The sequence below is a fragment of the Camellia sinensis genome, chromosome 9 (genome assembly GCF_055761805.1).
Source record: "Camellia sinensis isolate YWXY chromosome 9, ASM5576180v1, whole genome shotgun sequence".
Taxonomy (NCBI): Eukaryota; Viridiplantae; Streptophyta; class Magnoliopsida; order Ericales; family Theaceae; genus Camellia; species Camellia sinensis.
The window spans coordinates 164,383,804-164,455,892 of NC_138969.1; the positions used below are offsets into that span (position 1 = coordinate 164,383,804).

At 34.0% G+C, this 72,089-nt stretch overlaps 4 protein-coding genes and 1 long non-coding RNA gene across 5 annotated transcripts; 2 read left to right on the forward strand and 3 right to left on the reverse strand.

The window, feature by feature from the left end:
• Nucleotides 1–11,581: 11,581 nt before the first annotated feature.
• LOC114258710 (uncharacterized) lies at nt 11,582–15,140 on the reverse strand. The gene is made up of 2 exons (XM_028198693.2): nt 14,488–15,140; nt 11,582–11,940 (listed from the first exon to the last, which is right to left on the reverse strand). The coding sequence occupies exons 1-2, from the start codon at nt 14,890–14,892 to the stop codon at nt 11,851–11,853; spliced, it is 495 nt and encodes a 164-aa protein (XP_028054494.2). The 5' UTR covers nt 14,893–15,140; the 3' UTR covers nt 11,582–11,850.
• Nucleotides 12,182–12,480, reverse strand: LOC145798828 (uncharacterized). Its single transcript, XR_014340532.1, has 2 exons — nt 12,357–12,480; nt 12,182–12,311 (listed from the first exon to the last, which is right to left on the reverse strand). It is a non-coding gene; the product is annotated as an uncharacterized LOC145798828 (long non-coding RNA).
• Nucleotides 15,141–23,216: 8,076 nt separating the features above from the next.
• Nucleotides 23,217–27,813, forward strand: LOC114320779 (protein NRT1/ PTR FAMILY 8.3-like). The gene is made up of 4 exons (XM_082887914.1): nt 23,217–23,507; nt 23,863–23,968; nt 24,058–24,275; nt 27,657–27,813. The coding sequence occupies exons 1-4, from the start codon at nt 23,466–23,468 to the stop codon at nt 27,672–27,674; spliced, it is 384 nt and encodes a 127-aa protein (XP_082744040.1). The 5' UTR covers nt 23,217–23,465; the 3' UTR covers nt 27,675–27,813.
• A 938-nt stretch (nt 27,814–28,751) lies between these two features.
• Nucleotides 28,752–32,029, reverse strand: LOC114258711 (E3 ubiquitin-protein ligase CSU1). Its single transcript, XM_028198694.2, has 3 exons — nt 32,013–32,029; nt 31,453–31,833; nt 28,752–29,665 (listed from the first exon to the last, which is right to left on the reverse strand). The coding sequence occupies exons 1-3, from the start codon at nt 32,027–32,029 to the stop codon at nt 28,990–28,992; spliced, it is 1,074 nt and encodes a 357-aa protein (XP_028054495.2). The 3' UTR covers nt 28,752–28,989.
• A 28,386-nt stretch (nt 32,030–60,415) lies between these two features.
• On the forward strand, nt 60,416–65,447 carry LOC114258712 (universal stress protein PHOS32). The gene is made up of 2 exons (XM_028198695.2): nt 60,416–61,456; nt 64,972–65,447. Exons 1-2 carry the CDS (start codon nt 60,766–60,768, stop codon nt 64,989–64,991), a joined length of 711 nt encoding a protein of 236 aa, XP_028054496.1. The 5' UTR covers nt 60,416–60,765; the 3' UTR covers nt 64,992–65,447.
• Nucleotides 65,448–72,089: the final 6,642 nt, after the last annotated feature.

The following is a 72,089-nucleotide window of genomic DNA, read 5'->3' on the forward strand; positions in this document are numbered from 1 at the left end:
GTATAATTATTGGCGACTAAAAATCAGTTTAGTTGCCGATTATATGGGTTTTAGCGACTAAAAAAATTTTAGTAGCCAAAAGTTAATGTTTTTGCCGACTAAAAACATTTAGTAGCCAAAAGTATAGGTTTTGGCGACTAAAAAATAGTGTGGTCGCCGATTATACGTGTTTTACCGACAAAAAAAAATTTCATAGCCAAAAGTGAAGCTTTTTGGCTACTAAAAAATATTTAGTAGCTAAAAGTCAACAATTGGCGACTAAAATTCAGTTTAGTTGCCCAAAGTGGAGGGTTTTGGCGACCAAAATTAAGTTTAGTCGCCAAAAGTGGACATTTTAGGCGGGAATTAATTCTTTTAGCGGCAAAAAAGTAATTAGTTGCCAAAAAGTATAGAATTGGCGACTAAAAAACAGCTTTAGTTGCCAAAAGTGGTCTCCTATTTTTTTTAGTAAATAATTTATTTTTTACATAAATTATATTAAATAAAAATAATTATTTTTATATATATAGTTTTGTATTAATACCGGTCAATATACTATATAAATAATATATGTTGCATTTATATTCATGTGATGTTGTAGTGGCATAGTAAGGAGAATGTGTTGGTAAAGATTTAGAATGTGGGAGGTTGGTGGTTCGAAACTTGGGAATAGCAGAGGGTAATTTTTTTTTTCTTCTGAAATATGCTTTTGGCGACTAAAATGTGTGGTCGCCAAAAGCTTGACTATTGGCGATGAAAAAAATAGTCGGCAGATGTATAAATAATAAAAAAATAATTCACTATTGGCGACTAAAAGATTAGTCGCTAAATGTATAATTTTCAAAAATGTAATTGACTATTGGCGACAAAAGCTTTAGTCGCTAAAGACCTATTTTTTGCCGACTAAAACTTTTTTAGTCGCCAATACCTCCGGCGACCATGTATTTGCTACAAAACCAGCGACTAAAATATTTAGTCGGAGAAAGTGAAAAGTCGACTTTTGGCGACTAAAAGGTACTTTTTCTTGTAGTGTTTTTATAATTGAGAAAATTAAAATATACGAGTCTATAAGTAAAAATAATAAAATAATATTTGCTAATAATGGGCGAAATTCTAATATAAATAACCCTTAGATGAAATTTGGGTGATGCATAAGCAACGCGTTCTCAAAAGAAAGATAGAAGCAACCCATATGGATGCCCAAAGGAAGTTTAGGTTAGGGATAGAAAGCCCAATATCAAGCCGAGCCCAAAGATGATACCAATACCGAGCACACTACATACAGGCCCAACCAAAAAAACGTCCATCAACATTGCTATTTTTCAAAATATTGTTAGAGAAAAAGAGATTAATTTCTTAAGTGAATTTTTATAATTTTTTAATTGAATCATTACGAATTTAAAAACTTTAACTAATATTCAAATAATTTTATAATTTTAATAATTATTAATCTATTAAAAACTATGCTTGACTCACCATATGTTCGACAAAATTTATCTCATACCTTTCTTTTGTCCTCTCTAATGTAGGAATTCTAACTTTACCCTTGTTCCCATCCCTAAAAACCATAATAAAAAATGGTCTATCTCTAAGCACATTTAGAAATTAATAAGAGAAGTTGATTGTCTTTCATTATCAGACAATCACTTATTCACAAACCTCGTGTAGGGCTAATAGTTTTCATTTCCCATCTCATGAAAAACCCTTTTCGCTCCGCTTAGCCTTATCCCCCTCTAGGGGTATTTTAGTGATAGGTTCTATAGGAACCGGACGATCCTATTTGGTCAAATACCTGGCGACAAACTCTTATGTTCCTTTCATTACGGTATTTCTGAACAAGTTCCTGGATAACAAGCCTAAAGGTTTTCTTATTGATGATAGTGACGATATTGATGCTAGTGACGATATCGATCGTGACCTTGATACGGAGTTGCTAACTATGATGAATGCGCTAACTATGGATATGATGTCGGAAATAGACCGATTTTATATCACCGTTCAATTCGAATTAGCAAAAGCCATGTCTCCTTGCATAATATGGATTCCAAACATTCATGATCTGGATGTGAATGAGTCGAATTACTTATCCCTCGGTCTATTAGTGAGCCATCTCTCCAGGGATTGTAAAAGATGTTCCACTAGAAATATTCTTGTTATTGCTTCGACTCATATTCCCCAAAAAGTGGATCCTGCTCTGATAGCTCCGAATAAATTAAATACGTTCATTAAGATACGAAGGCTTCTTATTCCACAACAACGAAAGCACTTTTTCACTCTTTCATATACTAGGGGATTTCACTTGGAAAAGAAAATGTTCTATACTAATGGATTCGGGTCCATAACCATGGGTTCCAACGCACGAGATCTTGTAGCACTTACCAATGAGGCCCTATCGATTAGAATTACACAGAAGAAATCAATTATAGATAGTAATATAATTAGATCCGCTCTTCATAGACAAACTTGGGATTTTCGATCCCAGGTAAGATCGGTTCAGGATCATGGGATCCTTTTCTATCAGATAGGAAGGGTTGTTGCACAAAATGTACTTCTAAGTAATTGCCCCATAGATCCCCTATCTATCTATATGAAGAAGAAATCATTTAACGAAGGGGATTCTTATTTGTACAAATGGTAATTCGAACTTGGAACGAGCTTGAAGAAATTAACGATACTTCTTTATCTTTTGAGTTGTTCTGCCAGATCGGTCGCTCAAGATCTTTGGTCTTTACCCGGACCCGATGAAAAAAATGGGATCACTTCTTATGGACTAGTTGAGAATGATTCTGATCTAGTTCATGGCCTATTAGAAGTAGAAAGCACTCTGGTGGGATCTTCACGGACAGAAAAAGATTGCAGTCAGTTTGATAATGATCGAGTGATATTGCTTCGTCGGCCCGAACCAAGGAATCCCTTAGATATGATGCAAAACGGATCTTATTCTATCCTTGATTAGAGATTTCTCTATGAAAAATACGAATCAGAGTTTGAAGAAGGGGAAGGAGCCCTTGACCCGCAACAGATAGAGCAGGATTTATTCAATCACATAGTTTAGGCTTCTAGAATATGGTGCCCTTGGGGCTTTCTATTTGATTGGATCGAAAGGCCCAATGAATTGGGATTTCCCTATTGGTCCAGGTCATTCTTTAGTGTATTTTTTCCTAATTGTGGTAATGTAGCGGGTATGATGTGACACTTAAAAAAAAAAAAAACTCATTAGTGTACTTTTTTCAAACGTGACAACGTGGCAAGTATGATGTGACACTCTAAAAAAATTAAAAACTTTTTTGTATACTTTTTTCAAATATAACACTCTAACGTGACGAGTATGATGTGACACTAAAAAACTCTTTTCTATACTTTTTTTTAAATGTGACACTCCAATATGGCAGGCAAATGAGTCATTATACATCTAAAATGACTAAATGGATCACAAGAAAAAATATAGGACTATATGGATTACAAGTCCAAAATATATGACTTATTGGTCAATCTTTATTTTTTTTTAAGGTTAGTTGTATATCAATTATAAATTGTGAATATTCATATTGTATATTGGTATGGATTTTATTTTTTCGAAGGTTAATTGTATGTTTGTTGTTTATTGTGAACATTCACATTGTATTTTAGTATGTTTTTTATTTTTTCAAAAGTTAATTGTATATTTGTTGTTCATTGTGAATATTCACATTGTATTTTAATATGTGTTTTGTTTTTTCAAAAGTTAACTGTATGTTTGTTGTTTACTGTGAACATTTACATTGTATTTTGATTTTCATTCAAATCTTTTATTGTGTTATTTTTAAAATTTTCAAATTGTAAAAAGGTTCAAAGTTCATAATTTGATATTTTCTCCATGGAATGCGGGAAAGATTTTCTCCTTAGAATAAGGGAGAGATTTTCTCCATAAAATAAAGGAAAGATTTTCTCTTTAGAATGAGGGAGATATTTTCTCCATAAAATGAGAGACTATTGTTATGTATTAGTTTTAAAATATAAACATGTGCAATAAATTAGAAATGATGATTTGGTCATATTACATTAAATAGAACTTAATGGAATACTAAAAAAGAATATGGATTAGATAGAATAAAACACATAGAAAGAGGATTTATTAAAAAATGACCCATAAATTTAAGAGTTAGTTATTTAAAAGTCCTACCTACAAATGTTATGGTAGTTCAGATTCTATTTAAGATTTTTTAAACTAGGAAGTCATATTTTGTAGAATTGATAACATTATCAATTTTTTAAACTATGAACATTATCAATTTTGCATAGTAAAGTTCTAGATAATTATTTCACTAACTAATAAAAAAACAGAGTACGAGATTAAATGTTTTTGCCCTCTACTTATTGTTTTGATTCAACTATCTAATAAAATCAAGAACATTAACAGTTTTTTTTATTAGTTTTAAAATTGAGAATATTATCAATTTTTTCATTTTTAAAGTTTTTTTTAGTAACCTTCAATGAACATGTGAATAATTTATAATTAAATAGAATAGATCTACAATAATTTTGTTCAAATGATTAAATTTTTAAGTCAATAAATGGTCTATCTCTAAGCATAATCAGCAATGGTCTGCCTTTAAGCACATTTAGAAATTAATAAGAGAAGTTGATGTATAAATAAGTATACTTCCAGTCTCGATGTAAATGTACACTACTTCTACTATAGGGACTATTAGTAGAGGCGAAAGTATAAATAAGTATACTTCCGCCTCTACTAATAGTCCCTATAGTAGAGGTAAGTGTATATTTACATCAAGGTTATGGCAAAGTTTATAACAGGCCTTGAGGACAGAATTGAGGTTGAATAGTGCCTATCACCCACAGACAGATGGGCAGACAGAGCGGACAAATCAAACCTTGGAAGATATGCTTAGAATGTGTGGGTTAGATTTCCAAGAGAATTGAGAGACTTGTTTGCCATTAGCTGAGTTTGTGTATAACAACAGTTACCATTCAAGCATTGGAATGGCTCCTTATGAAGTTTTGTATGGAAGAAAATGCCGATCTCCGGTATGTTGGGCCGAGGTAGGCGACAAACCATTGTTGGGACCGGAACTTGTGCAAGAAACCACTGGAAATGTGAAGTTAATTCAGCAACGGTTGAAAACTGCTCAAAGCCGGCAAAAGAGTTATGCCAACATTCGAAGAAGAGATAGGGAATATGAAGTTGGGGATTATGTATTTATAAAAGTGACTCCTATGAAAGGACAGACACGGTTTGGTGTTAAGGGAAAATTAGCACCGAGATTTGTTGGGCCGTATGAAATCCTTGAAAAGATCAACCCGGTAACGTATCGAGTGGCTCTACCTCCAGTAATGGAGCATATGCACAATGTTTTTCATGTCTCTATGCTTCAGGAGTATTTGAGAGATTCGCTACACGTGATTGAGCTGACTCACGTTCTTTTGAAGGGTGATTATACTTTTGAGGAAAGGCCTCTTCAGATTGTGAATCAAAGGATAAAAAGACTAAGAAACAAAGAAATCCCGTTAGTGAAGGTGGATTGGCAGAATCATGGGGGAACTTATGCAACTTGGGAGACAGAAGAAGACATGATGAAAAGATACCCTGAACTGTTTCCTTTAAATCCAGTGTTCTTTCAGAATGAAGGTAACTCAAGTTTGGAGGACCAAACTCTTTAAGGGAGGAAAACTGTAACAACCCCGACCCTAACAAGTGTGCCTAACAAGTGATTAACTCATTAAGTCATTAACTCATGATTTCAGAATTAACGTTAATTCATGCTTAAGTGTGCCTAACAAGTGATTAAGAAGAAATCATGAGTTAATGTCATGTGTGTTGCATTATTAATGTGTCTCTATCTGTTTAGCGTAGAAATATCTGTATATGTTTTAGTTTCAATTTGCGAATTGAAGGCCTTATCGGCATCCGACTCAGAAATTGGTTTGATTTATATGTCCATCAGGATTTATAGGATTTTATGGTAGGTTTAATTTAAATTCGATTTGGGATGATTAAATTAGGATAAATAAGGTTGAATTATTTTGAATCCAAATTAATTACAAGTGTGCCATTGAGTGGGCTTATACAAATTGTTGCACACCTTATACATAATTTGGACTTGTCATTTTCCATCCTCATGACCCAAAACGTGAGAGAGAGTGAAGAAGGAAGAATTGGCTCAAAACTTAAAGAATTTAGGGCTCAAATTATAGGATGCTAGGAATTGTTGTCATTGATGAAGATTTGAGAGTTTTGACTTCAACCATTGTAGATTCAAGCCTCTAGGTAAGGGACTAAACTCTAAATTGAGTAATTGAGTTAGAATCTACAAGATTATTGATGAATTAAGTAAATTTATGGTAGAATTGCATTACAGTTGGGAGAATTGGGCCATACCATACATGCATGTGCAATTCTTCACAATTTGAGCATAACTTCAAAGGATTCTTTCATGCATGTATTTATTTCATCTATGTTTTGAGAATTCATCATGTTTTCTATCAAATTGCCAAATTTAATCTTGGTTTGAGGTGTTTGAACTCAAGGGAGATCATGCATGTTGTATTTATGTTTTATTCATGAAGTTTTAGTTGGAATTGTGTTCAATTGGCATGCCTTTGGGCCATGGTTTCTTGAAATATCTTTGATTCATGTTGCTTTAGGGTCTTCATGTATTTTTTCTCAAGTTTTGGCCCAGAAAAATCGAGTTTGAAGCTTTAAAGGTTGAGTTTTGTGCTTGAGGATCAATCTGGAAATTCCAGATTTTTGATCCACACTCGAGCGGAGGACTTCACGCTCAAGCGTACACTCTGAGTACATGCACTTCCACTCGAGCGTGAAATGCATATGACCAGAAGTTCATGTGTTTTGCAGTCCGCTCGAGCGAGGGAATCCGCGCTCGAGCGAGGGTCTGAGTCTCACGCTCGAGCAAGGGTCGAGTGTCCATCGAGCGTGAAAAACATGCAACCAGTACTTTTCATGAGTTTGCAGTCCGCTCGAGCGAGAGAAGCCACGCTCGAGCAAAGCTTCATTGTCTACATGTCCACTTGAGCGGGAAAAGCCACGCTCGAGCGTAGACCCTATTTTTAGCAAGTTTTGAAAAATATTTTCCAGCACATTTTGCATCCTCATGCCATCCTAGGCATCCCTAGGCCATGATTAAAACTCCATAATGAGGTTAATGTCTAAACACACACTAAGAACAAACAGAGTAAGTTATGTATAACTCGAACGTGTGTTTCAAGTGGGTAATTATATGTGCATTCGTGTAGGTCACGCAACTTAGGATAAGTGAAGTGCCATTTTGCCATCTAGTTGGGGCGACCAATTGTTGTGAGTAATAACTCTGTAAAGTTATGTTTAACTTTAATTATTTCCTGATGATAAGAAATGACAAGTTCCCTGAAATGCTATGTTTTGTATGAATGAATGATTGTCCAAATTTTCTTTGAACGTAATTGTGGTACTTGTGGCACAGGCCCTCGTCCAGGGGAAATAATACCGTGGCACAGGCCCTCTCCCAGGGGATGGGAAGGGCGTTACAAATGAAATGAAACTTTTCTAAGAACAAATAAATAATTAAATGAAATGTAACTTTTCTATTATGTTTATGGATCATATGCATGTTTGTCATATGCTTTAAATTTGAGGGCGTTACAAATTTATTTTAGCAAAAGTAACTTTTTAACAATTTTAGCTAAAGATATCTTTATTCTTTATTTTAATTTCTTTAATTGAAAATTTAGATTTAAAATATATATATATATATATAACCAAATCTACCATATTTGGTAAGTGCTAAAAAAGTTATGTTTTATTCTTTTGTTTAAAAAAAAATTATATTAAAAAATATTATTGTTCAAGTCCTTACATTCTAGAATGACAGAAATTTTTTTATAAAATTTAAAATAAAAAAAGAAAAAAAAAATTTAATAGCGATTAATAATTTGAACACATGTGTCACAACACAAACCTGGTACCCAAAGGTTCAGCATCACGACAAGATAATACGGAAGTCATAACAAATTAATAGTACAGCGGAGTAAAATAAAAGGGTATCCAAATCTTTATTTAAGTATAATAAAAATGTATACATTGGAGCTTCTATTCGATTGCAATACCGGAGCTGTACCATGACTACAAAGTGCCTTGTGCCTACCCCATGCACTGGTCTTGACACGTCACCTGAAAGTGGTTAACAACTATAAGCACAGGGCAGAGTGAGAAATATTATACAGTGAGCATAAGGGTACAAAAATTACCATGGATAATTATTTGGCTAAACAAAGATTAGTTTGGTAACTGAAATACATAATTAATTTTAAATAACAAAAGCAAAATGCAGAAATTATATAAGCAAATAATCATAACCACGATACAGAATAGAACAGAACAGAGGTCACTGGAGTGACAATCAGAACAGAGGTCAATGGATCCATGATAAACAGAAGGCCACAAAGTTCTGTGAATTTAGAAGACTCAAATTGCTACAGAACTGTAGAAAAAATATGAACGTCCAAATTTTTGTTTTTTAAGTAACGTCATCTATAGGAGTGAATTCAATTTGGTATGGGTCATATTTCATGTGTAACTGTTTTATATTAAGAGTATGTTAATAAAGTGGCACAAGCTTGAAAAGAGCAATTTTTAACTTAGTTTTCAAGCGGGGAGTCCCGTGCAAGTTCCGTAAGTTTTCACAACTTATGTTGGTCCCTCCCGAGGTGTTTGAGGTGCTCTTTGGGCCTTCTCGTGACTGTTACAGGATTTTGTATCCCGATGGCCTATTTTTAAGCTTAAGTGTGAAAAAAGTGTCTTTTACGACATAGTCTTCAAACTAGAAGTCCCGTGCTAGTTCTGTAACACAACTTACATTGGTCCCCCCCAAAGTCGTTGAGGTGTTTTTTTTGGCCTTCTCGTGACTGTTACCCGATTTTGGCCCCAGATGGCCTATTTTCAAACTTATGTGTGAAGAAAGTACCTTTTTCGACTTAGTTTCCAAACCGGGAGTCCCGTGCTAGATTCGTAAGTTTTGGCAAATTACATTGGTCCCCCCCGAGGTGTTGGAGGTGTTCCCCGGTCCTTTTCATGACTGTTACACGATTTTGGCCCTCGATGGCCTATTTTCAAGCTTAAGTGTTTGAAAAGTGCATTTTTTTTACTTTGTTTTCAAATTGGGAGTCCCGTGTTAGTTCCGTAAGTTTCCATAACTTATATTGGTCCATCCTGAGGTGTTTGAGGTATTCCCCCTGGCCTTCTAGTGACTGTTACATGATTTTGGCTCCCGATGACCTATTTTCAAGCTTAAGTGTGAAAAAAGTGACTTTTTCGACTTAGTTTTCAAACTGAAAGTCCCGTGCTAGTTCCGTAAGTTTTCACAACTTACATTGGTCCCTTCCGCGATGTTTGATGTGTTCCCTGGGCCTTCTTGTGATGATTAGACTATTTTGGCCCCTGATGGCCTATTTTCAAGCTTAAGTGTGAGAAATTTGCCTTTTTGGACTTAGTTTTCAAACCGGGAGTCCCGTGCTAGTTCCGTAAGTTTTCACAGCTTACATTGGTCCTTCTCGAGGTGTTTGAGGTGTTCCCCGTGCCTTCTCGTGACTGTTACACAATTTTGGCCCCCGATGGCCTATTTTCAATCGTAAGTGCGAAAAAAGTGTCTTTTTCAACTTAGATTTCAAACCGGAAATCCCGTGCTAATTCCGTAAGTTTCCCCTACTGACATTGGTCCCTCCCGAGGACTTTGAGGTGTTTCCTGGGCCTTCTCATGACTGTTACACGATTTTTGCCATCGACGACCTATTTTCAAGCTTAAGTGCGAAAAAAGTGAATTTTTTGACTTACTTTTAAAACCGGGAGTGCCGTGCTAGTTCCGTATTTTCAACAACTTACATTGTTTCCTCCCAAGGTTTTTGATGTGTAGCCCATCCTGTCCATGACTGTTACATGATTTTGGCCTACCAAGGCCTATTTTCATGCTGACGCGTGAAAAAAGTGTCGTTTTTGACTTAGTTTTCAAACCGAAAGTCCCGTGCCAGCTCCGTAAGTTTCCACAACTTACATTGGTCCCTCCCGAGGTGTTTGAGGTGTTCCCTGGGCCTTCTCGTGACTGTTACACATTTTTTGCCCCTGATGGCCAATTTTCAAGCTTAAGTGTGAAAAAATTGTCTTTTTCTACTTAGTTTTCAAATTGGGAGTCCCGTGCTAGTTCTATAAGTTTCCATAACTTATATTGGTCACTCTCGAGGTGTTTGAGTTGTTCCCCGGTCCTTCTCGTGACTGTTGCATGATTTTGGCCCTCGATGGCCTATTTTCAAACTTAAGTGTGAAAAAAGTGACTTTTTCGACTTAGTTTTCAAACTGGAAGTCCCATGTGAGTTCCGTAAGTTTTCAAAACTTATGTTGGTCCCTCTCGAGGTGTTGGTGGTGTTCCCCAGGCCTTCTCATGATTGTTACACAATTTTGGCCCCGATGGCCTATTTTTAAGCATAAATGTGAAAAAAGTAAATTTTTTGACTTAGTTTTCAACCCAGGAGTCTTGTACCAATTCCGTAAGTTTCCACAGCTTACGTTAGTCCCTCCTGAGGTGTTGGAGGTGTTCCCCGGTCCTTCTTGTGACTGTTACATGATTTTGGCCTCCAATGGCCTATTTTGAAGCATAAGTGTTTAAAAAGTGCATTTTTTGACATACTTTTCAAACCGGGAGTCCCGAGCTAGTTCCATAAGTTTTCACAACTTACATTGGTCCCTTCCGAGGTGTTTGAGATGTTCCCCAGGACTTCTCGTAACTGTTATACAATTTTGGCCCCCAATGGACTATTTTAAAGCTTAAGTGTGAAAAAAGGGCCTTTTTCGACTTCAGTTCATGAATTAGGAATTAAACACATACCTAAAGCTTTCAAGAACACTAATTCTAGCAATTTCTTAAGTTGTCTTCCTCAATTCTTCAATTCTCAAGCAAAATTCCAAGCTTCCAAGCTCTTCTCCCTAAAATTGAGTTTCCTCTCTCTCTAAACTTAATTGTCGGCGGATTTTTGTGTCTAAATGAGATTAATTAACATTTCTCATACATTAGCTTAGGGCCTTAATTAGGGATTGAGTTAGTTAAATAGAGCTTAAGACTAATTCATCAAGGCTTAATTTAATTGATTTAATCTAGTTAATTTAATCTGAATTAAATTTTAATCAAACTTCTGACGTCATTAAGGCCTTCAATTTCAAATTATAATAGAAATCACAAAAGATATTCCTACGGTTAACAGATATGAACCTAAAAATCATATTAAACACATAATAAGCATTCAAATTCACACAAAGCACTTAAATAACATTCAAAACCAATGATTAACAGGGTTGTCACAAGATCAATATTGCTTACCAACAACAAAATGTTTACTGGATTTTATAATTCAGAATGGGAAAAGTGGACAATCAAATTAAAGTCACACACAGCTCCATAAAAAACAATTTTGAGGGCAGAACTTAATTTATATGACACAAAATACAACAATTATTTCGTTGTGGTGATAAAAATACCTATACAAGAATAGTAAATAAAAGTTGGATGCTAGAAGCGCACAAGGACCAAGCTTTCCTTCCACCACACGCCAGGTCAGATAAAAATTTCCATAGCAAAATGTTTACTGGATTTTATAAATTATAATGGGAAAATTGGATGACCAATTTAAATCACACAGGTCCATAAAAGACAACTTTGAGGGCAAAACTTAATTTGTATGACACAAAATTCAACAATTATTTTGCTGTGGTGATAAAATACATATACAAGAATAAGTAAATATAAGTTAGACGCTAGTAGTGCACAAGGGCCAAACTTTCCTTCCCAACACCCCAGGTCAGATAAAAATTTCCACAATGTGAAATAGCATGGTCTAAGCAATATCATTTATCAAGCGCTTGTGCTGGTTGTAATGCATCTCCAAGAAGACCTTTGAAGCCCTGTCAACTGTTTTACGCCATGTCTACATGAAAAGAAAAAATCAAAAAATAAAATAAAATAAAAAAATAATAATAGTAATCAATAAAATGAAGAAATAAATAGAGGCAGTTCACAGTTAAACATTAAGTTGACATTGAGCTGCTACAGTTGATGAAATCATGATGGTGATGGAGTGGCGGTAGTGATGGCGTACCACAGCCAATCCTGCTATCTAATGTAATGACAATCACATGCTGGTGCAATCATCATGACAACGATAATGATACAAATCAAAAGAAAACGTGTACTTTCAAAATTTCAATCTCTTTTAACTATAAACAAAATGAATTTTACCTAACCAAAAAAGTAAAATGAATTTTCTCTGTGATTTCTAATCTCACCCTTCCCAAAACACTTGATGTACTAGATATGTGCTTTAGGTCTTATCAATTTTGATACTTTAGGATTAAAGTCTTGTGAGTGTATACAGCCTTCCGTTTGCATGCTGACCAACACCTAGGTTCAGTTTTTCCTAAAGGAAGTCTTTATTATTAAAGTCTTGTGCTAATCTAACATGTATCACCCTTAATACCAGCCATGCTTCACCATGGAAAAAATCATAGCAGCCACTCTATGGGAACATTTACTCTGGTGAAAGTTTCCTGCAGTTGAAATGCAAAATATCATGCTTTTTGGTAACTATACAGTGCCATTCCTAGGGAACAAAATCTACGTATATCCCATGATCTACGTATATCCCAAATTTTAGTTGACTTGTATAAATCTTTCTTAGCCAGGCTTAAAATATGACTCTAATAAGCCCTCATCTATAGACAGGGTTTTATTTCACATCTTTTGGTCAACCGACTATTGCAGTAACATTTCAAATAAAAAATTAATTTGACAATGCTAAAGATCTAGTGATTCAGATAAAGTGCTAATTGCTTCACACTTAAAATGTTGTTTGGCACTTGAATAAGGTCTAGAGGAGATTTAGACCTCAAAATGGAAAAGAATTTGCTTAGGATTGATAACATAACATGACAGAGATTATGAATTGCTCATTTTATTCAATTAAACTAGTACGAATTTGCTTTATGCCAATCAATTTTGCAATCAATATAATAATTAATTAGACACACAAAAGGATTCCCGTTTTTTTTTTTTCTTTTCTTTCCCTTCTTCTTCCTATTGAAAATCAAAACGGACAAAAACCACAGGACCCCGTAGCTAACCAATTCACCATTAGTAAGGGGGAAAAAAAAAATAGAAACAACCCAACCCCAACCCAGTTCATGTGCCTTAAGTGTTGAATCCTAAAACTTGTTAGCGTGTTTCTTATACCACTGGAAATCGGTGATGTTTGTTGAGTATCAAGCATCCATGATACTCTGTGAATTCATCGCAAATTAAACGCAATCCACCATTGACTAGGAAATCACCAAAATAAACTTGAAATGTATTAAAGTGATGTAAAACGCATATTAATCAATTGATAGTGCAAGCGAATATGTATGCTTCTCTTATTTGACAAATTTATTTTGGTGCATATGAAATTGCTGGCCCATTTTAACTATTCCAAACATTCCAAAAAAATCACCTATGTTTTTTTATTTATTCTTTCTTTTAATTTGTAGGGAAAAAAATACATTATTTATTGACCCTACTAAAAGGCATGAATGCTGAAAATTAACAAATAGTTGGGGATGGAACGAGTATTTATAAATGAGATGACTTGAAGACCAATCCCATCCAAAATCCAAGTTAAAACCACCTTAGAATTTGCAAAATCGTTGGCCACTGCTCGAGCCATGAAAATCCCTAGAGATTGGGTGTCTGCTTCCACCTGAGATCTCAATTTTTTAATAGATGGAAACAAAGTTGATCGAAAACTCACAATTTTCAGACAATGGAAGATTTTTTCTTTCAAGTTTGTCCCTTAGTTATCCTTCAAGTCAAAAGTTTTCCTATAAAAAATTGGATATGTTGTGGCTAAGATTTTTCTTTATACTTTGTTTGGATTTGACTTGCTTTCATATGTATTTTTTCTTCTATGATTTTGCTAAGCAGTCAAGTCACACAAGGAGGGTTCTTTCCATTCTAGTTGCTACCAATATGTATTATTATTTCTTCTATGATTTTGCTAAGCAGACACAAAGGAGGAATAAAATTATTGATATTTGCTCCCAATAGGTATTATTTCTTCAATTGTGATTTTGAAGGTTGGAGCTAGTCCTCCTAGGCATTTGTACATCAACTTCTCAGCACACCAAAATCCCATCCAATCAATTTCCATTTGATTCAAATTGTTGTTAGCCCTCCAACACATAGGAGAATAAAATGATTGATGTTGGCCCTCTAGTACTACTAAATCAATGACAGCCTGAGTTTTCTAATCCAAGATTAAATAGTCTGATTTAGAAGCCAAATTGAACACAAAAATGGAATATGCAACGCTGTAGTAACAAGAGAATCAAATTCCACAGATATAAGTTGACAATTCAAACAAGCAAATTTGGCACAATTAATATGTATATATGTAAATATACAGCACGTAAAAAGGAGATATTATGTATGTAGAATTACTAACCTTGTCAATTGTGGCGAAAATGGACAAGTTCTTGAAATCCCTGGACCTGAGCCGTGACCTCCCAATCCCAATCCCCAGCCGCCGAATCAGCGCAGACGACATCTGAGTGGATGAGGCCACAGCAGGAAGAAGCGACTTCCTCTCAACCAAACTGGCCCGGCGGCTTAAGGAGGAGGAGGAGGAGGGGTTCTCACAGTACTGCTCATCATCACCGAAGTCATTTTCTCTGGTGCTTTTTTTCCGGTGGTGGCGGCGTCGTTTTGCCAACTGCGAAAGCTCTTTCTTCGCGGTGGCCTTGTCTTTGGATCCCGAACCCACTTCTGCAAATTTCCTTAGCAGTTTATCTGATGAAGCCTTCGTTAAATGCTGAACTTTAGCTGTTGCTGGTGCACTCCCACTCTCCATTCGAGAGAGAGAGACAGAAACTGTGACCAAAAACTTTTCAGAGAGCGATAGGCAGAAAGCGGATGTGAGCTTAATCGCAATGAGGAGAGAGGAGGATAAAAAGATGTAAGAGCAACATTTGTCTCCGTTGCAATTTTGTGAGAGAAATGTACCGTTGGGTGGGGGCGGTGGTGAATATAGCCGTTGCAGGGTTGGGAGAATACAAAACAATAACAGTTAGGCGCCTCTCACAACTTAATGCTGACTACATCTCGATAAACAGTTATAATAGGAATTTTAAATAAATTATTAAATATTTTATCAATTTTTTGTAATGATTTCGGTTGAATTTGATTTATTTTTGGAATTGTAATTCTAATAAAAAAAAATTCAAAATTCTTTTCCAAATGTGTAACCAAACACACAATTCAAAATTTAATTCAAAATTCTTTTCAAAACTCATAACCAAACTATTTTTAAAATATTATTTAAAGAAAAATTTTAAAAAATATTTTTTTATTTTATGTTTTAAAATCATGATTTTATTTTTTAAAATATTTTTTAAATATTTAATTTTTTTTTAATTTCAAAAAAATTTGGATGGCCATATATATCTAAACCATAACAAATTATTTGGTCAATACTTAAAAAAAAAAACAAAAAATATTTTGATTAAAAAGTTTTTGAATTGAGTTTTGAGTTTTGAATTATGTGTTTGGTTATGAGTTTTAAAAATAGTTTTTGAATTGAGTTTGGAGTTATGTGTTTGCTTATGATTTGAGTGTGGAGTTGTGTTTTGAATTTAAAATATTTACAAAAATGAAATAAATATTTAAAATGAAAAATAAATTTTTCTTATACGTTTTTTAATATTTAAAAGAAATAAATCCGAAAAATTTCAAAAATACAACTCAAAATTCAAAAACTTTATACTTAAAATACAACTTAAAACTCTTTTCAAAACTCAAAATTCTTTTCAAAATTCAAAATTCAAAAACTCAAAAAATATTTTCAAAACTCATAACCAAATAAATTTTTATTTTTTTAAAATTGAACTCACAACTCCACACTTAAAACCACAATTTCACACTTAAATCATAATTATAAAATTAAACTAAACGAATTTTACCTCTCTCATACAAAGATGAAATTAGGATTTTATTACTACAAGGGTTAAAAGATAAATAATATTTTTTTAGCGCATAGACAAATACACATATATGTACAATATGATATATAAATTATATATATACACATAAAAAAATTTAAATATTATATAAACAATCTCTAATAGAATGAATAAATTTTTTTCTAGAAAAATAACAGAGAATAAAAGATAAGAAAAGAATGAAGTATATATCTTTTATACTAAGATGCTATTTTATTTTTAAACTAATACATACATATATATATATATATATATTTAGAAGTACTACGGAAAATAAAATTTTCACAGAGATAGTGGGGTCATAACCCTTTATATTGTTCTCCTAGTTCTATCCCAGCACACATACACTCACCTCATTCTTTTAATAAAAAAAACAAAAATAAAAAAAAATTATCTTTATATTTTTAAATTTATTTTATTTTGTTAAAATATATTTAATATTTAATATACAAATTCTATTTTTATAAAATTGATATTGTTCTAAAAATATATTTAAAATTTTAAAATGCAACTAATATTTCACATATTTAATAAAAATTTAAATTAATAATCTAAAATATATAAAAATTTATAGAATTAAAATAATTTGTATGATTTAAGTTAATATAAATAATAAATTACTTTTCTAATTAGTGTATATATATATATATATATATTGGTAGGAGAAAACGTTTAGAGTAATACAAATGTAAATAAAAATCTATTAATTCAAACCACGCAAGGAATAACTCAAACCAAAATAATAATATAATAAAAAAATAGTGGTCATGTTTGATCCCACACACAAAGTAGGACTTGCACACACACAAACTAAACTTACACTTCACATAGACTAGACTTGTATTCCTACACATATTAGACTTGCACCCCACACCCTACATAGATTAAACTTGTGTCTTACATAGATTAGACTTGCATCCCTACACAGATTCAACTTGCACCCCTCACAAATTAAACTTGCACTCCACACTGACTAAACTTTCACCTCCACACAGATTCAACATACACGCCAACACAAACTAGACTTGCACTACTACACAGATTTGACTTGCACACCCTATACATACTGAATATGCATCCTTACATAGACTAAGCCCTCGTTTGACAAGTGGTGATTTTAGTCAAAAAGTCACTAAAAAAACCAAAAAGCCAACAACTTATACCAAAAAGTCAAAGATTTCATTTTTCTCTCTACTTATTGCACATCTTTTCATAAAAAAATCAAAAACTCATCCCAAACATACTTGTTTTTTTAATATCATATTTTAGTCAAAAAGTTACTAAAAAAGTCTGTTCCCAAACGAGGCCTAAACATGCGTCCCACACAGATTAGATTTGCACCCTTACACAAATTCAACTTGCACCCTTCATAGATTTAATTGCACCCTACACAGACTAAACTTGCACTCCCATATAGATTTGACTTGCACGCCAACATAGACTAGACTTGCACAACTACAAAGATTTGACTTGCACACCACATAGACTAAACTTGCACCCTCACATAAATTCGACTTGCATGCTAACACAGACTAGACTTGCACCACTACATAGGTTTAACTTGGACACCACACATACTAAATTTGTAGCTACACATAATGAACATGTACCCCCACACATAATGGACTTGCACCTTACAAAGTACTTTAAAAAATATATATACATCTGAGTTATTTATAAATGAAAAAGATATTACAAAAATATTTCTAATATTTATTATTTTTTAAAAATTAATTTTTAAATAAAAAATATTATTTTATCTACGAAGAAAATACGTAGAGACTAATAAAAATATTAACTCAAATTATATAATTAATATAAAAATAATATTCAAACGTACAAATATTATTTTCATTAAAAACAAAAATAGAATCATATGAAAATGAAAACGATATGTTTTTTTTATCAGGCTACTTTTAATTTTTTTTTAAAGAAAATAAAAGACAAAATTTAAAAATTCAACCAAACAGTTTACGTTTCAAACTTAAAAATAGTTGCAAAAATTAGTTTAAAAAAAATTAATCACACAACATATTTTAATTTTATAAATAGTTATAAAAATAGTAAAAATTAGTCACAGGAAAAAAAAATTCACATAATATTGTAGACACCCAATTTTGACCAGCCCTAAGACTTAGGCGCTTTCTTTTAATGACTCGATGATGACAATCAGAATGTGTTTCTCACAAAATAATCAGTAAGAGAGCTTGGAATTTGAGCTTTATTTCTAACCCTAAGCCTATATCGGTCAAGTGTTTAAGCCCCGTGGGACACCCGGAGGGAAATGGGACCAAATCGGAGCGAAACAAAACCGAACCGGAGCAAAAAGGGACAAAATCCACCCTAGCCAGTCAACCAGTAGCACCATTGCGGGCACGACCAATGTGATCGCGGGTGTAACTTGCCTTACTGCGGTCGGGACCTATGTACATTGGGCGAGTTTTTTTTACTGTGCGGAGCCACTTTGTGATGCTATTTCTTACCTATTTTTGCACCAAATGCATGCTTACTCATCCTCCATTGACTAGTGCTTGAGCCAACGAGGATAATGCTCCATTTTAGTGCCCAATTAGCTCCATTATCTTCTCTAAATGATCCACTTTGTCTTCCACCATTGCTCCACTAGCATTGCCTATATAATGAGAACTATAATCTTGAGTTTGAGGAGATGAATTAGAAGAGAAGTGTAGAGAGAATACTAAATTTGAGTTAGAATTTGAGAGAGAAAAAGAGGCCAAAAAAGCAAGAGAGTTGTCTTTCCAAATTAGTGAAGTTATAAAGCCTCTATACATCTCATATTTCCTTTCAAACACCACTCAAGAACCAAGTCCTAAAGCTTTGACCAAAGTGAGAGTAGTCTTGCTAAGTTGAAGAAGATTAAACAGTGATCAAACACTTGTACAAAACATTATTCTAAGCTCAAATTCCAAACTCTTGAATTGAGGATTGAGACCAAAATTCACAACATTGAGAGTGATAAAGATGAAATTTGGAAATCGAGAAGTTCAATCTTTCTCTGGAAGGTGAATTTCAAGTCTTTCATTTTCTTATATTTTCTATTTCATAATTATTTTCTTACTTTCGATTTCATAGTATTTTGTTATAATCTAATTGGAAGTGGTTAGTTTAGTTCATATTTATTTTCTTACTTCATATTTTAAAGCGTTTTGTTGTAATCCAACTGGTTAGTTTAGCTCATATTTATTTTCTTAATTTTTATTTCATAGTGTTTTGTTATAATCCAAGTAGTTAGTTTAGCTCATATTTATTTTTTTGCTCTTGTTTCATATTGTTTTGTTGTAATCTAACTGGAAGCGGTTAGTTTTCAATTCTTTCATTTTCTTGCACTTTCAATCTTATAGTCATTTTATTGTTTTAAGTTGTATATTAATTTTGTTGTAAGCTAACCGGAAGTGGTTAGTTGAGTCGTCTACATATTTTTTGTTTGTTCTTTTCTCAGTGTTGCAACAAAACATGTTTTGCTAGGCCTAGGCCAGACGGTTAACTTCTTTTTGATAAAACGGCATAATCTTCTGATATTGACCAATTTACGGTGGTTTCCAAGGCGCATGAAACTTCTATTTTGTTTTTTTTTTTATTTGAGTGTTTTGTGAGGTTTTTATTTTGTTATAATATTTTCCTCCTCCTTCTCTAATTTGGTTTGTAATTATTCTTTCAAGTGTTGTAATAATTCTCCACCCCGCTTCTTTCTATCCTATTCTTTTACTTACTTTCCTTATTTGTGCATAAGCATCATATATATCCATGCTTTGCATCCATATTTCATGCATTTGCATTTGTGGTTTTAATCAATTCTTATGTGATATGTGCGCTACCTCTACTAAAGAATAATAGGTTCTGGCATGTTATTGTGGTTTAAATCAAAGTATACTTCCAGTCTCCAGTATAAATAAGCATAAATTTATACACTTCTAAATCAAAAACCGCCAGTGTATAAATAAGGTCTCTTCCTCCTCCTCCATCACGGGGGCGACTCCCTTCTCCGGTTCCGCCATTAGGCCTTCCATCTTCTTCTTCTTCTTCTTCCATCTCTTCCTACCATAGAAACAATATCAATATATGCATATCATTTCTCTATCTGTCTATGTTCATATATCTGTGCTAAAATCTTTATGGCATTATGGGTTTTTGTTTTTTTTTTTGTTTTTTTTTGGGTTACAACGGTTGCCAATTCGTTATTTCTTGGTAATGTAATGGGAGTTGGCGGGTAATAATAGAGGTTTGGGCCAACCGTCCAGCTGTTCCTCCCCACGTGTCCATTCATATCCACCCCACGTGTCCATTCATATCCACTCATATAGAATATATGAAAAATCCTGATTAGGTGAATTTTCGAAAATTATATTCTGTTTAGACATGGTTGTGTTAACAAAAACACATTAATTGATATATTTTGAACCTAATTTAATGTGTCAAGTTAATAAATAAATAGGATCCATTTAAAATGTGGTGAGAAGACTATTTATTAATGAAAAAATATTTTTTTGATTGCGTGTCTTGTCGACTATGTGAAAAAATTATACTTGTAAATTTGAGATTTGAGATTTGAGAAATAAAAAGTAAGAGAATCGAGCCAAAACAGTAAACCTGAGTAGCTTAATTTGGTTTCCAAAAAAATAAAATATTTTCTATTCTCTAACATGATGAAGAAAAAGGGGAAAAAAAAAAAAAAATTAACCACGCACACTAAAAGAAAAAAAAAAAATTCATTGTTGAAGTTGAAATCTTATACTTATCGGTGCCTTGCTAAAATATTTCTAGAGTACAAGAAAAGGATTATATATATGTAAAAAAAATAAGAGATATTTTTTATTGATCTTAGAATATTTTTTTTTTATAATTTTTATAATATTTTTTACATAAATTTTAATATTAAATAATAAAAAATGTCACTTGTTTGCATTTGTTATTATTTGATTAATTAAACCAAACACAATAATAATTAAACCAAAACAAAAGGATAAGAGGAGGGAGATAAGCACGGACAAAGAAAAGAACACCGTGCCGTGGGATGCTTTGCCTCTATCCTACCAACCTGTTAATTAATTCATTTAACACATATGTTATTAATTTATTATATGAATTATTATTCTGTACGCAAAACTTTGTTAGGATAATCATTTATATAGATACAGATTCTTTAAACTATTAAAAAATATTATTTTGATCTCTAAATTATAAAAACATATAAATAAATTTTTTAAATTATTGAGAATTATCACTTTGTATTTTAAATTATAAAAACATAAAAATTCACTCTCAAAACTATAAAAATATACAAATTGAACCAACTAACGGAAGAGGCCAAATTGGGTGATTTGGAATGTTATAAATAAATGTACTTTTGACTTTTTATAAAAAAAAAATATGTCGAAAAGTAAAGGAAAAATGTTGATTGATATAACTCAAAAAATATAAAAAGATGAACTTATTTAGGAGATGACAAACGAGGATTTTAATAAATTTATTTCTAAGCTTTTATAGTTTAAAAGATAAATTTATATTTATCAATAGTTTACGTTTATATAATCTAGAAGATCAAAATAATATTTATCAATAATTTAAGAGAGTTTCGTGTAAATAATTTATTTTATTATTATACATAACAAATGATCACGCATTGGATAAGATGCTGTTTGCTCAGCATGCAGTGCCGTCAGTCCACTGGATCACAGCATAGGCAAAGCTGTGATGGCTGTATAAGCTTTTAATTTCAATAATGTTTGCATTTATTTTCTCAACTTACCAACCCCATCTGCTTTTGAATTAGAATTTTGTTACATTCATCATGAAAATATGGGCCATACAGGGCGGCCCAAGGGATCATTGGCGGAGGCAGCAAGGGACGTGGGGTCACGTGCCCCTAAATTTTGGGATTTTTTTTTCTTTTTTTGCAAATATAGAAAAGGAGGGTGGTGATTGATTTAATGGTTAAGATTTGTCCTAATAATTTTATGATTGTAGGTTCAAGGGACCACCATTATGTATATTATGTAAAAGGTTAGGTGTGTACTTAATTTTTCTCCTATCAAGCACACATTAATGTGTACTAATTGGGCGTTGTTGTTGTTGTTGTTTTGTTGCAAATATAAAGAAAATATTTTAAATAAAAAAAATTACAAAAATATTATTAGAATGAAATGTTAATGATATTTTAAAAATTATGAGAACAATAATGGTTGTTGTGAATGAAAATGAAAAGACTATTATAAACCATATCATCCATGAAAAATTTATAAAATTTTTTGAATGTAACGATAATGTCATTATTATTGGCATGTAAGTATAACTAATCTCACTATAAAGATATAAAATTTATTGGATTGTTAGTTATATCTGACATGTGAGGTTCACTCTCTATGTGTTTATTTACTATTAGTTGGTGATATCACATACTAATGATGACGCGGTATTAACATTATATTGAATTTTTAATCAAATTTTGTATAAATTTTTTTTTATCATTAAATAATTTATTTTAAGACATATATCCATATTTTTTTATATTATCCATGATACACTAGTTATAAATAATTTTTTTTTTTTTATGTTTCTCGAAATCAATTGTAAAAACTTGCGTTAAATACTTTTGTAAATTTTTTTAATAATATAATTAATAAGTGTCCCTTCTAATTTGATTTTCTGGCTCCGCCACTGCAAGTGATCCCATCCTATAGGTTAGAATTTACATTGTATTGTATATAATATATAATTTCTCAAATAAATAAATAAATAATCTTAAGTTGCCAAAACCTTTTTTGAAAATTTTCTATTACAAGTTGACCGAAAACAGGTGCTTAAAAAAGTTGCACCACAGTGGATGTGTATTGATAAAAATGATACTACTCAAATTTATGTTTTATTTATTTGTTAATTTAAAGAATAAGTACAACAATAAAGATGTTCAAATGTGTGTTAAATAAGTATAAAATCTACTTAAATATATCTATATAATAATGAAAGGGTGAGTTTGAATTTAAGAGCTGAAAATATATATTTGTCAAAATTTGGATCATTAGATTGTTTCAATCCAATGGTTGAAAATGTCTTACTCTCATTTGTCCTATTTGGACATTTCAATGATTGAGATCAATTACCATCAACCTCTAATGGTCCAAAATGTCTCTCACCTCCGCTCAAGATCTAATGTGGTTGAAAATCTCTCTCTCATACGTACTTTTCTCTGCTCAAAATCTCTCTCTTTCAATTTTCAAATTTTGAACACACACCTCTCTCTCTCTCTCTCTACCTCCATCGGAGCCCATTCCTTTGCCGGAGAACCAACCCTTGCCGGAGACCCAACCCTGAACCCCCTATTACTCTCTTCATCTTCTCTCTTCCTCCCTCTCTATCTCTGCCATCCCTCTTCGTCAACAGTGGCAGCCTCAAACACCCTTCAATATTGATGACGACCGAATGGAACCACTGCAAAAGGAAGAATCTAAAAGTGAGCAAACCAATCTTATTTGTTATCTTCTGAGAATATCTAAACAAAGGGGAAAATAGAAATGTTAATAAGCTATCAAATTGGCTTATTCTCACTGAAAAATTAATGATTTGTGTTTCCTCACTTTGTCATTACATATTGATTTAGATGATTCTTGAGAGTTTTCTTTTTGCAACTATTACTGTCAACTCTTAAAAGGTCGTCAAAAGCTTAATAATAGGCCAGAGGAACTACCTAAATATGGAGACTTTTTGGTGCCAGAACTTGCTAACCACCCACCCACTTACTCACACACCAATATTTTTACTTAGTAAGGTTTCCGCTCTCTGCCTAACTACCCATTTTATGTCTTCAGAATGAAAGCAGTGGACTTTACACAGGAGATGGTTCAGTGAACATTAAGGGGGAACCTGTGTTGAAGAGCAACACTGGGAATTGGAGAGCATGCCCCTTCATTCTTGGTAGCTACTACTTCAACAATGTCTACAATTCTTAATGTTTTTGATATTCCATTTTTTTTCTTCAAACTTCGTTGAATATAAAAAAATAGGTACTGAATGCTGTGAACGCTTAGCTTATTATGGGATTGCTACAAATCTTGTCACTTATCTCACCACAAAATTACACGAAGGAAATGTCTCTGCTGCAAGAAATGTTACCACTTGGTCAAGCACTTGCTACCTAACACCCCTTATTGGAGCAATCTTGGCAGATGCATATTGGGGAAGATATTGGACAATTGCTACCTTCTCTACAATTTATTTCATTGTAAGTATGAAATGAAGTTGTCATTGTGCTCAAATCTTAGTGCCTTCATGAATAATTGGATGATAATGGATGAACAACCTCAGTTTTTTCACACTGGCTTGAACCTTCTTTGTATTGGACATGTAGTGCATCATCTTATAGTTTTCTGCTCAAACCATGTTTGTAGTTTGAATGATCTTTAGCTTCCAATTATGTATTACCTACAGCATTTTGTTGAACAATCTCTTCGTACTATTGGTCATGGTTCTATTATAGAGGTGTGTGACTTACTAATTATTGGGTGGTAATGAGGTTATTTTGGGGCATTTCCATTTAGGATATTTTAGTATTCCAGAAATTTACTGCTTGTGACCATCTCTATTCAAGGTACTGGTTTGTAGGAGTTTGATATATTTTTTATTTTTTTTCCAATTCAGTAAGAAAAAATGTCAATTAAAAATTTATAATCATAGCTATTTCCTAGATTTACCTCTTATTGTAAGTTAATGATTGAGCTGGAACCATTAAGTCTGATCTTACTTGAATCATGCGTCACTATGTTAGTGGATTTTTAAGTAGAATGTGTTAGCATTTAGGATCTTACAACATGGTGCAAGGACAATAGACCTATATATGTCACATAAACTAGGGATTTAACTATAAGACAAAAAGAATCTGGACATTTCATTAATACCACCAACAAGGTAAAGGAACGGGAGATGAGTAGTATGTGAATCTAGAGGCAATGTTTTACACTACTTTCTTTTTCGAAGAACCCTCAGTCATAGTATTTTTTTTTCCTCATTTCTTAAATGCTTAATATAAAAACAAGGACAGAACTTAGAACTAAATTTCTGGATAAATTAATGTTCTCAAACAGAAACTTTCCCCATCTCCGATGTTGTAAAATATAATTTGGATAACATGGCAGTTTGGATAATTGACGAGGCCTTTTTTTTAGAGAAAGAAATAGAGCTTTAATTTCTATGTTGTTTAATTTGTATATAAATATTCACTCAATATATCATCTTGCCATGTATAGGACACAACAATATTCACTCAGTTTAATTTAATATTAACTTAGTTTGTTATCCTTTCTATTGTTATGCTTTCCTTAATGCTGACATTGATACATGTTTAGGAATGTAGGATTAGGTGTAATTTGAGTTATGCCATGGACTGCAAGATTTGACAAGTCATCAAAAAATAACAATTTTTTTACCAAATTTGTCATGGTCATCAATTTAGGTATGGACTAGTAGATTTGTACCTGTATGTGGGAGAGTTTTTATTTTTCCTGCATGTGGATAAGTGAATGTTGACCCAAGGGAACAACAAGATGGATGATTTGATGCTCATGGATTTTCTTTGTTATGTTTTTTTTTTTTTTTTTTTTATTTGTATATTTTGTTTTAGTTAAATCTAAACCACATTTCATTTTTCTATTTCAACAAACAGGCTCTTAACAAAATTATAGAATTCATGAGTTAATTTTTTAAATTAATTGATGGGACTTAAGGCTTGGTTTGGTTTGGTAATTGATTTTTAAATTCATGAGTTAATTGGTTTGAATTTGTATTATCATATTGTTCACGCTTTAATTAATCTCATTAGCAAAAGTCTTTGTATTTTCTTAGAATTCTCTAATTGGTTGTTGAGAGTTTCATTGTTCTAGGTTAGTTTAACTGGATATCTTTATGTATTCAGATTCAAATTATTATTTACTAAATTTGATATTTTAAATTGAAGTGGGTCATAATTGATAGATTTTACTGCGAGAGACAATAAATTTGACGAAAAATTATTGACCATGCCATAAGGCGCGCGCACACACACACACACACACACACACACACAACCTCTTTGTAAGTGATGATAATGGCAATTTTTTGTGAATTTCGTTGAGGGTTTTTGTCTTTGGGATTGTGCTTTGTACATAATTTAGTTGTATTTTGATTGTCCTTTTCTTTATGGTTATGTATAGCTCATTTGCTGTTTCAAGTCTCAGTTTAGGTGTACGGTCAGAAGATTGCATATCTTTATTAACTGGTTTTACTTGCTTTGGTTTTAGCTATGTTGTGGTTCACTTTCCCACATTTTATCTTGGTAATTTTTTTTATTCTCTGGATGGGTTTGGGGATGGCTTGAGCCATATAAGAAACTTGAAAACTCTAAATGTTTAGGGAGGCAATTCATTTTGTAGAAGACAAAATACAAGAAATTAGAAAATGGAAGAATGATTTGATACAGTTGTAATTAGGTGGCATCTTCATTTTGTTTCTATGTAAAACATTTGATTTTATTTGTGAAGTGATGATTGGTCCTATATATCAAAGTAAAAAATTGATTTTGCTTGCGGGATTATTGTTCAGATTCATTTTTTCCTTCCAAATTATTTTTAGTATTTGTTGTGGCCAATACAAGCTATGCATTTCATATCATCTCTATTTTTTTTTTTTCTCAATTAATTTGTCATCATGCAATTTATCGTGTGTTGCTTCATGCATTGTTGGGAATTTAAAATTGTGGCATCATCATGTCTTTCAAATATTACAAATATTGTGTTTTATAGTAATGATGACACAAATTTTTGATTTTTTCTTGAATTTTGCAATGAATAGTTTGTGTTTTTTAGGGCTTTTTAATTTTATTTTTATTATTTGATCTATTTACAGAGCTTAGATAATTGAAAAAATGGCGAGTTCATCAATGTGTGTTCTATGTTTAGAGAGGTTTGTCTAATTTATATTTTTGCTGTTGTTGAAATTTGCTCCCCAGTTCAACTAGGAAGACTTCTATACAAGGGTTATCATTTTATTGATAGGTTTCACTATGTAAAACCTGTGTAAACTTATCTCTTACATTCATGTTTAGAATCTTTGCTTAATGCTATTTTTCATGTGTGTTTCGGTCAATGATGGGGTCAAAATTATGCTTACCACTGATATACTCAGAGCTATCAGAGAAGTACATGAATTTTGTGCTGAAAGAAAGGGATTAATTACAAAACAAATTGAAAGAAGATTATTTGTTGCTATGACAATGTTCAAACCAAACCAAACCAAATTCAACCAAGCCTTTAGTCCCATTGCTATGACAATGTCATCGCAAAAAATTGTGAAACATGCAATTATCACTCTTAAACATGGGTTTGTTGAGTTTTTTTGGTATTGTTCAAATTGAAACCAAAAAATCATCTGATTCAATAATATTATATTAAGCTATTCATGCATTTGTTATTGTTATTCAAATTATTTTTATTACTGCAATGAGTTCATTTTGTTGTCAAATTAAAGTTGCTTTTAAAGAATCATTTTGTTGATTTCTCATATGTATTTTGATACGATTTCTCATAGCTAATGGGTTTTTTAAAGTGAATTTAAGCAAGTGATTTTGTTGCAGGTGGCTAATCCGTATTAGAAACGTTGGGTTACGTTGCTTCTCTTTATGTGTGTAGTTGGTTGGCTCTCATTCTAAACGGATGATTAATTATTATATTTTTTAGTTGGATAAGATGATTACTCTTTTGTACCAAAATATTCGTTCACCTTTTCTTGAAGGTATTGAAATTTGAAAAAGTGAAAAAGTTACCAGTTATGATGCTAATTCAGTAATATCCTTTTATTGAATGTTTCCTATACATGTGTCATTTTGACATGGATTGAATTCTAAAATTTGTTGTTTGGACTTGAAGTTTAGCAAAGATTTTAAGATTCTATTCTTTGCTTATGCTACACTGTAATATAAAATTTATTATTTGGACTGTAATTTTGAAGTTTGTTATTTGAAATTCATGAATATTTTTGCCAGTTTACTGTGTAGAAACAATTTCAACTTCTTATTTGTGAAGTATAAAGCTGGAGTGAAGTATTTAGTGTTATTGCAATTAAATTCCATAGCACGTGTGGTACCAAAAAAATTATATGTATAAAATAAAGAATTAAAAATTACCTCTCTCTCTCCGTTAATAGCTTTCATCTAACTATTGACATTTTTAACATCTTTGCTAAGAGTTTCTTTGAGAAAGAAGGAAAAAATTTGAAACCAGTCACCAATAGGGCCCTCAAATCAATTATCAAATATTGTGTAGAATAATTCATTTAGGGTCTCTAACATAGAGTAGTTTTGGGAACATGGTAATAAACCGCATTCAATGGTCAAATATTGTGTAAAATAATTCGTTTAAGATCTCTAACATAGAGTAGTTTTGGAAACATGGTAATAATCCGTGTCCGACCGTTGAACGCAGACGCCAGACGCTGGCTGCTTTTGCTAAAATTGATTTGGGATTGTGGTTATAAGCCACAGGTGAAATTATGGAACTACCCTCCTTTTTTTTGTGGAACCATCAGCTTAGAAATTAGGTACATGGGTGAAAATGTATATTTTGTAGATTGGATGGGAGCATTTTGATCAATTTATATTTAGTCATGCTGATGTGACAATATAAACAAATATTAAGCAAAAAAACAACTTTTTACCAACTTCTTAAATAAATTTCTGAAAAAGCTAAAAAACTTGATTAAAAGTCAAAAAATAACTTTTTACCATTTTCTCAAAACACCCCATAGTTGTTGAGATAGATCAAGAACCATGAATCTTTCCTGGTGCCCCTTTGCCCATTCATAAAGTACTGTAATGCTTTCACAATGCTATCCCACAATAAACATGTAACTAAATGAAAGCAAATCATGGTACAACACTAACTGAAAGAATCATCTCAATTGAATTCAATTCATGTCTTCATTGCAGGCCTCACCAGCCCCAAACCAGAACCACTACCCAAATGCTTGAAATCAGTTGCTACTAAATGATCCCCATGGCCAGCAAAGCCTGTCCCTCCTTTTCCCAACTGAACCAAATTCCTCTCTTTACATCCCTTGCTGCATACCAAACAAATCTTATTGACAGCCATGAACTTATCAACACACTGCTTGCAAAACACATGTCCACAAGAACTTGAAGCCACAAGCGAGAGTGTATTGGTAAGAGTGACCTTGCAGCTGGGACATAAATGGGTCATCTCAAGAGAATGTGATTTCTTTTCATCATGTTTGTCATCAGTGAAGTAAATTGGGAAGAGGGTTTTCAACTTCAGGTTTTCTTGGCCTTCTGGGCATATAGTACTGGTGGATGGGGCTTCGACCTTAGCAGGAGCTTCTGGTGTGGCAGAGGGAAGCCATAATGCTTTCATTGTTCGGAGTGCTTCTTCCTCATAAGAGGTGGCCTTCACGCTGTTTGCACCGTGAAAGCCATTCTTGTCCTTGTTATGGTTCTTATCACTATATTGTGGCATTGCGTCATGGTTTTGCTGATCAAATGCATCAAGCTCTCTGGCTTTCTGCAGCAGTAACTTCTCTTTTTCCTGTTCTTTTTCTTGCTTCTGCCGAGCTGTATGTGCAGCTAGCTTCCTGCCAAACAACGTAAAACTTTTCAGTGGGGCAATGACAAACAAATAATAAACTACATGGATGAATCATTACTTAGTGTGACAAACAGGTAAACATAGAATGGTGCCACAAGGAAAACAAGGAATGTCACCAACACAAGCTATTGGATGTGTGAGGTGGTAACTATATTGTAGGGCAATTATTACTTCACGCCTTCCTTTGGAAAGCATTAAACGTAATTTTTAACTTCTAAAATTCCAATAGCATAAATATTTACTGAAGAGGTAATTGGATCCTACTTGTAGCTGGCCCCAAATAATTGGGACACGGCTTTATTGAGTTGAGTAGTGAATGGATCATATGTTGCCCAGTTGAAGCCAACTCCCCCAGAAATTTGTTCTAACAATTCATCAATAGGAGGGAATCTACAATTTTCAAAAAGTAAGGGGGCACTTTGCATTTAGGCTAAACCCTGAATCGACTCTAGTGTAATTTATTTACTCTCTCTCTCTTTTTTTTTTCTTTTTTTTTTTTTTTTTTTGATAAATAACAGTGTAATTTATTTACTCTAAATTCTATTGTATCAAAAAGCTAAGAAATCCTTTTCTACATTTTATATGTTGAAAAAAAGTGTTAGTAAAATGTCCTAATATTTATTTTGAAAAGTTCTCTCTCTTAAGAAATTGAAAAATTTAAGGTTTTAGGGCTTCTAAAATTAGAAGATATAAAAGGAGGAGAGCTTAATAGGTATTGCATTTGTAGTATTCATAACTACTCTGGGACTGTTTGTTACTGTTTTGGAGGATAATTATAGCTTATTTTGAATTGCGAGTATCTGTTAAACTGTTTGGTACAGCTTCTGCTTAAAACTTATTAAACTTATTACGCAAAAATAACTTAAATAAGCTGAAAAAGTTAATTATTTGAAAGTTAAGATAGGAATACTCTTAGCTTCTACTTTCTGATTAACAATTTTTAACTTAAAAAAATTCTACCAAGCAGAGCCTATATCACATTCACACCCAAAGGCACAATTTCTGAGCATACCCATCACAAATTCAAAATTTCTACAAATAAGAACGGGTAAATTAAAAATACACCCGCTTAAAATATGGATTACCACATGTAATTCTAAAAATTAAAAATACACCCGGCTTAAAATACAAATTGCCACATTTGATTCTAAAAATTAGAAATACACCTACTTAAAATACGGGTGACATTGTCACATGTGGTTCTAAAAATTATAAATACACCCTGCTTAAAATACGAATTGCCACATGTACTTTAAAAATTATAAACACTTCATTATCATAATTTTTTATTGAACATAATTAACAGAGAAAAATAAAATTTTTAACTACTCTCCTATAAAATAATAAAACTATATGAATTATTAATTGAAATATTTCTGACATCATTAAAAACTGTTAATTAACTTTATAATTTATTAATAAAAAACATTATTTGCCATGCAAAGTGGAATGTAATTTCTAAAATTATAAAAATAATTTATATTCTAAGCAAATTTCAAAGTACATTTATAATTTACCCAATACAAAAACAAAAAACTTTACACAAAAAAACCCCCTTTATAACTTCAATTAAAACCCCAAAACCCATTCATTCAGTCACAAATCATGAAATGTAGATTAGTCCCAACAACAACAAAATTTGCCACAGAACTCATATGACAATACATAAAAGTTCAATTTTTAACCCATTAAAGTAATTCAATTAATATGCAGATCCCAAATTTGATAAAATTCAAAGCATCAAAATAATAAGCACAGAAACCATTGACAGACCTTTGAATGTCTTTCTTCTGAGCCAACAAGCACTCGAGAATGCATTCTTTGCAAAAGTCGTGGCCTTTATGGCAACACAAAGGGTCGATTAAGGGCTTCAAGCAGAGGCAACAAGCGTCGAATGGCTTGATCGAGTCTTTGCCGAGCCTTTCCTTCTGAGTTCCGTACCCTAGCTTTCGGTTCTCATTGTAGGTGAAGAATGCGAGGTCGTTGTTGTTCTTCGAGTAGGCATTTCTTGGATCAAAAATATCAAAACCCCTTATTGGCTGAATTGAATTGGATTGAATTGAATAAAGAAGTTGAATAGATAGAGAGCAATGTTGGTGATTATTGGGAACCCTAGAAATCCAGAGTGCCAATCTATCTAAATTACACTTGCGTCTTGAGGTTTACCTTAATTACAGATACTGCTCTTGTAATTTTAAAAATTACATAAATTTTTTTTACTTTTGAAAATAATAGTCAAATTCCTTCTTTCCATTAAAAGAGCCTTAATGACGTTAAGTTGACAGTGAAATTGACCATAATACAAAGAACTAAAAGAGAGAGAGAGCGCTCACATGAAATCTTCATCCATATCAAGTAAAGTTGCAGAAAGAAACTTTGGAGAGAAAGTTAACAGTTGTTGGAAAATTAGATACAAACAGTTAGAAGGGGTGTATTATTTTATAAAGGATGTGAAGGGTATTTTAGGCATTTGTGTATTTATTATAATTGATGTCACTGTTTTGGTTTAATTTAGTAACGTCCTTCTAATAGAAGTGAGAATTTGACTATTATTTTAAAAAACAAGAGAAGTCTGTGTAATTTTTGAAACCACAGAGAAGGTATTTGTAATTAAGACAAACTTCAGTAGAGGTAAGTGTAATTTATCCTATTATACAAGGAAGATGGGGATTTTTAACACATAAGCCTTGTGAGAGATCCAAGTTCTCAATCTAAATTTCATAATTTTTTAATTTTAAAAAATTTAAAAAAAAATTCATTTGACTACCTCTTATTCAAGCAAAAATAAATAAATATATAAATAAATAAATAATATTGTTTAATTTATGACTTTCAAGTAGAAAGTATATCAAATTTTAAAGGGTAAATTACATTTACCTCCCCTGAGGTTTCTGACAAATACAGGGACCTCTCCTGTAGTTTGAATAATTACAGTAACCTTCCCTACTTTACCTGACAATATCAAGATTCCCCCTTGCTGTCAAAAATCACTAAACGGTGTCACTTTTTCCTTCAGAAATTACTTTATTGCCCTTCCCTTTAAAAATATTAAAAAATGTTTTTGGATTGGAGGATAAGTTTAGAGTGTTTGGAACAATATTTTTAGATTTATTTTTTTAAAATATTAAAAATTGTTTTAAAAAAATTTATTTTTTATTTTAAATATATAATTTTTATTTAAATATTTTATTTTATTTTGTAGATATTTTAATTTTTTAATTTTAATATTTTAAACTCAAAACACAATTTCACACTCAAATCGTAACCAAACACATAACTCAAAACTCAATTCAAAAATTATTTTCAAACCTCATAACCAAACACATAACTCAACACTCCACACTACTTTCAAAACTCTACATTCAAATCGTAACCAAACGCATAACAAGAAAATAAAATACTTAAAAATATATTTATAAAATAAAATAAAATATTTAAAATAAAAAATATATATTTAAAATAAAAATTTAAATTTAAATTTTTTTTAATATTTAAAAAATATATTTAAAATATTAAGAAAAATACAACACATAGATGTATGAAATATAATGCACATTAAAATAAATAAATAAATATTTAAAATATAAATATGTATCCTAAAAAAATAAATTCAAAAAAATTCAAAATTTATAACCAAACAAATTTTGTTTTTTCAAAACGCATAACTCAAAATACGACTCCACACTCAAATCATGATTCTAAAAATAATTTTAAAAAATAAAATAAACTTTTTTTGAAATTTTTTTTCTTTTAAAATAGAGTTTTTGAAAAAGTTTGGTTTTGAGTTTTGGAAAGAGTTTTGAGTTTTGAGTTTTGAAAAAAGTTTTGAATTGAGTTTTAAGTTTGTGTTTGGTTATTAGTTTTGAAAATAATTTTTAAATTGAGTTTTGAGTAATAAAAACATGTTCCGAATTTTTTTTTTTTTAGAAACATGTTTGATTCTTTTTTAGAATCACAATTCCAATTACAAATTTTCAAAAAAAAAATTCAAAACTCATAGTGTTAACCAAATACACAATTCTAATTAGAAATTTTCAAAAATCTTTTCAAAACTCATAGAATCACAATTCAATTAGAAATAATTTCTTGAATTTACTTTTTTAGGGTAAATATTTTATATTTTAAATATTTATTTATTTATTTTAATGTGCATTATATTTCATACATCTATGTGTTGCATTTTTTTTGATATTTTAAATATATTTTTTAAATATTAAAAAATTTTAAAATTTTTATTTTTATTTTAAATATATAGTTTTATTTTAAAGATTTTATTTTATTTTATAAATATATTTTTAAATATTTTATTTTTTTGTTATGCGTTTGATTACGATTTAAATGTAGAGTTTTAAAAATAGTGTGGAGTGTCGAGTTATGCGTTTGGTTATGAGGTTTGAAAATAATTTTTAAATTGAGTTTTGAGTTATGTGTTTGGTTACGATTTGAGTGTGAAATTGTGTTTTGAGTTTAAAATATTAAAATTAAAATATTAAAATATTTACAAAATGAAATAAAATATTTAAATAAAAATTATATATTTAAAATAAAAAATAATTTTTTAAAAACGTTTTTTAATATTTTAAAAAAATAAATCCAAAAATACTGTTCCAAACACTCCAAACCTATCCTCCAATCCAAAAACATTTTTTAATATTTTCAAGGGAAGGGCAATAAGGTAATTTCCTAAGGAAAAAGTAACACTGTTTCGTGATTTTTGACAGCAGGGGGGAATCTTAATATTGTCAGGTAAAGTAGGGGAGGTTACTGTAATTATTCAAACCACAGGGAAGGTCCCTGTATTTGTCAGAAATCTCAGGGGAGGTAAATGTAATTTACCCAATTTTAAAAAATTGAAAAGTATATTAACACATTTCAAAGTTCAAATTGGAGGGTCACTAAATATGGAATTTAATCTATTAATTTAAAATTAAAATTTTTACAATATAAATTTAAAATTATAATGATTTATCCCATAATTTACAAGTTTTAAATACAAATTTAAAATTATCATAATTAGCTCATAATTTTTGTATTTAGGAATAATAAGAGTAATATTGAAATTATTTATATATTTTATAAAAGAATATTTTTAAGAAGAGATATTATGAGAGTTTTAAAATCTCATATAAAATCTATATACTATTATAATTGAAAAATGGCCTTGTTTGTTTGTTTTTCAGAAAAATTTTTGAGAAAAATTCTCTACAAACAAATTTTCAAGAATAATCAAACCAAATAAATTTTTTCAAAAAAAATCTCAAAATTTTGTTTAGTTACCTACTTTCCAAAATCACTTTCTCTCTCATACACATCAAATCAATCACTTTTTTTAAAACTCTCTCCCTAAAACAATTTTTCAAAATCATTTCTGAAAAAAAGCAAACCAAATAAGTTTTCGTACTTTTTATCTCAAAAACTACTCTACAAAAACTACTCTACAAGTTATCATCCGATTAAAGCTTAAAGTTGCAATTCTTTTTTATTTTTTTATTTTGCTTAATTTTTGTTAATTTGTGTCACAATATGATTGGTTTATAAATTAATTTTATATTCTTAAAATAAAATTTTAAATTTAGATTCTTCCTTAAATTATGTTATTAGAATATGATCAATATTCATTCCTTAATTTATGCATCTTTTATTAAATTATAAAATAAAATTTTAAATTTAAATTCTTTTTTAAATTATGTTACTACAATTAGAATGAGATTAATATTCATGTGTGTCATAATATTATTGGTCGAAACATAATATGTTATTAAATACACGCATTTAAATTATTAATTACTATTAAAATTTTATATTTTTATTTTTTGTTTTAAATTTTATAAAAAAAAAATTATGTCATTCTAAACTATAAGGATTTAAACAATAAATTTTTTTAATACAAATATTTTTTTTAATAAAATATAAAAACATTAAGAGAATGAATGAATTTTTTAACAAATATAATGGATTCTTTTTTTTTTTTTAATCTCAATTGTCAATTAGACCGATTAAAATAAAAAAAGAAATATTTTGGCATGAATAGTTAAGAAGTGACTTTTGCGAAAATCAAATACAAATAAACATTTTTTTCTATTAAAAGTGATAGTCAGTGAAAACTTATTTTTTTTATATAATAAAAAAAGAAAATGAAAGTTATATGCGATAATTTATTATTCCAGCATTGCTACAGACCTACAGTTTCACCCATAATGATGTGACAAGGGAGTTAGACCACATGTCATTGAGTGTATATCAAATCAAGAGTTGACACATATGATACCACATCATTGTAGATATAATTGTAGGTGGTTCTTTGTGGGTCTCAAATATTTTTTCTTATTGTTCATCCAGACTTTTTTAGCACTTGTGAAACATGATAGATCCTGACACGTCTGACACCACATCATTGTGGATACAAATGAAATATTTTTAGCTCAAATTGCTAAAAAGTGAGTTTTGCTAAAAACAAATAGACATAAATGTTATTTTTCTAATAAAAGTGATGGTTTGTGAAATATCTTTTTTTATTTTAAAAAAAAAATGAAGGTTATAAGTGATAATTTATTGGTCATCTATAATTATTTTCAGATTAAATGAGAATATCATTCAAAATTTTCTTCTTACCTTTCTTTTTATTCATATTTAAATTATTTATGCCATTGTAAAATATAATTTTTTTTAATATCAACTTATTTTGTTTCGATTGTTCAAGCTATTTAGTATCTCTATCCAAGTTCATTCAAATTTATTCCAAGTTTCAAATATTACATAGCCACTCATCAAATTAAAAATTATGTTGCACAATATTTAAAAATTTACAGGCTTAACTCAAGTTGCTTGTATTCAACTCACCCAAATTTACAACTTTAGCAAATGGGTTGAAAGTTACATTTGAAATTGTGACAAATTAAAAATTAATACATAAATTATGATAAAATTATAAAACTTAAATTGTAAGTTTTAATATATTTTTTTTCATTGGTTTTCACTAATTATGTATATAATAGGAAAATAGCAATTCAGTGTAAAATTAAAAAATAAAATAAAATTACACATCAGCGGCAAATGAAAATTCTAAACCTTGTCAATGTATTTGTAAATATTTTTTTCAAAAAACTATTGCCTATATGAAGGGAAATAACAATTCCAGTATAAATTTTATAAATATTAATAATTAAAATTCTAAATTTTTCTCAGAAATGACATCATGTAATTGAATCATGTGATTTTGTCATGTAATAATTTTTGCAAAAATTTCTACCTATAAAAATAAAATTTTATTGTGGCAAATATCTAAACAATATATTTTTTGGCTAAATATGAAAGATAATTTGTAATCAAAATAGAGATAATTCTTGATAAATTCATATTCCCAACCTTATAAGTCAGCGGCTACAATGGATGAATCTTTTGGGGGCATAAGGATAAACTTTTATTAAATTTGTTGGTCAAAAGTCTATTAACAGAGTTAGTTTCATAAATATGACATATCTGTTCAAATTTTTATTTTAACCTTTTTGTTCAATTTTTTTGAACTTATCTGTTCAAATATATATATATATATATATTTACTCAGATTTTTTATTTCATTTGTTCAATTTTTTGAACTTATTTGTTCAAATTTTTTTTTTGTCTGTTTAATTTTTTTGTATCTATCCAAATTATTTTAACTTATTTGTGTTGGAAATGGTTATAAAATTCTGGATAAAACCAGAATTTTTTCCTAAGTTCGGTCTAATTTTTAGGTGGGCCCCGAGTGTCGATTTACTCGGGTCAAAGTGGTAACGCGTTCTATGCCGCGTTGTGATTCACGTGGTATATTTGGTTGCTCAAAACCATTACCGAGTGAATGGGAAATTGAAGCCAAAGTGTGCTCCATGGAAATGGAGTTTTGGTAGAAATTCCTTAAGGTTGTAAATTGGCTTGTCCCACATTGATTTGGTGGGAAGTTTTGAAAGGGTTTATAAGGCTTAGGGTGAGATACTTGGGGTGTGCCCCAAGGGGTACCCAAGTGTTTTAGAGGGAGAGGTTATGGACAAAATGGGCTAGACCCATTGGACCCAAAAATTCACCACACGCGCGCGCCGCCGTCCGGTCGGGCTGGGTTGGGCTTCTAATCTTTTTGGGCCAAAAACATTTGAATTTAATTTTATTTTTTGGTAAAATAAAATCCAGAATTCAAATTAAACTGATTTGGATTTTCTGTACATCCAAACAGGGCCCTTCCCGTTTTCAAACAGAAATAAACTAGTTTGGAATTAGTGCACACCCAAACAGGGCCCTTCCCGTTTTGCTATCTGTTTGAATTGTTAACAGATTCAAATCTGTTTGAATTCAAAACCAACAGGTATCATACCTGTTCAATTTAAAACCAAGAGTCACCTTTACATCTATAAATAGGACCACCCTCATTTGATGTTAATTCAATTCAGAAATTTTGTATTTCACCTCTGCTAATTATATTCTTCATCTTGCTACATTTTATTTCCGAAAGAAAGAGTGTAAACACTTAGTGTGTTCGTAAGGCAAACAATTTGTAGTGCTGCTATTGTTTGTGGTAGATCATTTCATCCTGGGAGATAGACGTCCAAATTCTGAAAGCACCGTGGGGAGGACGAATCTGTCTTAAGGACACAGTGTCAAACACTGGACTTGATCAGAAAATAATTCGAAGAAATTAAATCAAGTAAGTTATTTAATTTATTTTCAGTGTTGTTTTTTATTTATTAAAATCAGATTTTAAATTTTGTTTTTGTAACAAAATAAAATCTGTTTTTATTTATTTATTTATTTATTTATTATTTAGAGTTTGATTTTTGTAATCAAATAAATTCTCTCCTTTTCTTTATTTCTTTAAATTCTAATTGTTGTTGTGTACACAATAGAATTAAATCTTTTAAATACAGTGAAGATTGTCTAACAATTTGTTCAAATTTTTTATATTTGTTGAAACAACAATTGGCCTACGTTTCTCACTCAACTCTCTCTCTCTCTCTCTCTCTCTCTCTCTCTCTCATGCATTCTCTCTCCTAGAATTAGGGTTTACAGAAAGAATTTGTCTTATACGAGCGTATATCTTGCTTGATATCTCTATCTCTAGATGAATCCAACAAAGAAGTGAAAGCTCGATGAAATAGCGTTGCACTACCGGACTTCAACGCCGAAGCGAACCAACTCACCCTCGACAACACTCGTAAGATCATCGAACCCTTCACTCACAAACAACTCTTCGAGATCATAAAAACACTATTGTTTGCCACCTCGACGTTTTCGACGCCGTCCGATTAGTTGTTAATTGTGACCCAACTGAGTGAAAGCTCTTCATTCATGGTCTCAGTTGAGACACCACAATCGAGAAGCTTCACTCTCTTTTCTTTGCATACGGTGTTAGAATTTTTGGTTTTTTATAAGCTTATTTTGTGCCAACTTTGAGCCCAAATTTGAGTGGATCCCAAACGTCTTTTGGGGTGGGTCCAAAGACGTGACGTGTTTCTTGCCGCATGGCAAGTCACGCGGTGAAGACAGTTCATCAAAACAATTTATGAGTGAATGAGAACTTGACGTTGTTTTCGGGTTCGTGGAATAGGAAATTGAAGAAGTAAAATGTGGGTTTCCTTGAATTGGTTATCCCACATTGAAAACTTAAGAGAACTTATGTGTGTATATAAGTTCTAGGTGGCAACACTTGGATTGGACCTCAAAGGGCACCCTAAGTTTGTAAAAGAGAGGAGTTATGGACATATTGGACCTTGGCTCAAACAACCACACGCGCGCATGTTGCCGCAGCCGCAGCCCGTCTAGTCGGGCGTGTCAGGCTCGGGTGTGGGTTATAAGTCTGGTTGGTTCTAACATTAATTTTTTTAACAAAATTTATTTGAATTTTTTCAAATTCTTGCAGGAAATTATTTGAATTTCAAATTGAAATTAATTCAAAATTGAATTCAAATTTTTTGTCCAAAAATTGTGCCTCTTTCAAGTCCAAATTCCACAACATAAATTATTTCTGTGATTTTACAAAATAATATTCTGGTTGGAAAAATAAATAGTAGTAATATTCTGTTTGACAAATAGTAGTAATATACTGTTTATTTTCTTTGACAACTAGTAGTAATATACTGGTGTCATTAACAATTCAGAATTTTTATTTGTGAAGTTGGTCAGAAATTAATATTGGTTTTCAGAAATATTTTCTAAGTGTTCATTAATTAAAATTCTGTTTTCAGTATTTTAATTTGTGAAGTGTTACAGAAATATTTTTCTATGTGGAATTAATTTGTTTAAATAAAATTTTATTTTATTTTCAAATTAATTGAAAATAAAAGTTACGATTCTTGTTTCTTTTATTTTTTCAGAATTTAATTATGTGTTTTGGTTTAATTTTCTGTGTAGTATAAAATTCTAATTATAATTTTGTTTTATAATTTAGAATTCATGGCTACTGAAAACTGGTCAAACTAATACTCAAACAAGTATTAGTATGGTGGCTGCAATTACGCCAACCCCTCCTCTTGTTGTGACTGTGCCAGTCAATCACGATGAGAAGCTACAGAAGTTCTCAAGAATTGATTTTAAAAGATGGCAACAGAAAATGCTGTTTTATCTTACAACTCTGTACCTGGCTCGTTTTCTTCGTGAGGATGCTTCTACTCTGAATGAGGATGAAACTGACCAACAAGTGGTTGCTGTGGTCGATGCCTGGAAACATATTGATTTTTTTTGCTGAAACTATATCTTGAATAGACTTGACAACACATTGTATAACGTTTACAGTCCTATCAAAACGACAAAGGAACTTTTAGAGTCTTTGGAGAAAAAGTACAAAACAGAAGATGTTGACTCAAAGAAATTTGCGGTTGGCAAATTCCTGGACTTTGTGATGGTTGATTCTAAGACTGTGATCAGCCAAATTCAAGATCTCCAACTCATTCTGTATGACATTCATGCAGAAGGCATGTCTCTTAGTGAATCCTTTCAAGTTACTGCCTTAATTGAAAAATTACCACAAGGCTGGAAGGAATTCAAGAACTACCTCAAACACAAGGGCAAAGAAATGACTTTAGAGGAATTGATTGTGTATTTGAAGATTAAGGAGGACAACCGCAAATCAGAGAAACGGGCTGATAAGCATCCAATGGAGTCTAAGGCGAATGTGGTAGAATATGCTCCAAAAGTAAAGAAACTGAAGTTTTTTGGAGAAAGTTCCTCACAAGGCTTTAAAGGAGGGGAAACTAAAGAATATAAATTTAGTGGCAAAAGTTACATTTATGATAAACATTGGGACAAAGATTGTCGTAGCAAGCGCAAAGGCAAAGGAAGATCAAGTAAGAAGCATGCTCAAGCTAATATGACCGAAATAGACAAAATTTCCAATGGTGTATATGTCATAAATCTTTTTGCAGTTGTTTCTAAGACAAACCTTGTCAGAAATCCTAAAGAATGGTGGGTGGACACTGGTGCTACTCGCCATATTTGTGTTGACAAAAAGATGTTCACATCTTATTCTATAGTGGACAACGGTGAACAACTTTTTATGGACAACTCCTCAACTTCCAAAGTTGAAGGATAATGAAAGATTATTCTGAAAATGATTTTTGGAAAAGAACTCACTCTCAATAATGTGCTGCATGTATCGGACATTCGCAAGAACCTTATTTCCGAATCTTTGTTGAATAAAAATGGGTTTAGGCTAGTTTTTGAAAGTGACAAATTTGTACTTACAAAAAACGGGATGTATGTAGGAAAAGGTTACATGTCTGATGGCCTTTTCAAAATGAATGTAATGACTGTTATACCCTCTGTTATTAATAAAAATACATATTCTTCTTACTTGCTTGAGTCTTAAAATTTATGGCATGATAGACTTGGACATGTTAATTATGGATCTTTGCATAGATTAATTAATATGGAATGTTTACCTAACTTTGACATTGATTTAAATCATAAACGTGAAATTTGTGTTGAAGCAAAATTATCTAAAACTCATTTTCATTCAATTGAGAGAAGTATGGAATCACTTGAAGTAATTCATAGTGACATTTGTAATTTCAAATCAATTCAAACTAGAGATGGCAAAAAATATTTTATCACTTTTATAGATGACTATACTAGATGTAGTTATGTTTATTTAATTCGAATCAAGGATAAAACTTTGGAAACTTTCATTCAATATAAGAATGAAGTGGAAAATTAACTTGGTAAGAAAATTAAGAAACTTAGAAGTGATAGAGGTGGTGAATATGAATCACCTTTTGGTAAATTTTGTAAAGAACATGGAATAATTCATCAAACCAACGCTCCTTACTCACCTCAGCAAAATGGAATTGCTGAAATGAAAAATAGGACTTTAAAAGAAATGATGAATGCCATGTTAATAAGTTTTGGATTATTTCAAAACTTGTGGGGGAAAGCAATACTTTCTGCTAATTATATGCTTAATAAAGTACCTCCGAAATAAAGTGAATCAAACACATTATGAAATGTAGCATGGGAGAGTATCGTTCTACAAATACTTAAAAGTGTGGAGGTGTTTGGCTAAAGTGGCTATTCCTAGTCCTAAAAAGACTATGATAGGTCCTAAAACCATTGATTGTATTTTCATTGGTTATGCCAAGAATAGTAGTGCATATCGATTTTTAATTCATAAATCAGAACATTCCGAAATGCATGTAAATACTATTATTGAATCTCGAAATGCATCATTCTCTGAACATGTGTTTCCAAATAAAACTAGACACGAGACTAGTACTAACAAAAGATCTCATGATACTATTACTAGTCAAGATCAAGAACAAGTGCAAGAGATAGATCAAAATGAGGAAGAGGAACCTAGGCATAGTAAACGTGCTAGAACCTCAAAATATTTTGGTCCAGATTTTTTAACATTTTTGTTAGAAAATGAATCTTTAACTTTTAAAGAAGCTATGTCCAGTCCTGAGGTTCTTTTATGGAAAGAAACTGTCAATAATGAAGTTGAATCCATCCTACAAAATCACACTTGAGAATTGGTGGATTTGCCACCAGGTTATAAACCTCTTGGGAACAAGTGGATTTTCAAAAGGAAAATAAAAGCGGATGGATCAATTGACAAATACAAGGCAAGACTTGTGATCAAAAGATATAGATAAAAAGAAAAGCTTGATTACTTTGACACATACTCACCAGTTATTAGAATAACATCCATTAGAATGCTAATTGCCATTGCATCTTTGTACAAACTAGAAATTTATCAAATGGATATGAAAACCGCTTTCTTAAATAGTGAGTTAGATGAAGAAATTTACATGGAACAACCAGAAGGATTTTCTGTTCTAGGAAAAGAAAAGAAAATATGTGAATTTGTTAAATCATTATATGGTTTCAAACAAGCGCTAAAACAATGGTATAAGAAATTTGACAAAACAATGATGTCAAATAGATTCAAAATTAATGAACGTGACAAATATGTTTATATTAAAAACACAAACAAAGGTTATGTTATAATATGTCTTTATGTGGATGATATGCTCATCATAGATAGTAATAATGACATGATCAAAACTATCAATAAAATGTTGAATAAACATTTTGACATGAAGGACATGGGGATTGCCGATGTAATTCTTAGTATGAAAATTACCAAAACATCAGAAGATTATGTTTTGTCACAATCACATTACATTGAGAAAATACTTGACAAATTTAGCAATGATGATGATCATCTTGCTAGAACACCTGTGAATGTTAATTTGTTTCTTTCTAAGAATGTATAGGAAATTATTTCTCAATTAGAGTATGCCCAGATTATTGGAAGCTTAATGTACTTGATGAACTGCACTTACCCAGATATAACCTATGCAGTAAGTAAATTAAGTAGATATATGAGTAATCCAGGAGTAGAACATTGGAAAGCAATTATAAGGGTTTTAAGATATCTCCGATTTACTCGTAACATTGGGCTAAATTATACTAGATATCCAGCAATACTCGAAGAATATTATGATGCAAATTGGATATCAGATAGTAGAGACTCAAAATCCACCTGTGGGTATGTCTTTACTCTTGAATCTTCCAAGCAGACTTGTATTCCTAGGTCTATTATGGAATCAAAATTTATAGCTTTAGATAAAGCTAGGGAAGAAGTAGAATGACTTCGCCACTTCTTTGAAGATATTCTAATGTGGCCAAAATCGGTGCCTGCTATATGCATACATTGCGATAGTCAATCAGCAATAGGAAGAGCACAGAGTCATATGTATAACGGTAAGTCAGGACAAATTCGTCGTCGACATAACACCGTGAGACAACTACCCTCTAATGGAATTATTTCCATTGAATATGTGAAGTCTAAAGACAACATAGTGGATCCACTAATCAAAGAGTTAGCAAGAGAGTTAGTTGAGAATTCATTGAGGAGAATAGGACTTAAGCCTATTAAATAAGAGTTATCACAACGGCAACCCAACCTAGTTGATTGGAGATCCCAAGATCTAGGTTCAAAGGGACAACCGAGTTGTATATGACTCATAAAGATCACTAGGGAGTCAAACTTCTGCCCATTTCTATGATGAAATAGTGATGTTTGCAGCGTTTTAGGTTAAGTAATACTTTTAATGATTCTTATATCTAAGTATACCTAGTGGAGTATGGCAGGATACTCTTCATAAGAATCACCTATATGAGTGTGAACTAGGCCGGTTCTATGAGATTTGTGAAGGGCTACAATTCTCTAGAGCACTCATGAAAGACCAGGTTGTGCAAGGCCAAAATGAACACAATAGTGAGAACTAAATTGTGTCTGGTAATATAATGTGTGAGTTTTATTCTCTTGGTTTGCACAAATGGCTGAACAGTTTAAGACATCATGTTCACTGGTTAGCTAGTAAATCCGATAGTGTCTCACAAGGGAAGGTTCAAAGCCAAAAGCTACCTATCCTTTGCAGAATATTTCCAATTTCTGTACTCTCTGTAATTAGATCATGTTGTTGTATTTTCTTTCTGTCAAATTCCATTTATGTGGGGGATTGTTGGAAATTTTGATTTTTTATGGACTTATTTTGGGCTAACTTTGAACCCAAATTTGAGTGGGTCCTAAACGTTTTTTGGGGTGGGTCCAAAGAGGTAACGTATTCCTTGTCGTATGGCAAGTCACACGTGAAGACAATTCTTCAAAACTATTTATAAGTGAATGAGAACTTGACGTCGTTTTCGGTGCCGTGGAATAGGAAATTGAAGAAGTAAAATGTTGGTTTCCTTGAATTGGTTATCCCACATTGGAAACTTAAGAGAACTTATGTGTATATAAGTTGTAGGTGACAACACTTGGGTTGGGCCCTAAGGGGCACTCCAAATTTGTAGAAGGGAGGAGTTATGGACATATTGGACCTTGGCTCAAACCACCACACACGCGCGCCGCCGTCACAGCCTGTCCGGCCGGGCGTGTCGGGTGCGAGTGTGGGTTGTAGGTCGGGTCAGTTCTAATATTAATTTTTTTAACAAAATTTATTTGAATTTTTTCAAATTCTTCCAGAAAATTATTTGAATTTCAAATTTTTTGTCCAAAAATTGTGCCCCTTTCAAGTCCAAATTCCACAACAGATTAATCTGTCCAAACAGGTTTTGAAATTGTTTTGCACCGGGCAGATTCTGTTATTCCCAAACAGATTTAAATTTGTCTAGGCAAATTTGAATAGATTCAAACTGGGATTCAACAGGTTCAAAATGTTCAAATAGATCGGAAAAACTGCCCAGCAGTTCTGGGCAGTTTTATAACTGCTGCAGTTAACAGATCTTTATCTGTTCAATTTCAAATATGTACCTATTCAGTTCAACTGCACATGTTCGGACAACCACAATTTACCTATATATTCAGATTCATTTCCAACAGATTAATACATCCTGATCACCAGAAAATTTTTGTTCCTTTCCCATTTTGCTTTTTCTTTGTATAATTCTTCATATTAATTTTTTAGGAAAAAATTAAGAGAGTATAGAACATAGGTTTTGTTCGCCATACAAATTATTTGGAGTGTTACTATAATTTGTGAAGATCATTGTATCTTGGGAGATAGACGCGTTTTATCCGTAAGTATCGTAGCGAGACGAATTCGTCTTAAGAACAGAGTGTCACACACTTGACTTAATTTTTTTTTTTTATTCTTTTACATTTTGATAAAATAAATTTTATAAGTAATTTATTTTTATTTATTTTAATTATTTCAATTTATTTATTATATACGAAAGATAGTTCCAATAAACGAAGACTTCGAAGAAGGCGTTGTGATACTCGAAATGAGAAGTAAAGAAGAGAAGAAAAAGAAGAGAGAGAAAAATAATAAAAAAAACAAAAAAAAGCAGGGTAGAAAGAGACAAACGAGGTTTGAGACGGTGGGTGTGGTGGTTTTGGATAGATAGGGACATTCCTTGTTGCTAATTTGTACTAATAAATAGGTATATAATGTCTTTAATTTGTACAAAAGGAGTGTGGATCTATAGCGTAAAAAGTGTATAAAAAAGACATATGGTTTGAACACCTAACAAAATATCACCATTACCAAATTGCCCGTAAAGTTGAAGAACTTCTTTTTTTTCCCCTTCTATTAGGAAGCCTCAACTTTTTCTTGTGCCTATTTTTTCCTTGTCAAAAAAGACTGTCTCTAGATCTTAATTTGCTTGTGCTCATAAGATAATTGAACTTTATTTTTTATGCTATTTCAAAAAACCAAAAGTTTTAATCTATGTACATATAATTTTTTTTTAATGAAATTAATATTTTTGAATTTTCTTGAATTTTTTTTATATAAAATTATGAAATAATATAGTGAAATTTCAATGTCTTTTTAAATAGAAAAATTTCAAATAGAGAACTAAAATAATGCAAAATTGAAAGACAATAGCACACAAAAATAGGTACCAATATAAAGTATGGTATCTAATTTCAATTTCAGGATTAAAATTCTACATTGATATTACAAAGGAAAATGAGTTGGACCTCCAACACCCTCACTGTTTTATGATTGGCTCAAATTTTTTTTTTTTTGCAAGTCACAGCCCCCACGTGGAGGTGGTGGTACGGGATGACCCCAGCAGGACTCAATTACAAAATGAAAAAAATTCTATCGCTATCTTATGACAATAATAAAAAAAATTTGACATCTTTTAAAAATAACAAAAAGACGACAACAACTTTTTAGCTTTGTTTCCTTTCTATGCTTTTTTCTATCGAAACATTAATGTGTTAATGGATGATGACTAAAATAAAATAAAAAATGACAAATAACATTTCCTCTACAATGAAGATAAAAATAATGGTGGCTTTCTAATGATAAGACTTGATGCCGAAAGACAATGTGGGTGTTTAGGAAGTGGATTTTTATGTAGGTTTTTTTAGTTGTAGGATATTATTAGATAAAAAAATTTTGGTGTTTGGAAAGATAATTGGATTTTTTTGTGATTAGATGTGATGCTTGTGAGAGAAAAAATAAAATGATTATAGAGTTGAATGTGATATTTTGTTTGGATTTTTATTTTTTAATTTTACAAAAACTTTGTCTTTTAATAAATAAAAAAAAAAAAAAAACAAAAACCAAATCTTGCCAAACACCGGCTCTTTGCTTCATTTTCGCACCTTCTACAAAAATATTTATTTTTGAATAGATGAAGATCAAATCCACAGTGATCAAGGTCAATAAGGGTCGTGAGTAATGATGATCAGATCCACTAAAACTATTGGTAAGGGGTAATTAAATAAAAATACTGTATTGCCAGCGGTAACGGTACAATCGTGGAGGAAAAGCTCAATAACATTTTAGGATTTAGTGTAGATTTTATTAAGTGAATTTATTATTTAATAAATTTTATGGTAATTAATAATATTTTTTATTATATATTATTAAAAATATTATTAATTGTTAATTTTTAATGTTAGTTTAAAAATTATTATAAAAAATATTATTAATTATAAATTTTAATAATGGTTTAAAAAAATTATCATAAAAAAGTTACTAATTTTCGATTTTCAATGACAGTTTGAAAAATTTATTACAGAAAAATGTCACTAATTGTAAGTTTTAGCGATAGTTTATAAAAACCGTGATAAAAAAAAGTTACTAATTGTTAATTTTTAATGACATATGTAAAAAATTGTCATAAAAAATTATTTTTAGCGACCATTGTATTTGGACTTATTTTTAATGGAATTTGATAGCAATTAAATCTAATTATTAGAACCTATTGGTAATTTATCCTAACATTTTGTCATTTGGCATGTTGAGTTGGGATTTTTTTTTTGGCTAAAATAGATATAAAAAGACAAAATAAACTAAAAAATTTTAAATCATAATTATTTCACTTTTTTTCTCACAAAAATTAAAAAAGTTAAAAAATCTAACCCAAACGAAATTTTCCACCTCAAATTAAAATAATTCAAAAATTCAAAAATTAAAAACTCAACTCATTTATCAAACAAAGCCTTATAAATAGTAAGGGTGTGTTTGGTAATGTTTACGTTTTTTTACAAAAATTTTATAAACTGATTTTTGTTTATTTTTAGAAAAACATAAACTACAAACGGGTTTGGTAATTGACAAAATGTTTAAAAAGATTTAAAAATATAAAAAAGAGTGAGAAATGGCAAGTGATGGCAAGTGCCGACGGAAGACGGTGGTGGAAAGTGGTGACGGTGGGTGGTGGGTAGCTGGTGGTGGTGGGTGGGTGACGGTGGCGGGTGGTGGTGGCAGGTGGGTGGCGGATGACGAGTGGTGGCGGGTAGGTGATGAGTGGTGATGTGGGTGACTATGGCGAGCAGTGGGTGGTAGCGACTAGGTGGTGGTGGTGGTGGTGGTGGTGGCAGGTGGGTGGCGGATGACTGACGGTGGTGGGTGGTGGTGGTGGTGGTGGTGGGTGGGTGGGTGGGTGACAGTGGCGGGTGGTAGGTGGTAGCGAGTGGGTAGTGGTGGTGGTGGTGGTGGGTAGTGGTGGCAGGTGGGTGGCGGGTGGGTGATGGTGGTGGTGGTGGTAGTGGTGGTGGTGGTGGGGGGTAGGTGGGTGGTGGGTGGTGAGTGGTGGTGGCAAGTAGGTGGCGGGTGGTGGTGGCAAGTCGGTGGATGGTAGTGGCGGGTGGTGGGTGGTGGCGGGTGGATGGCAGATGGGTGGTGGTGGTGAAGGGTGGGTGGTGGTGGCGAGTGGTGGCAGGTGGGTGGTGGGTAGCGGAAGACGGTGGTGGAAAATGGTGGCGGGTGGTGGATAGTGTTGGGTGGTAAAAAAAAAAAAAACTCAAAACGGAAACACATTTTTTTTGTTTTCATTTTTTGGCCAAATTTATAAACTGATACCACTGATTTATAAATCAAAAATTTTACCAAATAAGTTTTTATTTGAGTTTTTTAAATTTTTGTAAATATAAACAGAAAACTGAAAACGTAAGTGTTACCAAACGGCACCTAACTGTTGTGCCTCTCATTTTTTGTTTTCCCTTTTAAATCACCTAATATTTCATAATGAATAAAATCAAATTAAATTCATAGAGGGCAAAATCATTTGTAATTATCACAAAAAAGAATGTCCTTTTATTGTTTTTTGTTTTTTGTTTTTTTGTGTTTTTTTTGGCGCCGAAAGTAAGAATATCATTCACATACAACCAAAAAACAGAAGATTGCACTTGCACCAAGAAAAATCTAAAATCAAAACAAAGGAGCAAAATGGGTATTAGCATAATTCCATCGAGTAGTAAGCATGAGAACTGGAACAACAGTCATTTACAAAATAAGATTAGAAACAAACAAAAAAGTAAAATAAAATGAAATGGATAGCTCAAACTGTTAGAGTTTGTTTGATGTAAAAAAAATCAATAAAATCGAATTGCATGATCGAACCAGATTGAAATTTTAGTTTTCGATTTATATTTTTTTATAATATATAATCTATTTTAATTTAAAATTTTTTTATATTGATGCAAACTGATTTGATCGAATATTATGTTTAAATACTTTTATATTTCAATTCTTTGAGTATTGTGTGAGTGATTTTCCGATTACACTGCCAACTCAGTAATCAGCTGAAGAACACTAGCAGAATAGATGGCACCTGCTTGACCTGCAACAGAAAGAGAAGTTTCCGGTGGTGGTTCGTCCACCCGGGGGCACTCCGACGATCAAGTCAGTATATCTCTCAAAGATAATCAATAGTGCTAAACTCACTGTTCAGAATATAAATTGCGTGCCTTAGACATATCGGGGGTGCCTCTCTTTTATAGTTAACTCAATCCTTGTCCCACTAGAAGCCTAACTTCAATGGACTCTTCCTTAGTGCTTATCCTGGATTCTTCAAGAGATAAAGATAAACTCCCTAAGAGTGTTATCCTTATCTATGCTAAAGTCTTTCCTTATTCTAGGACTCTTGTGCCTTATTCGCTTATCTCGGATTCCGATATCTTCGAAGATAACCTCGGCCTTGCCGAGATAACCTCGGCGTCATGACCTGGACACGTGGCACCTTGGCTGACACGTCGGCATCACCTTGGCCACGTGTTGGTACTCATAAAATACATCCCCACAACTGCCCCCTAGGTTCTATTACCTCGGCATTCTGAGGTGATGGAACCTATATCGGTACTTCCTGCCAATACATCGACTTAAGCCGAGCTTATCACTATAAGCCGACATGTCTTCTTAAAGATTAAGAATTCCAAGAGCTTCTTCACGTGTATGAGCTGTCACGCATCACAATTCAACCGTTTCAGCCACGTATCCTTCTCTTATTAGATCGTACTTGGTACGTGCTTCTTAATCGTCTCGCGCATGAGTGCGCCGTCTGATGCTCACGTTGTTTTAGGCGCATTTAGTGCTGTAACAAAACTTCAAGTTTTAACAAAACTTTTTTTTCTCTCTTGGTCTTCTCACTTCCGTATCTTCAAGCTCTCAACTCACTCTAGCTTCTGAATACGCCATTGTTCAAGCTTCCATAGCTCTACAACTTGCTCCGTTTACCTCCTCCAGCGCGATTTTCACTGATCTTCTGCCTTTGCAACCGTTGTCAGACTTCGGCAATCCCCATTCCGGCTTCCCTCTTTCTGGTAAGCCACTATTCCTCCTGATTTCAGTTTCTTGTTACCTTACTGAACTTCACTGTTTTACCTGTTGTCTTTGCAATCTTGTTCATATTTTTGATATTGCATATCGCATCTTGTACTCCACCATATATTTGAACATGTTTGTTTCATGATTCTGTTTTTACCCAAATCATCTTCTTGAATATACATTGTTCACACTCCTGTTGATTTCTGCCACTGTTCTTGGCCTGATACACTTGCGCAAACTTTTTGTCTTGATTTCCTGATGGCTTCATCATCATTCTTGATTCTGAAACGCATCACTGTTTTTTTGTTTTCCAGATCCGTGCATTCAATCTTCGTTTTCATAGATCTAGTTTTGGGATTTACTTGTAGAACCCTCGATTATTAGGAAAAACTGAAACTATTTCCACAAATTCTTACCCAGCACATACTTTAGGTTTTTGCCGAGGTCCCAATAACCCTTTTAAAACACCTTCATTCTGAAATCCAGTTCCTCCTAGCTAGGCCGATATCATGGGTATGTGGAAGCATAGGGTAGACACCCCGACAAAATTAGAATACTTTAGGCGAGAGTTTTCCATCCCTGCCTACGTCGATCTGAGGTTAGCTAGGGATGACGACTCCATTATGCCCACCATTGTTTCTATGCCCTTCTCTGTAGTGGTCTTTATCGAGTGCGGACTATGAAAAGCAAGTGAAGCAGGCATGCAACAAGGGTTTCATCCTTGGCTAGATGACCTTGCTGAAAAGGCTTGATGTCCCCGATGACTCCCCCCTCAGGAATGCCGATGTCCTTCCTCTGCCATTCCCTCCAACTTCAAGTCAACCCAACGACGACGACTCTGAGTCCGAGGAGGAGGTTTTGGTGAGAAAGTCAAAAGACGTTGCTGGGACCAAGTCTCTTTCTCAAAATGAGCAAGTTCTAGACTTGACACAAGATGAGGAGGTTGAGGAGGTCCCTAAGGAAACTACCCCTGAGCAGGCATCTTTGGACATGCCTCTCGCCGACAAGAGCATTGATCAGACCCTTCAAGAGATTGATACTGAGCTTGCGCCGAGAAGGTGGCCGAGATGTCCTCCCAGCAGTCTTCTGAGATCCAGACTCAGCCTGCTAATGATGCTGAGGAATCTTAGTTTTGATGTCTTTTTCCTTTGTTTTTTACACTTTGTACTTCTTTGTTTTTGAGACAATGTAAGCTCTTCATGTGGCCGACGTGCCGTTTAATGAATACAACTTCCTTCTTTCTTGAATGTTTGCCTGTTTGTCTTCCCTTTATTGCTTCTTGTATGACTTTCACACTTAGAATAATTTTGTGTCTTCAAGATGCGCCATAGTCTTGTGCAACCTTCTCAGGGTAAAACACTTTAGTCTACATCGGCAAGTACATAAGTACTTAGCTTAATACTCCCTTGGTTTTAACTTGTAAATTTTTCTCAAATTTCAACAAGTGTTTTAACATTATCTCGGTTTTAACTTTAACTTGTAAACTTTTCAAGTTTCAACAGGTGTAAAATATCTTCTCGGTTTAACATCAACTTGTAAACTTTTCTCAAATTTCAACAAGTGTTAAACATCATTTCGGTTTAACTTCAACTTGTAAACTTTTCTCAAGTTTCAACAAGTGTTAAACCTCATTTCGGTTTAACTTCAACTTGTAAACTTTTCTCAAGTTTCAACAAGTGTTAAATATCATCTCGGTTTAACTTTAACTTGTAAACTTTTCTCAAGTTTCAACAAGTGTTAAACATCATTTCTTCTCTCTGCCCCCTAATGTGAACTTAAGTTCCACTTGAGGTCTCATTATGCACATATTCCGAAATAACGTTATGTATCTTCATCAGTCACAAATATAGAAGAATTCTGCTAAAATTTTATTCATTACGTCGGCAAATAACAAGGAAAATCTAATGATAGAAAAACTTCAGATTACAAGTATTCCAGGGTCTTGGCAACTCTTTGCCCTCACTATCTTCAAGCCTAATACCGAAGTGATTTTGTAGGGTCCTTCCCAGTTTGGGCCAAGCTTGCCCTTCCTAGTATTCTTCTTGTTGCTGACGACTTTTCTCAAGACTAGGTCGCCGACTTGGAACTCCTTTGGGTTGACTCTTTTATTATAAGCTCTGGCAAGTTGTTGCTGGTACGCTGCAAGCTGAATTGCAGTTTTCTCTCTTCTTTCTTCTTTCTTCTAGTAGGTCCAGATCTCGGGCTAAGAGTACATCATTAGTCCCATTCTCTACTCCCTGTGTTCTGATCCCAGGGATGCCAACTTCAAGCGGAATGACAACTTCTATGCCATAGGTCATGGCAAAGGGGGATTCTCCCGTTGATCTTCTAGGCATAGTCTGATATGCCCAGAGCACATTTGGTAGTTCATCCACCCACTTTCCTTTTGCTTCTTACAGCTTCTTCTTTATCCCATCTAGGATAACTTTGTTGGATGCTTCTGCTTGTCCATTGCTTTGAGGAAAGCTTGGGGTTGAAAAATAGTTCTTGATCTTGAACTTTGCGCAGAAGTTCTTGATTAGCTTGCTGTCAAATTGTGTTCCATTGTCAGTAACTATTGCTCTCGGAATTTCAAATCTGGTGATGATGTTCCTCCATAAGAAGTTCTTCACGTCTACATCTCGGATCTTGGCTAGGTGCTCAGCTTCTATCCACTTGGTGAAGTAATCTGTTGCTACCAGCAGGTACTTCCTTTGTCCAGTTGCTTGGGGTAGTTGCCCAACGAGATCCATGCCCCATTGGGCAAATGGCCAAGGACTGGATACTGGGTTTAGGTCTGCTGCTGGTTGGTGTATCAATGGTGTAAACCTTTGGCATTTTTCACATTTCTTGACAAAGGCCTCTAGATCTTTCTGCATATAGGGCCACCAATACCCCTGGGTAATGGCCCTATAGGCTAGTGATCTGCCCCCGATGTGGCTTCCACAGATTCCTTCATGTATTTCATATAAAAAATCTTCAACTTTTGATGGGTGTACACACCTTAAAAGGGGTCCAATGAAAGATCTTCTGTAGAGATGTCCTTCTACTGTTAGGCTGAATCTTGCCGACTTCAATCTGATCTTGTGTGCTTCCTTGTGGTCATCTGGCAGCTTTCCTTCTTTCAGGAATGCAACAATTGCATCCATCCAGCTTGGTCCCATGTCCACACACATTACTTCATGCTCTATGGTCAGTGGTTCGATGCTCGGGCCCGACAAGTATTCGACCATTATCGTCCTTGCTTTTCCAGGTTGTATTGCACTGGCCAGATTGGCTAGTGCATCGACGTGACTGTTATTATCTCGGCTAACGTGATGTAGTCTACAATTCTAAAACAAACCTATTAACCTATTGACTTCCTTTGCGTAGGCTGACATCCTTTCATCTCGGGCTGCAAACTTGCCCGTTGTCTGATTGACTATGAGCTGGGAGTCACAGAAGACTATCACTTCATCTGCTTCGGCTGCAACCGCCAGTTTTAGTCCTATAATTAATACTTCATACTCTGCTTCATTGTTTGAGGCCTTGAACCCCAATCGAATGGACTGTTCCAATACCTCTCCATCTAGAGATACCAGTACTACTCCTATCCCTGCTCCTTGTCGGTTTGAGCTCCCATCGACAAACAGTCGAAAGGAGTCACCGATGTATATGCTGCAGGGTCTGAGTTTTTTCTTTTTCCTTTGTTCTATTGCATTCGGCTGGGCTTCTCCTTGCTTGCTTGGACATCGTTCACCTCGGCTCGTCGAAGTCCGATGTACGATGGATTCTGGTGTGAACTCGGCTACAAAGTCAGCCAAAACTTGGCATTTAATTGCTGTTTTAGGTCTGTACTCCAAGTCATACTGTCCCAAGGCAGCCCATCTGGTTATTCTTCCTGTCAAGTCTCCTTGTTGTAGCAAAGACTTCAAGGGGTGTTCTGTTAGCACCACAATTTTATGGGCCTGGAAGTAATGGTTCAGTTTTTTTGAAGCCATTACTAAAGCCAGTGCCAATTTTTCTAAGGGTAGATACCTTGTTTCTGCATCGGCCAGGGTTTTGCTTACATAGTAAACAACCCTTTGCTCCCCCTTTTTTTTTCGGATTACTACTGCGCTTACTGCGTGTTCTGAGACTGCTAAGTACAAAAACAACTCCTCCCTAGGTTCTGGATTTGAAAGAGCTGGAGCTGTGGTAAAATACTTCTTTAGGTCGGCCTCGCATTCTTCTGTCCATAAAAAATCTGTGGCTTTCTTCACTAAGTTGAAAAAAGGTTTGCACTTGTCTGAGCTTCTGCTTATAAACCTATTCAGGGCTGCGGCCCTTCCAGTCAACATTTGTACCTGTTTTGCCGACGTCGGGCTCTTCAATTCCAGGATGGCCTTAATCTGATCTGGGCTGGCCTCAATGCCCCTTCTAGTCACCAGGTATCCTAAAAACTTACCAGATCCTACTCCAAATGCACACTTCGCTGCATTGAGTCGGAGCCGATATGTTTTAAGGATGTCAAAGACTGCTTTCAGGTTGGCCAGATGACCTTTAGGTTCCTTGGTCTTCACAACCATGTCATCGATGTAAACTTCCACCGTTCTGCCAATCAGGTGTTTGAACATCTTGGTTACCAGTCTTTGGTAAGTTGCTCCTGCGTTTTTCAACCCAAAAGGCATCACTCTGTAGCAGTACAGACATTTTGGGGTGATAAATGCAGTCTTCTCTTCATCTGGGGGATACATGGCTATCTGATGGTATTCCCTGTAGGCATCCAGGAAGCTCATCTTTTCATGCCCCGAAGTGGCGTCTACCAGCTGGTCAATCTTGGGTAGAGGAAAACTGTCTTTGGGATAGGCCTTGTTCAAGCTGGTAAAGTCCACGCAGACCCTCCATTTACCATTCTTCTTCTTCACTACTACTGTGTTTGATAACCATGTCGGGTAATCTACCTCTCGAATGGCCCTGGCCTCGAGAAGTTTGTCTACTTCCTCCTCTACTGCTTCGACGTGTATTAACGTCGATTTTCTTGCTCGTTGGATTACTGGTTTTGCCGACCTATCAATATTCAGTTTATGACAAGTGACCTCGGGGTCAATGCCAGACATCTCGTAAGGCGTCCAAGCAAACACCGCAATATTTGCTCTCAAGAAAGCTTCCATCTCTCTTTCTTCTTCTTCGGCTAAGCCCGAGCCGAGAAGAAAGAAGCGTTCTTCATCCCCCTCCTAGATGAGGATTTTCTTCAGTGTTTCTTCACTCTTTTCGGCTGGCTCCTTGCCGACATCCTCTAGGACCTCCACGTCCTCGTCTTTGATCTCTGCCTTCTCTGGTTTTCGAATGCTGCAGGTAAATTTCATTGCTGCCATGGAGCAATTCTTTGCCTGCAGCTGATCTCCTTTGACCTCCTAAATCCCATACTCTGTTGGGAACCGCAATAGTTGATGCAGAGTTGAAGGAACAGCCCTCATTGTATGCAACCATGGCCTTCCCGAGATGATGTTGTAAGGGGAGGGTGTGTCAATTACGGTGAACTCTGTTGTTATCTTCCTAGTGCCTGCCTGCACCTCCAAGCTGGTTGTTTCCAGTGGCCATGTCGGCGTTCTATTGAACCCGACCATTGGGCTATTGGATTGCTCCATATCGTCTGGGTGATGGCCAAGCTCCTTGTAACATCGGACGTACATGATGTCATAAGAGCTGCCTTGGTCAATCAAGATGCGCTTTACTTGGTATTCCCTAACCTGGAGGGATATTACCAAGGCATCATTATGCGGATGCTGCACCATTTCAAGGTCGGCTTCAGAAAAGGACACTACTGGTCCTTGGCACTCCTCTGCCCGATGTCTCTTCTCCCCGACTTGGTAGATATACTGCAGGTGTTTTACCTTCTGGGTCTCCCCCCGAATCTCGTTTTCGTTGACCTTCAAGTGAATTACATTAATTACCCGAGGTCCTCCTACTTGTGGTTGTTGTGCTGGTAGAGGTGGAGCTGCTGTCGCCTGAGGAAATCTTGTCTGTTCTTCCCTTGTTCTGGCCTCATCGACAAGGTCTCTCAGATGGCCTTATCTCACCAGGTCTTCCAAATATGTTTTCAGGGCTCTGCAGTCCTGAGCCATATGCCCGTTTTCATTGTGGTAAGCACAATCCCTGCCAAGGTTTCTTTCCATGAATTCTCCTGGTGCCTTTGCTGGTGTTCTGAAATAGGGTTGATTCCGAATTTGATCCAGGACTTTCTGAATTGGGATTCGGAACACAGTTGTTACTGCCTGTGTTGCCCTCAGTTCTGTCTCTTGCTTGTTTGATCCATTGTTACTTCAGCTTCGCTTCGGCGAGTCATTTCCTTTCTCTTGTTTTGCCTCCTTGGTTCCCGATGTATCTTTTTCGGCTCTGGCATACTTCTCGATTCTCGCCATGAGCTCTTCCATACTTTTTGGCAATGTTTTTGCCAAAGATTTTCGTAGTGGACAGTTGTCTTTTAGGCCGTTCTTGAAAGATACGACCGCCACCTCTTGATTACACTCTGGTATTCGGTTGAACACCTCATAGTATCGTTTTGCATAGACCCTAAGGCCTTCATCCTTACTTATCTTCAGAGCCATCAATGCATCCACCTTTAATGGCTGCAACTTGTTTGTCACGAACCTGGCCACAAACATCTCGGCCAGGTCTTCACACTTCCCTTAGGTAGTTTGTGGAACCAATCTGATGCGATCTCCCCGAATGATGAGGGGAACACTTTGCAGAGCAACGACTCGTTCCCACTATACAATGCCATTGAGTTCAAGTATAATCCAACGTGGAAGTTGGGGTCTGACTTACCATCGTATATTTGGAACCTCGACATACTGAATCTCTTCGGGGCCTCAAATTTGTGTAACTCTACTAAGAATGGTGTTCTCGACTTTTCAGGGGAAGTTACCTCGGCATTGGCATTCTGCTGCTTCCTCTTGAGGTAATCTCTCAAGTCTTCTTTGCTCTGCCCGGGAGCTCGGCTATCTCCTGACTTCAGTCTTTTCGGCATACTACTCTCAGCTTCATGGTGGGTCCTTTTCGATCTTTCTCCGTGAGTTGTGTCAAAGCAGAGCGCCTGTCCTTGAACATGCCGATGTTCTTTGGGGTCTGTCTCCTTGGCGCGATGCGTCCTCCGCGACTCTTCTCTCCTTGATTCTCCTCGTCCGACCTCCCTTGAAGGCCGGTGAGAGTGTTTTTCACTCCTGGTGTGCTGGGGGATTTCTGGGATTGGTTTCTGCCCTCCCTTCTGTGCATTGGCTGCTGGAATTGGCGTGCCCTACAGCGGGAACAATGGCTGCATGACATTGTTTTGTATCATAAAATTGACGACCGATTGTAGGTCTACCAATTTGTTCGCCATCTCTTTTACTTCTTCATCCCTTCGAAGGCATCTATCTTTCCACACTTGGAGGTCGTCTTCGTTATAATACCTACTTTGTTCTGGTTTCTTTGGTATGCCGCCGTCCTGGCCGACGTCTTTCCTGCTGTGATTCTGATCACGAGTTTCTGTGTTGCGGTTGTCTTCTTCGACGTCAAGGTCGATAGGTCTGCCACTCCCAGCAGGAGTGTCGTCCCCAATCTTCTCCTTTTGTCCGTCACTGGCCATCTATTCTCCTTTCTTTCCCATAGACGGCGCCAAATTGTGTGAGTGATTTTCCGATCACACTGCCAACTCAGTAATCAGCTAAAGAACACTGGCAGAATAGATGGCACCTGCTTGACCTGCAACAGAAAGAGAAGTTTCCGGCGGTGGTTCGTCCACCCGAGGGCACTCCAATAATCAAGTCAGTATATCTCTCAAAGATAATCAATAGTGCTAAACTCACTGTTCAGAATATAAATTGCGTACCTTAGACCCATTGGGGGTGTCTCTCTTTTATAGTTAGCTTAATCCTTGTCCTACTAGAAGCCTAGCTTCAATGGACTCTTACTTAGTGCTTATCCTGGATTCTCCAAGAGATAAAGATAAACTCCCTAAGAGTGTTATCCTTATCCATGCTAAAGTCCTTCTTTATTCTAGGACTCTTGTGCCTTATCCGCTTATCTCGGATTCCGATATCTTCGGAGATAACCTCAGCCTTGCCGAGGTAACCTCGGTGTTATGACCTGGACACGTGGCATCTCGGCTGACACGTCGGCATTACCTTGGCCACGTGTTAGTACTCAGAAAATATATCCCCACAAGTATTATATGATAAGTGACTAACATAATACACTTTTGTAATGAAAATTAGGAAAATAAACATTTACGGAGCAATTTTTACACATTTTCTTCATTTATTTTGAATATAAAATTCTACAAACTTTTATATAACTCTTTAAAAATTTACGTAAATTCCTTTTTTATATCAAATTGACAAAATTGATAAAATCGAACTATAATATATCGTCTACATCGATTAACTATCAAAACCGAGAGAATCAATCTAGTATTAAATTTATCTTTAATATTGACCGAACAAAACCGTTTATCTCCTTGCTCTAATAAAGCTCTCAAGACAATAGATCATTAACTATTATCAATAAGGAAAATGTTTGATAGCTCAAAATTTTATGGCTCAAATGGCTCAAATTTGTTAAAACGACGCCGTTTTATACTTAAATCTGTCAAAACGACGTCGTTTTGAGTGATTTGAGCCATTTGAGTCACAAAATTTTGAACTACCTAGCATTGTTGTATCAATAATAGGTGCGATGATCCTGTTTCTCCCAACAAAGTTTTGTAATGACTTATTGTTGTCCCTTGTGTGATCCATAAAACATTGATAGAACAAATCACCTAAAATTTATACTACCAATCGAAGTCAATTTTTCTCCTAATCTTAACGACCTTATCTAAATCCTCATCAATGCCTTCCTTAGATTTCCAAAAAAATGTCTTTGAACTCTGAAAAATACCGACCGAAGAGATTTATAAAAATTTATTAAAATGCCTTTCTCTCATTATAAATATATTTTGAAACACTTTCAACAATTTTTTTTTTTGTTTTCATATATTTTGAATATAAAAAAATGATATGAATTATATTAAAAAATAACACTGTTATATCTACTGAATTTAGTCTTGCTGAATTTATATATGCCGGTCGTTTGGTGTGTCATTCGAATAGTCGTCTGATCAATCATTTAAGAGGATGCTGGTTATTCAAACAGATATTGGTTGATAAATCAAATGGTAAGAGTGATAGTTGCAATTAATAAGGGTAAAGTTGATCGTCTGACATAAGGCATAGTTTGGGAAGTTGGTTTTGGTGGGTTAGGGGTTAAAATAGTCACAAAAAATAAAATAGACTATTTTAGTCACAAAAAACAAAACATAAAATTCAACCCATAATCACTACACTCCTCTCTCATAAAAAAAGTCAAAAAAACTAAAAAGTCAAAAAAGTCCCACGTTAAAATAGCCAAAAAATTAAAAAGTAAAAAAGTCAATATAGCCTCCGTTTAGGAAGTGGGTTGGCTTTTTGGCTTTTTGACTTTTTTGACTATTTTAGCTTGGGCTAAAAAGCTTGGTTTGAGAAGGGTTTTTTGGCTTTTTGACTTTTTTGGCTTTGTTTGTGAGAGAAGAGTGTAATGATTATGGGTTGGATGTGATGTTTTGTTTGTTATGACTAAAATATCCTATTTTATTTTTTGTGACTAAAATAGCCAAAAAAATCTAACCAACTTCTTCCCAAACGGTGCCATACTTTCCAAACGGAGGCTAAAGCGATTCGAGTGAACTTATATTCTGTGTATCAATCACTTTTTATTACAAAATAACCATCAATTTTATATTCTTTTCATTTTGTTAAAAATAATCTTTAAAAATTCTAAAGCAATCCTAAAAAGTGATTTAGAGAATTATTTTCTAAAAAATATTTTTCAGTTTCATTTTTCTATGTTTTACAAAAAATAAAAAATAAAAAAAAATAAAAAATACAAAAAAAATACAAAACACACCAGTCACCACCATCAGCATCTTTAACCAATCTTTCTGCACCAGAAAACCCCCCAAAACCCTCCCTCAAGCACCCCCCAAATTTTGATCAATCAAGCAACAATCAACGTATATATCTATATCTATATCTGTATATATAATTCAGGAATGGCGTCAACGAAGAAACCGCCGGAAACTGAGCTACCACCGCCGGCGATCTTAGTCCCGCCGGCGTCCCCTAGGTTTCCGTCTGGAACACTGACACCCGGAGCTCACCGGAGGATCGCGATAGCGGTGGATTTGAGCGATGAGAGTGCCTACTCCGTGAAATGGGCGGTCCAAAACTACCTCCGCCGCGGCGACGCCGTGATCCTCCTCCACGTCCGCCCCACCTCCGTCCTCTACGGTGCGGATTGGGGCGCCATCGATCAATCCTTGGTGGACACAGACGAAGAGTCTCAGCAAAGGCTGGAGAACGATTTCGATGCGTTCACGGCTACAAAAGCGAACGATTTGGCGCAGCCTTTGGTGGAGGCTCAGATTCCATTCAAGATCCATATAGTGAAAGATCATGATATGAAGGAGAGGCTGTGTTTGGAGGTTGAGAGGTTAGGGTTGAGTGCGGTGATTATGGGGAGCCGAGGGTTTGGGGCTTCGAGAAGGAACACGAAGAGTAGTCGGCTTGGAAGTGTGAGTGATTACTGTGTTCATCATTGTGTTTGTCCTGTAGTTGTTGTTAGGTTTCCTGATGATAAAGACGGCGGCGATGGCGTGAAAGCTGCGGTGAATGGCGGTGAGGGGCTGCACACGGTGCAGGAGGAGGAGGCGGAGTATCATGATGCATCTGATAAGCAAACAGGTATATAAATTTGTGGGAAACTCTCTCCTTTTATTTTATTATTATTATTTTTTAAATTGGTTTAGTATTGATCACTAGAAATTTCGCAAATCTGTGTTGATCATAGAATTTCTTACTGATTTGATTAGTTCATGTTGTTTTAGAAAGTTTGCGACTTTGTGTTGATGCGAAGAAATGTGGGTCTTGCACTGATTTCTTTTTTACTTGCTGATTTAATTAGTTCATGTTGGTTTTAGAAGGTTTGTGACTTTGTGTCGATAAGAACTTAAGAAGAAATGTGGGTCTTCGATTGGTTTCTTTTTACTTACTGATTTACTTAGATAATGTTGTTTTATTTGAATTGGTAGAATTTTGATCAACTAAGCTGAAATTGAACATGTTTTTGTAGTTGATTTACCTTGATTCAGGACCTTCTGGGAATGGCTTTATACACCTGTCATGTTTTGCATTTCTTTTAACACCAAATCCAGAGGATTTTTTTTGTTTTGTTGTTAATGGGTTATATTATATCTGTGAGACTGCAGCTTTTATGCCATAATGTTCTCATAAAACTGTCAGAATTTATTTCTCCGTTCTTCTGCTCTAATTGGTGTTTGTGTGCTGCAATCAATATTTACATTTGCTATTGAAATTCTGATTTTATGTTTTCCATCTGCAGTTCAATAAAGTTTTTTTTAGCTTATTACAAGTTGCTCTGTTTAGAATTGTGTGGATGAGACATGTGTTTCTTTATTTATGTATGAATTACTCAATGTAGTTGTTTCAGCTTGGTTTCCGAGTTTGGGAGGTGGATCTTTGTATTTTTAGATTGGAACTTTTGGTGATGATGGGGATATTGGTGGCATGACACATTGGGTTGTTTTGTATAAATTGTCCTTTGTTTCATTGCTTGGTGGTTATGGCTATCTTCCCTAGTAACACATCTTTCGAATCCAGGGTGTCATCTGTGGTACACTTTTCATTTGGATTGTATTTCTAACTATGATCTTACAATATAACCTGATTTTGATGTTTTGGTTATCTCCAGCTATTATGCTCCTAAAAAGACTGATTTGGGAATTGGGGACCATCTTTTGGTTTGTATTTTTTGGCTCCGGATAAGTACACTAAAGTTTGATCAATTTAATAGTTTGTCATGACTCAAGCTGGTTCTCATTGAGATACTCAACATAATATTGACTCAACCTAAAAATTTGCTTTCTATTTCCTTGTCCATAACAGTTCTTATGGGACCTTAACTTTAACAGAAACCATATTTGTGCAATTTTATGGAGGTTGTTGACTAAAAATGGCCCAACGAACAACACACAGCTTTGTTGTGACCTAAGTTGGCTTTTGCGCAAATGCATTTGTTTAGGCTGTCAATTTTTGTGTATTTTCTGTTTTAGGAAAGTTTTCGCTTATCAATTACAGATTTCCTGATTTATATGCTACTGTTTGTTATGGTAAGTTTCTACTCCTTTCTGGTATCTAAATTTGAGCTGAACTCAAACTTGCTATCTTTGGTAATTGCATATTTTTCTTTATTAATTTCATGTTTTACTAGGAATTAAATTTGATTACATAACTTCCTAGTGGTGCAAGTCATCTTGTACAGTAGATAGACCTACCATGTTACACCTTCTTGGTGCTTTTAGCAGATTGCCTACCCTATGAAAAGCAAAAATTACAATGTTGGATTAGATCTATAAACATAATTTTCTAGAAGATTGAAGACATCATTAAACAACATATGTGAATATTTTTGTTTTATTTACTTGTTATTATCATTATTTTTTTATATAGCTTTGGCATCTATCGTTGTGATCCATGGTTCAAGCAATTGGCCAGTACATACCAGTTTGTGGGCCCTCCAATTTGGATACACCCCGGTTTACTGTTGGGATAAAAAATTGCAAGTGAATCAGCTGATTTGCAATACGTATCACTGTGAATTGGAATTTGATAGCGGATCATAGCCAAATCTGCCCAGTTCGTTTGACCTCTCCCCTACCATAAAATGTTGGGCTTAAATAGCACCGCTTTTCCACCAGCATGTTAGGTAAAAGACTTTTGTGTATGATGTTAGGGTATCTGATTGTAAGGGGTTGCCTTGTTAAGTAATGGCTCATTTTCTTTTGATCCATTCAATCTTTTTTTCCATTATTAGTTTTTGACTTTCTAACTTGAACTCTATTTCCCTAGTGAAGCAAATCGAATCCCAAGGAATGACATTTTTTGGGTTATTATTATTATTTTCCTTTTTGGAACTTTTGGTTGTACTTTCTTTTTTTGATCAGCGACATTGTACTTTACTTTATTTAGCGAAGTTCTATCATTTAAAAATCCTTTTGTTCTCTTCTTGTGTGGGAATGTATTTAACGCTAAAGTGGTGAACTCATGCTAAACCACTCTCTGAAATCACTAATGTAATAAAAGCCAATTGTCATAATGGTGTGATTTTCCTTTGAAATTTTTTGTGGCCTTTGTCATACATAGTAAGGACATGATTTTGTACAGCGGATGCTTTATTGATCTTGAAGATTATATATAAAAGAAAAATTTCAGGCTGGTTTATTGAGCATATAGAGGAAATGAAGCTGTGATTCCTTTACAATTTTCCTTTCTATAAGATTGTTATCAATGGAGAATGTATGGTGGTTCATTTCATTTAGGTCAAGTATGTATGCCACCATGTATTGTTGACTCTGTAAAAGTTGGGTTCCATGGAGCATATTTTTGCTACTATTTGTTTGTAACCTTGGGGTCAGATGTTTAATAATATGTCAAATTTGGTGGTTCGCTCACTCACACAGCATTCATTGTAATTTTATTGATCAACATTTTGCAGGCCTTCCCCTCTACGGTCTTCACAATTTTTTTTGGTTATTTAAGAAAAATATTGGTCCCCTATGACAGAATAATATTAATGACACTTATGCACATGCCTTCCACAACAAAACTCCCATCAATCACCGTGAAGATTTTTTTATGATTCATTGGGTTGGTTGAGTGAGCTCTTGTGGCTGCCCTTTGTAATCATAACATGCCCCTAGTAATCAAAACATAAGCCTGTAGCCACTATCACCGAGTTAGGCACATGTAGGGCTGTTAGGAATCACTGGATGATCCCCACCTACCGGATTGTTCACGCTATGTTCTTAATCAGACGATTTGTGGGCCATCTGGTCCACTATTTAGGGGTGCATTGGAAATATCCCACTTTTCTGAAGTTAGAGAATACAGCAGAAATATTTCTGCACGTGAAAGGATTGTTATTTTTGGCTTGTTCATATCTTATGTCAGACCGATTTTGCGCTTAATTGGCTTTATAAATTTTCATACGATGTTTTGACCTAATTTACCATGTGGTTCCAGTTTCACACTTTCCCTCAACCCTTCCAACCTCTCAAAATAATTTAAAAAAGTGAAAATAGAAAAGAAAAAATAGATGGCTTGATACTCTTATATTCTACCTGTTTATTTCACCTTTCACTGGTTTGTGTGACGATTGAATCAAAATTTTTGTGTTGTAGATCTGGAGAAAGCTTCTTGAGAAAATAGAAGATGGGGAAGCTCACATTTTGCTAGAAGATGAGAAGCTGTGAAGCTGAGGTGTCTGGAGTGTGATATACCGAGCTGATCTTCGAGGACTTTTCGTTTTGCATAGGCATAGTCAGGTGTGTTGAAAGCTAAGAAGTTTGGAATGGTTGATATTGCTGTATCAGTTTTCTCTTGTTGGTTTTAGGTCTTTAAAATAGGTTGCACTCTGCTTTTGTGTGGCTTAAATTATTGTCTAGAATTCGCTTTGCACCTACCAAACACGATTGAGAAGGTTCTTGATTGGCTAGGGTTTGGAGGAATGTGGTTGAAGGGTTGAGAAAAGGAACTTGTCCTTTTATTAAATTTATGCAGTGGTATCCGATTGTGCTTTATTATGATTTGGAAACTATTGTTGGTTGTTTATCTTTGACATGTTCGATATATGTTCAAATAAGGTTTACATTTTGTATACCTGCGATCCCTCATTTTTCGAAATTGTTAAAATTTATACCATGAAACCCATGTTTCATAGATATAGAGTTGTGAGCTGTATAACTAGTTAATCTTTTTTTTAAAACCTAGAGGGGTGAATTTCTATAATTTGAAAATAATAAAAAATTAATGTTAGTATATAAAGGCATTTTTTAAAATTGTAAGGGGGGCTGATCACCCTTCTCCCGTTGTTCCCCTCTCCTATTTCATAGTTGGCCTCGACCACCTAGCCTAAGAAGAAGAAGAGTGAGCTGGAGGATGACAAGGGTCACAAGCCTAAAAAAAATATTCTCTCCTATTGGATATAATAAAAATTTTAGAGTTTGTGTGAATGAAAAGATATATAAGACAATATCACAAATTAGATAATTGGTGAGGAAAATTAATGTAACCAAGAGTGGTCCTTTGTAAATCAAATCAGTCATGTCTCGCCAAACAAGTCCCAGAACCGTTGAGGCTTGCGTGTGTGAATAAATTTAGAAGAAAAAATATTCTTGTTCACATATTAGGTAATTGGTGAGAGGAAGATCAAAATTTTAATTACGACAATGCTACGTAACTCAAATTTTGTGGCTCAAAAGTGGCTCAAATGGCCAAAACGACGTCGTTTTGGCCATTTGAGCCACTTTTGAGCCACAAAATTTGAGCTACGAGACATTTTCCTTTTAATTATCAATGTGTCTGTTTGTATTTGTGTCTTTTAGTCGGCAAGTTGTAACTATAAATGATTATGAAATATTTAATATAATAATGATATCAATAGTGGAGACTTTTCTCTTTAGATGAGAATTCTCCTTATTCTACGACACAACTACTCCTTTGGCAGAATAAGTTTCAAGGATTATGATCAAAATGCTGTCTATAACGTCATAGATGACATTAAATACTCAACAGTCCCTACCGAACTAATGAAAAATTTAGTAGGTTGCCAGAGAGATTTCCATGTATTTGTTAAATTCTAAAAAGATCTTACTATTAGAGGTGGAATTCCTTATATTATATTAACTAATGGGGACAGTAGTTGGTTAGATGCAATGTTCCCAAAAATGAGAGAATAGTTTGATATTAATGTAACCACTATCATGATTAATGAAAATTTTTATTAATTTTATTTATAAAACCACTCAAATTTTTATTTACTTACTACATTTCCCTTATCATCAATTATTACATCTTGAGTCTCATCACTATTTTTTTATACTCATTATTACATTTCGTAAAACATCAGAAAATTCTGCGGCATCCATAACAACTGATCCTCTTCGATCAACTTCTTCTTTTCTAACACCAACCTCCGAAATCGATAGACCAGGATCAACATCACTAGTTCCATCACCACCTCTGTATATATCAATCTCAGACAAACTCAGATGACCTCTGCATTCATGAATAACTAAACCACTTTCTGCAAAACCTCCTAACAACAAATCTCGTCGCCTCTCCAGTAAACCCATAGACATAGTTCGGGTCATAAATGGAATGGCCTTGGTTAGAGCACAATGCCAAACATCAACATTATCATTAGTATATTTTTTAGATAACACAACAATAGATGAGACCCTCATCTGTGAATCTTCTGGCATGTTACTCATAGAATACTTCAAATACCCTTTCATTTTACAGTATGTAATCTTCCTTTTAATATTCGAATTTTCAAGTCAATACTTCACCATTCATGGCACTTGTTTGTCATTAATTGAACAATAACCATTCTTATAATGAACTAACTTGTATTGATAATCCATAGGGAAAATAAAATACGCCTGCAGACTGTCATTACCATCTAATCTCCTATCATACACATTTACTCTGACCAACCCACTAGTATTAGGTGCGCAAAGGGGGGAATATTTTATCAACCTTAATACTATTTTGTTTGTATCTCAACCTCAACTGAGAAAATAAATTAGGCAAAACAAGTTTAATACAACTGAAATCACTTGCTGAAACACCTTCAACAACACTAGTTTTTATATTGTCTACCTCCATTCACCTGAACATTACAAATAAAAATACATAAAATTAAAATTCTAAATAGTTTTAAAGTACATTTGACACTTTAACGTAATTTTGGATTCTTTTCCACTAACAGTAGCAGCCACTAAATATATGGCACCTTCTAAATACTTCTAACATTTTCCAATAGTGTATCTTTATAGTCCGTCCAAACATCAATTGGAAAGAACCGGTCCACAACTTCTGTTCCGTAACGAATGTACTTTTTATCCTTGCCACCAACGAGCATGAATCTCATTTTTTTTAGCATCCGAAACCTGTCGGACTGGTTAGGATCAACAATTCAAGTCTCAGGATTATCCTCGCCAACTCTGATAAATATCTTGTCAGGTGTGGGGACGGAATCTGACGGACCATTATCACTTATGATGAAAAACAATACGCGGTAGACCACAACTTCGTTTTTAGTATCTTGTCCTAATTGAACATTCATAATTAATTTTATACCCTTAATCGCGATCTTGTCTGATTGACGATCACATCTTTTATTACCTAACTCAATATCATTAAGCAATCTCGCCACATCTTTATTATCAAATTTAACGTCCTTTAATTGTTCATCGTACAATTGCAACTTCCTTACTCCCCTCTTAGTCTTCTTAATATGTCGGGGAATATTCTGAACGTACTGTCTACATACATACGTCGCCTTAAAAGGTGCACGACCACGATAACTACGCTTATATCCACTGGCCGCCGATGTCCTTGACCTCTAGTATGCAAGGGAAGCTTGATACTAGCTGCTTACTACTCCTTCCACTTTTGATAAAACACTCCAAATCTTTTATCCTACTAGTTCTGCAGTTTCTCTTACCTCTGCTAATCTTTCTGTTTAGACACCTTAGCTTTGATATTTTTTCCTTCTGCTCCTCGTACACCGGAACAAACTTTGCTGGAGCTGATCGACGGCTCTTTTCCAAAAGTCCTATTTGTCACATCAAAAAATGATATACACACATTTGAGTGAACTGTCTGTAATTCTCGAGATACTCTTCTAAGGAGTACAACATTGTATGCCAATACAATTAACAAAAAAGAAAGACAGAAAATGAGGAACGAAACAAGGTACCAAAAAATAACGTCACCATAATTGTTATTCCACTGCAAAAGCATATTCTTCTCTCCTATCAAATGTTTTCTGGTACAAAATAAATAGCAAAACTGGCCCGCGTGTAAGGACGAAGATTTCCCATTTAAAATAATTTAAAAGCATAATTATTTTCCTGTATTTGCTTTAGGTCAATCATTCTGAAAATATCTTTACTTTACAACCACACAAATCATCAGAAACGCGACACATGTATTGCATTATCCGGTAAAGGAATCAAAAGTACTCATACCTGGGCCCGGGTGTGACTTCCTTTTAACTCCATCCATACACGTGTCCACAAGTACAACAATGAACGACCCAGATCAGTGCAGGATGGGGGGCACTGGTAATATTAATATAGCGCCCCCCAGTCACACCACTCACACTATTCACACTGGGTTTTTTAACTAATAAGAAGGCTTTGTACGGCTAGTGTAAGTTCACTGTTTACCACTACAAAATACCTCGCCAAGCCTCTTTCCATTTGTATGTGTGGCTCGCCTTTTTCGCACCCCTTTTCAGGAGGTTTGAAAAAAAGGCCTCACAGTTCGGACTTCCGAGGTTCTGAATCTAATCTCACAAGTGCAATGCGAAACTGATAAACACCAAAAAGTCCAAATCCAACAAATCGTTTTGGAAAATTGATTTTGAATCAAAATGTCAAAATTGGACTGCTTTGCCAGATACAGAGTCGCCACCTAAATATTTTATTTTTGAAAAAATTTAGGAAACCCATGACTCGTGCTAAAGGCCATATGTCGGTCATCACCAAAGTTGCCTTGGCTTGGAAACTTAGGTACGAGAGGGGAAGGTCATGAATTGAGCACACCCACTCGCCCGATCAAAGATTGGCCTCTACTAACCATGATATGATTTTTTATAAATATTATGTGCTCTTGTTTAGGTTTATTAAACTAGCTTTACTATGTGATGTGCACAAGCAAGTATAGACTAGTTTGCTTAGTTTGGAACAATTCAACTCATGTTTGTTTACAAAAATGGTTTGAATTTGCCACCTCAAGTGGGCTTAAAGATGCGAATTTGCCACCAAACATAGTGGGCTTAAAACATGATTTGCCACTCAACAAAGTGGGCTTAAAACGCACAATCTTTGAATCGTTCCAATTCAAACAACAAGCCTTCATCTATAGGCATTCATTCAGTTTAGCATTTAAGCACATAGTCTTACGGCAAACATGCTAATCTTGGCAACATTCACACTTATGCAAGTATGCTAAAGCGTAAAACTCACCTAGTAGTCCAAGCTAAGAAAACATGAGTTAGAAAAATATGCATGATTCCTAACTATGTTGACACATATTCAAGGAAGATATTGAAATGACGACGCAGTTTGAATGATGCATCGAGCCTCGGTGCATGCTTTGCGAATGAATGGATGCAAGCATAAGGTATGCTAATTAAAATATGATGTCCCTAATCTAACCATTAAAAGCGATTAAATAAAAGGGAGAAAGACGTGGGGTTGGAAAATATACACACATGCATGCACACTTATTACAACATTACGCCCTCGCGAAGGAGGGTCCGAATGAATAAGAGCTAACTAACTACGCTAATTAAGCTAACTAATTATTACAAAATTCGAAACTAATTAACTATTCTAGTTAACTAATTATTACAAACCGAAATCGAATAATTAGTTAAACTAACTAATTACTTACAACTCTTAATTAGTTACAACTAATTAATTACAACATGTATTTAAGCTAGATATTTAAACGTTAAATAAGCTTGAAATGCAAGGGAGGCTCATGCACGTGCTCGGTTTCCACCCGAAAAGCCACTGTTTTGTTGCTGCAAGCTTCTATTTGCACATTTGATCACTAAAAATTCTGCCTACTTCTAGAAGACCTCTTCTCCATCTTACCAACACACTGTGCAAATTTCATTGGTGGCCGACAGGGCTGGTCGGCTACTGGTGGTAGCCGGTTGGCCACTGCTGACATGGACTCCCTTGTTGCAACAGAGAGTAAACAGAGCAAAGCAATGTATTTCTCAAGGGTTATTTGCACACTTCGCCTCTCTTTTTCAAGAGGAAATCAAAGAAGGGGTAAAAGTTGGTTAATAAACTATCAATCAAGCAATTTCATTGCATGATGGCTTGTGAAACCAATTGTGCAAGTTTAATAAATGCAAAAGGAGACCAAAATGTCCATCACCCTATCATGTATGATCAAGGGCAATAGAGACCTAGGAAAGTGACACATTTCATCACTTTTGAGCATGAAATGTCCCATTTTCCTTGTGTTCAAATTAACGTCCAATTTGAACACATGCAATGCAACACAAAGAGATGTTTATCTTACCACTTTTACTTGCCAATTTTGTTTACTTATTTTAATTACCAAGTCATCCTTTAATCAATTGAGTCCATTGGTGAGTGCAAGTCCTCTAAATGGAAAGAGGGCTTAAAGCAAAGGTTGTTTTAGGCATGAAAGAGACCTCATGCCATTGGTAATGAATCCTAAAAGGGATTAAACCATTAAACACAAACACCTCAATTCCATGCTTTAAACAAACAAATGGTTTGAACCACTTTCAAAGCAAAAATAAAATCAAGAAATGAGGGAGGTTGCAGAGATAATTAAATGCTGGAAATGAGTGATAAAAGCACTAAAACATGCAACCAACTCAAACCAATGGTGGTTAAAGCCTTAAAACATTAAGCTAGTGAAGGAACTTACATTACAACCATGCCATACAAGGCTCAAATGGCACCAAACAGCCAAAACAGTGGAAAAACAGTTCAAAACAGAGTGTAAAACATGCTGGACTTGAGCCACAAAAAGTTAAAACATTAAGCTAATACATGGGTCTAACTAGGCATGCAAACAAGACACAAGAAGAGGAGGCTAACCCCTCCAATTTTGGACTTCAAAATAAGTTTTTTACCATTGAAAAACCTCTGAAATTTAGTAGTTAAAATGCCCAAAAAAGTTGGTTTGAAAGTGATGAATAAAGGCACAAAAACTTGATAAACTAAGAAGGAAGAAGGGGGAACCACCCCCTAACTAAAAAAGGGTTCAAACTGCCACTTTTAAGCCACAAAAATAGAACTTTTTACAGTTTAAAACCAGACCCAAAATAGTAAGAAAAGATAGTAAAACAAGTATATTGAAACAAAGTAAACAAGGCAAGTGTTATCCCTTTGAAACAAAGCTCAAGTTTAGGCACCAAACCAAGCTAAAACCACTTGCTAGAGCTCAAAGAGGGTCTCAAACAACCTCAGCCCAAAGAGAAGCAACTTTGATTAAGGTAGTGTATGTAAAAGTGTAGAGAAAACAAGCAACTAAGCACAAAATTGCAAGAGAGAGAGAGAGAGATTTTTTGTTCCAAAATTTCTAACCCTCAACAATGGGGGAGGAACCCCTATATATATGGAAAAACAAGCCTTGAGCTTAGAAACATCCTACCATACACGTGTAGGGAGATGCAGCTCAGTGTGCTAACAGCTGACACAACTGTCAACAAATATCTAGAAAAAGACACTGG

Bases quoted from the DNA above. Each gene is read 5' to 3' on its own strand.
- LOC114258711 (XM_028198694.2), bottom strand. The intron at 29,666-31,452 runs GTCTGTCAATGG...GTTGTTTGGCAG, and splicing joins CAGAAGAAAGACATTCAAAG to GAAGCTAGCTGCACATACAG.
- LOC114320779 (XM_082887914.1), top strand. From the start codon at position 23,466: ATGACGACCGAATGGAACCACTGCAAAAGGAAGAATCTAAAA. The intron at 23,508-23,862 runs GTGAGCAAACCA...TTATGTCTTCAG, and splicing joins GCAAAAGGAAGAATCTAAAA to AATGAAAGCAGTGGACTTTA. The intron at 23,969-24,057 runs GTAGCTACTACT...ATAAAAAAATAG, and splicing joins AGCATGCCCCTTCATTCTTG to GTACTGAATGCTGTGAACGC.
- LOC114258710 (XM_028198693.2), bottom strand. From the start codon at position 14,892: ATGGAGAGTGGGAGTGCACCAGCAACAGCTAAAGTTCAGCATTTAACG. The intron at 11,941-14,487 runs GTTAGTAATTCT...CTTTTCATGTAG, and splicing joins TTTTCGCCACAATTGACAAG to ACATGGCGTAAAACAGTTGA.
- LOC114258712 (XM_028198695.2), top strand. From the start codon at position 60,766: ATGGCGTCAACGAAGAAACCGCCGGAAACTGAGCTACCACCGCCGGCG. The intron at 61,457-64,971 runs GTATATAAATTT...TTTGTGTTGTAG, and splicing joins TGCATCTGATAAGCAAACAG to ATCTGGAGAAAGCTTCTTGA.